General features: G+C 36.5%; 4 protein-coding genes across 4 annotated transcripts in view; 2 read left to right on the top strand and 2 right to left on the bottom strand.

The window, feature by feature from the left end:
- LOC308687872 (uncharacterized protein) overlaps positions 1 to 925 on the bottom strand; it is a gene marked incomplete at its 3' end in the record, with an annotated part of 5,599 nt that extends 4,674 nt beyond the window's left edge. The window contains exons 1-3 of the mRNA XM_081360699.1: positions 911 to 925; positions 323 to 508; positions 25 to 157 (exon numbers count right to left, since the gene is read on the bottom strand). Of these exons, the coding sequence (XP_081216825.1) occupies positions 25 to 157; positions 323 to 508 (319 nt within the window). The 5' untranslated portion in view covers positions 911 to 925. The remainder of the gene's footprint in view (positions 1 to 24; positions 158 to 322; positions 509 to 910) is intronic.
- An 8,406-nt stretch (positions 926 to 9,331) lies between these two features.
- On the top strand, positions 9,332 to 10,615 carry LOC308687871 (prostaglandin D2 receptor 2-like; the record flags this gene model as incomplete). Its single annotated transcript, XM_081360698.1, has 1 exon — positions 9,332 to 10,615. The coding sequence occupies one exon, from the start codon at positions 9,332 to 9,334 to the stop codon at positions 10,613 to 10,615; it is 1,284 nt and encodes a 427-aa protein (XP_081216824.1).
- Positions 10,616 to 36,959: 26,344 nt separating this feature from the next.
- cabp2a (calcium binding protein 2a) lies at positions 36,960 to 43,903 on the top strand (the record flags this gene model as incomplete). The annotated part of the gene is made up of 5 exons (XM_081360697.1): positions 36,960 to 37,199; positions 41,814 to 41,844; positions 42,504 to 42,638; positions 42,766 to 42,875; positions 43,751 to 43,903. The coding sequence occupies 5 exons, from the start codon at positions 36,960 to 36,962 to the stop codon at positions 43,901 to 43,903; spliced, it is 669 nt and encodes a 222-aa protein (XP_081216823.1).
- Positions 43,904 to 44,202: 299 nt separating this feature from the next.
- Positions 44,203 to 57,553, bottom strand: slc43a3a (solute carrier family 43 member 3a). The gene is made up of 13 exons (XM_081360251.1): positions 57,451 to 57,553; positions 53,117 to 53,735; positions 52,911 to 53,040; positions 52,249 to 52,295; positions 52,084 to 52,160; positions 51,903 to 51,995; positions 51,654 to 51,793; positions 50,478 to 50,617; positions 50,246 to 50,386; positions 49,076 to 49,183; positions 48,802 to 48,988; positions 48,605 to 48,725; positions 44,203 to 47,519 (listed from the first exon to the last, which is right to left on the bottom strand). The coding sequence occupies exons 2-13, from the start codon at positions 53,307 to 53,309 to the stop codon at positions 47,376 to 47,378; spliced, it is 1,521 nt and encodes a 506-aa protein (XP_081216377.1). The 5' UTR covers positions 53,310 to 53,735; positions 57,451 to 57,553; the 3' UTR covers positions 44,203 to 47,375.
- Positions 57,554 to 63,367: the final 5,814 nt, after the last annotated feature.

Below are 63,367 nucleotides of genomic sequence, written 5' to 3'. Positions count from 1 at the left end.
CATTATTGAAGTGGTGTGGTGCACTGGCCATGAAATCACGGTCCACAAATCCATTCTGCATGTAGATCTGATTCAGTGCCATACGGAACTTGGCACCCGAAACCTCACCTGTGGCCGTGTCCAGACACGCACGCAGCAGCTCTTCAGGTGATGGGCCCTGTGTTAAAGTGGAATCATTTTAATTCAATGTATCATCATTTTTAGTAAAATGATGACAAACATTTCTCAAAACAAAGCTATTGTTTGTCTTCAGAAGAATCTCACAATTTCTATGGTATGTTTATAGTGCTTTTTATGCCCCTATACTTGTACACAAACTCACCGTTGGATTGAATTCTCTTCCTTCTGATTCAGCCTCTGCTTTACAAACCTCCTTGATCTTTTCCATCACAGCAAAACCAGTAATGATCACATGGGTGTTTCCTCTACCCCCGACTGACACAAAAGCCTGCACCCTGGACACTAGTGTGATCAGGGCCACAATGGGTACTAATGACTTCATGATCATCTGAGTCAAGAAAAATAAAATTTAGCAATTTAGTAATGCGTGCTGCTTTTCAAAAAAAGAAAAATGAAGAAAAAAACCTTTAAAAAAGAAAGAAAAAAAAGCTTATTTTTTTATTCATGAGGGAAAAAAAAATAACTTAACCAGTAGACAAATTTAAGGAACAAGAAATAATTCAAATATTCAGAGAGAAGTGAGCGGAATTAAGTTAAAAATATTACAAACTATATATTTTGTAAACTGTTTATATATAGGCCCATATTATATATTTATATTATTTATATTATATATTATTCTATTATTTATGATGGATACATTACCTATGCTAAGGCAATGTATCCATCATAAATAATAGAATAGAAAATAGAATACAATAGAATGTATATAATAGACCTTATTTCTTACCTTTTACATTCAAGGTACCTTCAATCCGTCTCGGTTCCTCCTGTCTGTCCCTTGATAATGGGTCCTTGTTAGGCTCTGATGATATATACACTCACCTAAAGGATTATTAGGAACACCTGTTCAATTTCTCATTAATGCAATTATCTAATCAACCAATCACGTGGCAGTTGCTTCAATGCATTTAGAGGTGTGGTCCTGGTCAAGACAATCTCCTGAACTCCAAACTGAATGTCAGAATGGGAAAGAAAGGTGATTTAAGCAATTTTGAGCGTGGCATGGTTGTTGGTGCCAGACGGGCCGGTCTGAGTATTTCACAATCTGCTCAGTTACTGGGATTTTCACGCACAACCATTTCTAGGGTTTACAAAGAATGGTGTGAAAAGGGAAAAACATCCAGTATGCGGCAGTCCTGTGGGCGAAAATGCCTTGTTGATGCTAGAGGTCAGAGGAGAATGGGCCGACTGATTCAAGCTGATAGAAGAGCAACTTTGACTGAAATAACCACTCGTTACAACCGAGGTATGCAGCAAAGCATGTGTGAAGCCACAACACGCACAACCTTGAGGCGGATGGGCTACAACAGCAGAAGACCCCACCGGGTACCACTCATCTCCACTACAAATAGGAAAAAGAGGCTACAATTTGCACGAGCTCACCAAAATTGGACAGTTGAAGACTGGAAAAATGTTGCCTGGTCTGATGAGTCTCGATTTCTGTTGAGACATTCAGATGGTAGAGTCAGAATTTGGCATAAACAGAATGAGAACATGGATCCATCATGCCTTGTTACCACTGTGCAGGCTGGTGGTGGTGGTGTAATGGTGTGGGGGATGTTTTCTTGGCACACTTTAGGCCCCTTAGTGCCAATTGGGCATCGTTTAAATGCCACGGCCTACCTGAGCATTGTTTCTGACCATGTCCATCCCTTTATGACCACCATGTACCCATCCTCTGATGGCTACTTCCAGCAGGATAATGCACCATGTCACAAAGCTCGAATCATTTCAAATTGGTTTCTTGAACATGACAATGAGTTCACTGTACTAAAATGGCCCCCACAGTCACCAGATCTCAACCCAATAGAGCATCTTTGGGATGTGGCGGAACGGGAGCTTCGTGCCCTGGATGTGCATCCCACAAATCTCCATCAACTGCAAGATGCTATCCTATCAATATGGGCCAACATTTCTAAAGAATGCTTTCAGCACCTTGTTGAATCAATGCCACGTAGAATTAAGGCAGTTCTGAAGGCGAAAGGGGGTCAAACACAGTATTAGTATGGTGTTCCTAATAATCCTTTAGGTGAGTATACATTATGTCTTATCTCACAGTGTACAGAAGTTGTCATGCAATCAGACCTCAGCAAATGATTAACCATTATGGAGGAATTATATTATTAAAGCATGGCTGCCTTTAAAATATTGTATCATATCACACACACAAAAAGTATAAATCATAGCCTTCATGATAGCCTTCATTAAATGTGATATAAAATCCCCCCAAAAATGTAAACATCTACAGCAGTAATAAAACTAACCTGATGCATACTGTTGAGTGAGGCTAAAACCACCTTTGACCATTCACATAAAAACTTCTACATTGCTTAATTTTTAAAATTTGCTTTATGACTTTACCAGTAAAGAGTTTATCATCATCTTTGGAAACAATATTCACATTCCACAATAGGACCACACCTGTTCTCGCACATTGAGATCCCAGAAACTTCAGGAAGTTCTTCAGTAAATAAAATGATTGACCGTATGACATTACAGGCTCAATGAATGACCCTTATGCAATAATTATGTACTAAATTATTGTGACTAACTAGTTAATAATCTCATCAATATTTATTCTTGTATTATTCACTTACTTTTATTTAAAGGTGAATTTTCCCTCATTAAAAAAAAAGTTTTACACATAAACAAACTGTACTTTTGGAAAATATTGAAAATAATTGTATGGAACAAATTAATCATGACTAGCTTATTTATAAAGTGGCATCAGTTACTTTTTTTTTAGGTGTCAATATAATAGCAACTTTTCACACTAATATCCTTTAGTGGATGCACTTCATACTTGAAGTTCCTTAACTGAATATTGACTTTTAGTCAATGAAATCTTTACAATGTTCACTTAGCAATTAGGTTGTCAAAAAACCTGAATCATTTCACTTTCAAAAGATGTATTACATGGTTTTTGATCCACACAGGTCTCTCACAGGTCCTTTTCTTTCAGTTTTCAACAAGTCAGGCCTTATTCAATTATAATATGTCAGTAAATATGTTTGTCTTGTTTTGCTGGTCAGTAAACACTACGACAGAGAATTAAAAATATATATTCTTTAATTAACTGACACTCAAGAGAATACAGGAACAGGAATAAAAGACTAAGACGGTTCTTTGATAACAGTGTGAGGTGTTCCACTATGGGAATCGCTTTGGGCGTGACCAACTACGGAAGCTCCTGTGACACCACGTCTGTCTTTGACGTCATTATAGAGAGATTACTTCCCGTTCCTATGCGAGGAGGGGAGTGTTGGTGAAACACCTCACTCTGTAATAAAAGAACCCAGGATTATGTAAAGTAACCCATTGTTCTCTTTCTAACTTTCTAATGATGGCTCAGACACATTTATATAAAACAGCACAAAAGTATGTGGCGTTGCCCAACTTGCTGCTGCACAGATATCCTGAACCAATGCTCCCCTGAGGCACATGATGTAGCCATGCCCCTACTGGAGAGGTCCAGCATCTATCCAGTGGGACAGCGACTTCCCTTTGTGAGGAGTAGCCTTAGACACAAACAGCTGGTCATTCTTTCTGAAACCTGCTGTCCTCTCCACGTACACATGAAGCGCCCTTACTGGACATAACAAATTCAGTCTCTTATCCTCCGGAGAAGAGAACTGAGGAGAGTGGAAAGTTCTGTAGTTAGACATCTATATGCCGAGTCCACCACTTTAAGTACAAAAGCAGGGTTAGGGCAAAAAAAAACTTTGTGAGCACTGGAGAAAACTGCAAACAAGACAGGCTGATTGACAGGGCCTGTAAGTCACTCACACGCTTAGCTGTCACCAGCGCTACAAGCAGTCCCGTCTTAAGCGAGAGAAACTTCAACGCTATGCCTTCTAATGCTCTGGAAGCATTTCACCTTTAGCTTGTGGCTTGGATACAATATAAATTCTTTATTATGTATTCATATGTATTACATTATACATATGTGACCCTGGACCACAAAACCAGTCTTATGTGTAATTTTTTTAAAATTGAGATTTATACATCATCTGAAAGCTGAATACATAATCTTTCCATTGATGTATGGTTTGTTAGGATAGGACCATATTTGGCCGAGATACAACTATTGAAAATCTGGAATCTGAGGGTACAGAAAAATCGAAATATTGAGAAAACCTTTAAAGTTGTCCATTTCTATTGGCGATAGTGCTGCATCCATTCACAAAAATAAATCTTTTATGTATTTAAGGTGGGAAATTTACAAAATATCTTCATGGAACATGATCTTTACTTAATATCCTGATGATTTTTGGCATAAAAGAAAAATCTATAATTTTGACCCATACAATGTTTTGTTAGCTATTGCCACAAATATACCTGTGCAACATAAGACTGGTTTTGTGATCCAGGGTCACATATGTATTATGTATGAAGCTGAGAAGGTGATCGTAATGTTTGCTTGCTTGGTAAACAGAGGTTAAACGCTGCATCCTCTTGTCTCCTGAGGGTGCTGGTTTCTCTTATTTTCTCGAGCGCTGGTCCGAACAGGCCTTTAGTTAGGTTGTACGCTGCGTCTATTGCCCAATCCTGACAGGTATAGCCATAAAGCTCTCTCACCTGACATGGTCAGGCCCATAACACGGCCAAAGCCCTGAACTGCTCCATGGGAAGAACAGAGAATTAGATCATTCATATCACATATTTCGTCCCAGAGTGCTGGGTTCTGCACTCCTGTGTCTAAGTGTCGCCCCATCTCCTCGAAAATCACTGCCTTGTACGTTGACAGTAAAGCCATTGCGTTCAGCGAACACACTGACTGCGCTGCATTGGCCGGGAGCTTGCTCTTAAAGGGGCTACACCACTGGCGAGATTTGCCAATTTGCTGCCGCTCGTTTACACACCTTGTGCAGGAAACTGTCTGTCTGAGAGGCCAAGTCCATCTTGCTAGGGTGTCCAGACTGTTGGACAGGGAAGGAACTGTTGTCTTCCTCTTCCTCGTCATCCATGTCTAAGGCGAGGAGATCAGAGTTAGCATCGCCCTCTGAGTCCTCGTCACCTGGTGTGTCACCTGTGCGAGAAGGCCATCAAACAGAGGAGGCATATCCAAGGAGTCGGCTTCCATCACGTCCGCCCAGCTCATGGTAGCTGGCGTCAGTAGCCATGGATGGTCAGTAGCCATAGATTTCGTGGCAGCTCCGTACAGACATGGGCCTTGTTGGTTAGCCACCGCCACTCTCAGCCTTCTCTCCAAGATTTTCCTCAGCATTGATGCACAGTGGACGAATGTTTGCGGTTCCGCAAGCGACATTTGAGCATGTTTTGGGCCCATACACATTATGCACATAGTGTGATGGTCCCTGCCCTAGATGGTTGCTCCACATGACAATGGACACGGGTGGGATACAGCCTCCCAGCTCTTCGACTCAGAGAAAGAGTAATCCCATGACTCGTCACAACACGCTGATCTAATGGTTCTCGTAGGGTAGTTACCCCTTTTAACGGCTCACATTAACGTGTGAAGCCTGAAGTTGACTTGACGCCACTGAAAATCCTACCATTGTTATTTAATACGAGATAGTCCAAACAGAATAGCTTGCCACTACTTAGAATTTCACTCAACAATCCAATCCACTGATGTCGTGTTCGGTGGTTCACACTGTACGATTTTGGCCACGACTTGGCCGTCTGAGACAAATTGCCTATTAATGACTGTTGCGTTCATATTTTAGCATTGACGAAATTCTGACAGTGTCAGAAGTTTTGACTCACAGTCCTGCAGTGTGACTTCTTCTACAACAACCGTCAAATTGTTAAACATCAGGGGAATGTAATCAGTAACTACAGGAACAAACGGGGAAAAAACTAGGAAACTTGGGATCCATCTCAATCAGCTCCCTAGTTCAGTAGTAAGGGCACTGCAGGGAGTCGACAACTTAAGGGCTGTCTCAATTAAATCACAAAACTTAAAACACGTGAGCCATAACACATAATAGATGTTTTTAAATATACAAACAATTATTTTATTATATTTCAGCATACATACATCGCTAGACATGCAATAAACATAATCTAGCTAAGATTTATAATAATTTGTTTACAGCTGAAATGTTGCGGGTATATATAAAAAACAAACTATTATCATAATGTACTTTAAATAACATTACAATGTCTGAAAGATATCAGCTCTCAGTAGTGATGATGTTGTACAATGTCACATCGCCGGAAATGAGTCATCAGTGTCGCAAGTGTAGTGAGCCAGGATCCTTAATGTCTTTACTAGTGCCCGAATTCGTGAACCCGATATACTGATTCCCCAGCTCGGGAGCTGATTGAGACGCACCCTAGGTCATCTTACTATGACATGGAACACAGACAAACAGGAACAGGGAACACAGACCCAAAACATAATGAGCATAGACATACATGTTACAATGACCGTCCTGCTCAGTTTTTGTCTGTATTTAGTTAAACATTTCCATGTGTCTTCTTAATTATTTTATTTTTTCATTGCCCTGCCTGGAGCTTCAAAATGTCTTATAATACAATCCATATGCATTGTTTAGCACTGTTCATACATTTAAAAAGCACATACATTCTGAACAGCTGTCGTCTGAAGGAAAACAATAATTATAAACAGCAGAATGTCATGTGATAGAAAGACAGAAAGTAACACCTACTCCGTTCTACTTTTTTTAATCGCTTATTTGACACACCTTCAGTACAAAATGATGTACGAGACAAAGACAGAGGTGAAAAAGAATTCATGGAAGAAAGTAACTAATGGACAACTAAAGATCATCTGGAGAAAACGCTCTGTGGAGTCTGAGTAAACAAATTTCAAAAAAGGTATGTTTCAATTTAGTCTATCCAGGTTTACTCAGATACTGCTTTAAATGTGAGCATAGGGGATCTCTAGACAATAGTGGCAGAATAAAAGTCAGAAAAGTCAACCTGAAAAACTTGTTTTAAGATAATGTCATTGTCTTGCATTTTATGGTAAAATTAACAGGGAATCTTGAAAAGAGTCTTCAAATATAAAAATGAATTACGAAAAACACACTGAATAGTTCTGATTTAAGATATTTTAGCTCTTGCTCTGTGTTGTGGTGTTTTTGCATACAATACAGTTAAAAAGTTTGGGGTCTTTTTTGAAAGAAATTAAAACTTTTTTCTGCAAAGATGCTTTAAATTGACCAAAAAGACAGTAAAGATATTTACATTGTTAAAACAATAAAATAAGTGCTGTTTTTTTTTTCTTTTCTTTTTTTTTTTTTTTTTTCAAAAAATCTGGAAAAAAATGTCAACAATGAAAATAAGTAGTGTTTCTTGAGCACCAAATCAGCATAGAATGATTTTTGAAGGATCATGTAAAACTGGAGTATGCAGATAATGTGTGGCCTTTGTACAAAAGATCAGATCTCTGTTTCAACTGAACTATAAGATGCTATTTGTAACATTCTTTAATCATGCTAGAGAACATGAACATCATATTTTACACAAACTTGTGAAGTTCGTGGAGCTTTTGAGTGCCTCCTTTTTCAACATTTTCATTTAAATTAGTATACATTACAAATTATAATGAAAAAAAAAAAGAAAAAAACTGAAGTAAATAGAAGCATAATGGAAGCAGACTACAGTGATCTCAAATTGTTGGACCTCATTGTATGTCATAAACAAAACCCATTCTGACCAATTGTTTGTACAATCACTGAATTCTTTCAGCTCTTTGATTCTTTGCTCTTCCCACAACCCTTGCCATGTTTTCTAAGTAAATGTTGTTGTTGGAGAGGGCAGACAGTGACATGCTCAAGTGCTCCGCATGGCAAACTACTTTTTTCAAGAGAAAAATTAGATTCATTATCAGTCATGAATGAAACTGAACATCAACACCAAGATTTTCCACATGCTCAAGTGACCCGCATGGCAAGATACTTTTTCCAAGAAAAAAAATAGGAAAGAATTAGATCCATTATCAGTCATGAATGAAACTTAACACCAACACCAAGATTTTCCTGAGGAATAATAACAGACAACCCTTATAATGGATGATTGCAGGATGAGTGTATGATCTCACACAGTCATCATTTCTACTAAACCATCAATTATCATGCAAGAGTGAGAGATGCGTTCCTGTTTAATACAATAATACTGTAAGCCTACCAATGAATCTCGATCCCAGCAACACTATAAATGTGTTGTTAAAGCCTTTTTAATGTAATGTTTTTAGACACTGTGAATAATGTAAAATTGATGTGTTTTAAATACTAAGCAAGAGAATGTGTGAACTTGTTGGTAAACATTTTGGTTAGACTGGGTCTGCATGCGGTTTTTGGACTCAAGAAATAACAAGATAAAACAAAATAATGACAAATGCTTTAACTCTAAACCTTACGATCATTCACGCACATGCATAAACTGATAACAAAAATTTTACATACCTCACGATGATGTTTTTTTAGAGCGGTCTTGTATGAAAGTGTTGTGAAGTCAAAATAGCGACAGCAGAAACCTGCACAGACAGGACTAACACAGTTAAGAGACTAAGACGGTTTAGTAGATAGAGTTTGCACATCTGATTATCATTATTCACCATATCTTCCTATTTGCTTGATTACACAATCTCTACTTCTTCTTTCCTCTTTTTTGAAATTGTTGGTAAATTTTCTGTTGTAAGAAATGTATAAACTCTTTTAGTGATCTGCATTGAACTTTGTGATCTACTTAGTTAACTTAATATTGTCACTGTCGAAGTTACTGTTTTATTTATTTTTTTGCACAAAATTAGAGTACCAAATCATCATAAGAATTATTTCTGAAGTATCATGTGATGCTGAAGAAATAATGCTGACAATTCAGCTTTGCCATCACAGGAATAAATTACATTTTAAAATATATTAAAATAGAGCAGGTATTTAAAATTGCAAAAGTACGTCACAGTTTGACTGTTTTACTGTATTTTTGTATAAAAAAAATGCAGCCTTATTGAGCATAAGAGACTTCTTTTCAAAAAAATATCAGATCATATAAAGACCCCCGGTTGAAGACCCCCATCTTAGAATCCTACAGATGTTAAACTTTAAGAAAGAAACCCATTTCAAACACACATAATAAAGGTTTCATTTGTTGATCTATGTGGTTCATTTCAGTTGTCTGTAATAAATATTTTTTTCTCATTTTTGTGACAGCAATGACTTCCTCATTACCTCCTAATTCCTCCCATTCGTCCCCCTCAGAGCTCCACTGTCCCGTTCTGCAGAAAATGATCTCTCACACCCTGAACAATAACACTCAAGTGAACCTGGCGGCGGTGAGTGTGCATGGTGTGGTATCCACTCTGGGAATCCTGGAAAACGGACTGGTGCTTTGGGTCCTTGGTTGCCGTCTTCGTTGCAAGACGGTTGCAGCAGTATGGGTTCTCAATCTGGCACTGTCGGACTTCCTAACCACACTAACTTTGCCATTTTTCACTCATTACCTACTGATGGGCCACAGCTGGGAGTTGGGCGGCCCATTGTGTGCAGCCCATGCCTCCATATTTTTCCTCAACATGTTTGTTTCTGCCTTCCTACTAGCTGTGATATCGTTGGACCGTTGTTTGTTGGTGACTAAGCCGGTGTGGACTCAGAATTATCGCACTGTGTCGGCAGCTTGGAAGATCTGCGGCCTAGGATGGGCATGGGCGGCGGTTAACACGTTTCAGTATTTCATGTTCCGATCCGTCGTGCTTAAGCAGGATGGCCGCAAACTTTGCTATCATGATTTTGCACTCTATTCCTCACAGAGCACGCTGCATACAGACTGTAAGGCGCGTCAGGAAGCGACGGCAGTGTCCAAAGTGTTGCTGGCGTTTGTCGTGCCACTGGTGGTCATTGCTGTCAGTTATGCTTTCTTTGTTATAGAGCTGCATGCTCGCAGGAAGAGGCTCGAGAGTAGACGGAAGAGTGCGAGCAATGGCAAACAGAAATCTTTGAAATTCTTCCGCAGCCTGTCTTCACCAGTCAGACAAAACGGTGCTCGACTCTCGCAAGGTTTCACGAAAATGGTCGTCACGGTGATCGCAACCTTTGTTCTCTGCTGGCTGCCCTACCACGCTTTCTGCTTGCTGGAGGTGACGGCTCAGTACAAGACAGAGATTGTGGATCTGGTGGAGGTGTCCTTACCTTACGTAACAACGTTCACTTTCCTGAACTCTGTGTTGAATCCAATTATCTACACTTTTAGCTGTCCAAACTTCTGCAGTCGAATCCGCCAAAGTCTAGGGGCGCTTTTTGAGGGGCTGGTGGAGGAAGCTGGGCCATTAGTGCTGGTTACTGGAAGGATGAAGAAAAAAGATATCTTGTCTCCCACTTTACTCAGCTCTCCAACCCCTCCCAGAGTTCCCCGCATCCAGCATGACTCCCAGGGCTCCATCAACCTCTTCGGTTTTAAAAGCTGTCCCACAGATGAGATCAAGAGAGACGTCAAAATGTAACTTTATCATTAGGAATAACATTACCTGGTACTGATGACTGATGTTTCTGAGTGGACTACGGTCTGCTAACAAGAGGTCACAATCATGGGATGGCCTTATAAGCCTTTATATTTTTCTGTGTCTCTTTCCTCCACTGGGTTTGATTTAAGCCATAGTCATGTTGGATTACCTCTGAGGTTGTTAGGTTGTAATATTAGAGAGTTCGTGGCACTGGAGTAAAAGCAAAAATCCCTCAATCACAGACGAAGAAACATGGCCCATATTCCTGTCTCTGTTCTCCCACATTGCTCAGATTACTGACTACAGTATATACACACAAGATTTATGCTCATTTTAAATCAGGCCACACACGGGTATGGAAGGTATGGAAAACTGGACTGCAGTTTCCCTCAATATACATTAATATTAGCCATAAAGAGACTACATGAAAACAAAATATTTATCTTGAAGCTTCTCATCAGAATATTTAGTGATTTCTGAACTAGTCTTTTTATCAAGGAAAAAAAAATATTTTAACTAGAATACAGACTAGACACAAAACTTTTAATTCTATACCTTTTCAGTCAGGATTTCGCCCATCTCATGGCACTGAAACTGCTCTTCTTTGTGTGGTTAATGACATTCTTCTGTCCATGGATTCATGGTTAGTAAAAATCTTGATGCTTCTCGATCTAAGCTCTGCATTTGACACAGTCTGCCATGAAATACTTATCTCTCGCCTTTCTGATATTGGCATCACTGGTTCAGCTCTTTCCTGCTAATTTCCTACATCAGTAACAGAAAGTATTATATCACAATACAAGGATATAAATCTGCCACTGCTCCACTTTCACATGGGTCTCCCTCAAGGTTCAGTTCTTGGTCCACTATTATTCATAATTTATATATATCCACTTGGTGACATCATACGCATTTACCTGTTAATCTTTTCTATTTTTATACAAACTGTTATTACAAATTATATTATCAGCATAACAATTCAAGTAAAACAAAGGTTAAACAATTACATGAATTTCAGAAATTCTTAGTTTTGGTATGTCATGTTTTGTAGATCACAAAATAAAATGTTTTAAAGAATGTTTATGTTGTTCTTTTCCATACAGTGAAATGGCTGATAAACTGTCAAAGGGGGAAAGGTGTGATAAATGCATTATAAAAAAAAAATTACATACAACTTGTATTTCACATTTGTATAGTCTATGGAAGCCATATGACAGCAAATAACAGACTGAAATTAGTTGATATTCACGGAAAATCTTGCTTGACTGCTTGACTGTGGTCATTGTATTTAAAAGTATGGACCTTCTGCTATGAATAATACATACTGCATTCCACAGAATAAAGAAGGACTTGGATATGTATCACTGGCCAACTTTATTAGGTACACCTGTTCAACTGCTCATTAAAACAAATATCTAATCAGCCAATCACATGGCAGCAACTCAATGCATTTAGGCATGTAGACATGGTCAAGAAGATCTGCTGAAGTTCAAACTGGGCATCAGAATGAGGAAGAAATGTGATTTAAGCGACTTTTAATGTGGTTTAGTTGTTGGTGAGAGACGGGCTGGTCTGAGTATTTCAGAAACTGCTGATCTACTGGGATTTCATGCACAACCATCTAGAGAATGGTCTGAAAAAGAGAAAATATACAGTGAGGGAGAGTCAGAATGGCCAGACTGGTTCGAGCTTATTAAAGGCAACAGTAACTCAAATAACCACTCGTTACAACCAAAGTATTCAGAAGAGCATCTCTGAACGCACAACCTTGAACCTTGAAACAGATGGACTACAGCAGCAGAAGACACAGTCACTCCTGTTAGCTAACAACAGGAAACTGAGGCAACAATTTGCACAGGCTTTTGCACAATTTGCACATACTTCCTGGTTCTTACCAGAGTATGACCGTATTAGCCCATTCTGTCAACACTGCATTGGCTGCCTATTAAACATCGCATAAATTTTTAAATATTGCTGATTACTTACAAAGCACTAAATGGTTTAGCTCCGCAGTACTTGAGCGAGCTCTTAACGCATTATAGTCCTTCACGTCTATTGCGATCTCAAAATTCCGGCCAGTTAATAATACCTGGAATATCAAAATCGACCGCTGGCTGTAGATCCTTTTCCTATTTAGCACCAAAACTTTGGAACAGTCTTCCTGCCATTGTCCGGGAAGCAGACACACTCTGTCAGTTCAAAGCCAGATTAAAGACACATCTCTTTGACCTAGCATTCACATAATACATTATAGACTTCTATAATTCAATGTTAGGCTGCATAGATTAGGTCAGCCGGAACCGGGAACACTTCCCATAAATTCTGATGTACTCGTTACATCATAAGAAGAATGGCATCTACGCTAATTTTAGTGTATTTGTTTATCCCGAGGTTTTCCCACAGCCTGCCGGAATCAGGCCGTATCCAGATCTGACGAAGGACTTTCTCCTGGACCCGATGACAACGCAGTGCTGAAGTGCCAACTAGTCTCTCCCTATGGAGGATCCCTTTACCACTCTACAGATAAAGCGTTTTGGGTCTGGAAATTAAAGCTCATGAGTATGGAAGGTATGGAAAACTGGACTGCAGTTTCCCTCAATATACATTAATATTAGCCATAAAGAGACTACATGAAAATTTACTATTTGTCTTGAAGCTTCTCATCAGAATATTTAGTGATTTCTGAACTAGTCTTTTTATCAAGGAAAAAAAAAATCTTTTAACTAGAATACAGACTAGACACAAAACTTTTAATTCTATACCTTTTCAGTCAGGATTTCGCCCATCTCATGGCACTGAAACTGCTCTTCTTTGTGTGGTTAATGACATTCTTCTGTCCATGGATTCATGGTTAGTAAAAATCGTGATGCTTCTCGATCTAAGCTCTGCATTTGACACAGTCTGCCATGAAATACTTATCTCTCGCCTTTCTTATATTGGCATCACTGGTTCAGCTCTTTCCTGGCTCATTTCCTACATCAGTAACAGAAAGTATTATATCACTATACAAGGATATAAATCTGCCACTGCTCCACTTTCACATGGGTCTCCCTCAAGGTTCAGTTCTTGGTCCACTATTATTCATAATTTATATATATCCACTTGGTGACATCATACGCATTTACCTGTTAATCTTTTCTATTTTTATACAAACTGTTATTACAAATTATATTATCAGCATAACAATTCAAGTAAAACAAAGTTAAAAAATTGACATGAATTTCAGAAATTCTTATTTTGGTAGCCTATGTCATGTTTTGTAGAACACAAAATAAAATGTTTTAAAGAATGTTTATGTTGTTCTTTTCCATACAGTGAAATGGATGATAAACTGTCAAAGGGGGAAAGGTGTGATAAATGCATTATAAAAAAAATTACATACAACTTGTATTTCACATTTGTATAGTCAATGGAAGCCATATGACAGCAAATAACAGACTGAAATTTAAGTTGATATTCACGGAAAATCTTGCTTGACTGCTTGGCTGTGGTCATTGTATTTAAAAGTATGGACCTTCTGCTATGAATAATACATACTGCATTCCACAGAATAAAGAAGGACTTGGATATGTATCACTGGCCAATTTTATTAGGTACACCTGTTCAACTGCTCATTAAAACAAATATCTAATCAGCCAATCACATGGCAGCAACTCAATGCATTTAGGCATGTAGACATGGTCAAGAAGATCTGCTGAAGTTCAAACTGGGCATCAGAATGAGGAAGAAATATGATTTAAGCGACTTTTAATGTGGTTTAGTTGTTGGTGAGAGACGGGCTGGTCTGAGTATTTCAGAAACTGCTGATCTACTGGGATTTCATGCACAACCATCTAGAGAATGGTCTGAAAAAGAGAAAATATACAGTGAGGGAGAGTCAGAATGGCCAGACTGGTTCGAGCTTATTAAAGGCAACAGTAACTCAAATAACCACTCGTTACAACCAAAGTATGCAGAAGAGCATCTCTGAACGCACAACCTTGAACCTTGAAACAGACGGACTACAGCAGCAGAAGACACAGTCACTCCTGTTAGCTAACAACAGGAAACTGAGGCAACAATTTGCACAGGCTTTTGCACAATTTGCACATACTTCCTGGTTCTTACCAGAGTATGACCGTATTAGCCCATTCTGTCAACACTGCATTGGCTGCCTATTAAACATCGCATAAATTTTAAAATATTGCTGATTACTTACAAAGCACTAAATGGTTTAGCTCCGCAGCACTTGAGCGAGCTCTTAACGCATTATAGTCCTTCACGTCTATTGCGAACTCAAAATTCCGGCCAGTTAATAATACCTGGAATATCAAAATCAACCGCTGGCTGTAGATCCTTTTCCTATTTAGCACCAAAACTTTGGAACAGTCTTCCTGCCATTGTCCGGGAAGCAGACACACTCTGTCAGTTCAAAGCCAGATTAAAGACACATCTCTTTGACCTAACATTCACATAATACTTAGGCTGCATAGATTAGGTCGGCCGGAACCGGGAACACTTCCCATAAATCCTGATGTACTCGTTACATCATAAGAAGAATGGCATCTACGCTAATTTTAGTGTCTTTGTTTATCCCGAGGTTTTCCCGCAGCCTGCTGGATCCAGGCCGTATCCAGATCTGATGAAGGCCCTTCGTCTGGACCCGATGACAACGCAGTGCTGAAGTGCCAACTAGTCTCTCCCTATGGAGGATCCCTTTACCACTCTACAGATAAAGCGTTGTCAGGAAAATCCGTTTCGCGTACCTACCCCGAAGTGACAAAATAAAATAAAATTCTGTATCAAAATTTATAAGGAAAGACCAGTACTTTGTTTAGGCTTGGTTTGTAGGGAATTACAAACCTGCGCACATATATTCAAACGCACATAACTATAGAACCAATTCTTAATGCGCATGTGAACGCCATCAGCGTTTATCACAGGTTTAAAGTCTGTGTAGAGAGAATAGTGTCGTCTTAGCGGCCCCTAATTTAATAACAAATGATCGTTGTGATGGAAGCGAATCAATCAAAAATAACTTTAGCTGGAAAATAACTTTATTAAGAGAACCGCTATAAAGCCAAAACAAAGCAGTAGAAATTGAACGGATAGAGAATGGAGTGGACAGATGGAACAGTTCATGTTTTAAGCTGTAAAAGAGTGAGGTCTGTGCTGTAACTGTATGAAACAGATGCTCTTAGTGGTATTAAAACTCCATATATGCGTCACTAGCAGCTTGCAGCTACTCTGGGACAAAGGGAATGAGGGAACAAGCTGTTTTGAGTATATGTGTTCACTATCTCATTGTCATAAAAATATTGTCATGCTTAGCAAAAACGCACATTCATAATATCTTATTCTTTACATTGGGGTAGCTACCCTTACGAAAATGAAGTTTATTCAAATGTGCTATTATACTTCTTTTAAACTAAAAATAAGAAAGTATTTCAGTCTTTTTATGTACTTCTCAAAAATATACATAAAAATTGCACTAGACTTATACTGACAGAAAAGTGTAAGTATATTTGGCCTACTTGTACTCAATCCTTTGATCGAGATATACTTGTATAATTAAGTATTCTACATATACTTGGCTTGTTGTGTGTACTCTTTTGATTGAGTAGCCTATTAAATACTATTAACATATCATTTTACATACTTTCTTGTCTAATAAACTTACATTGTTTTAAAATATTGATTTAAAAAGAAAACAAATATGTTCCTAATCCTGAGTATCAGAATATATAGGCTAGTCCACCGGTAGTGTAAATAATAATAATAATTTGTTACATTTATATAGTGCTTTTCTTTGCACTTAAAACGCTTTACATATTGAAGGGGGGAATCTCCTCAACCACCAATGTGCAGCATCAACCTTTATGTGACAGCAGCCATATATGTATACAGTATATGTATACATATACATATACATATACATATACACAGATAGCCTATATATATTTATATATATATATATATATATATATATATATATATATATATATTAGGGCTGTCAAACGATTAATCGCGATTAATCGCATCCAAAATAAAAGTTTGTTTTTACATAATATATGTGTGTGTATGGAGTATAATTATTTTCTCTATATAAATACACACACATGCATATATATTTAAGAAAAATGTGTTATTTATATATAAAATATTTATATATAATATAAATTATATATAATATAAATATATATACACAGTATATGCAAATATTTCTTAAATATATACATGCATGTGTGTGTATTTATAGATAGAAAATAATTATACACCGTACACACACATATATTATGTAAAAACAAACTTTTATTTTGGATGCGATTAATCGCGATTAATCGTTTGACAGCCCTAATATATACTTCTTTTAAAAACATTAAAAATCTTACTGACCCCAAACTTTTGAACGGTAGTGTGTATATTAGGGTGGTCCTTATCAAGTCCAATTTGTTTTTTTGTGCAAAATGTTAGTGTCTTAACCTTTTAAACTGCTCCTTTTAACTTCAAAATTAGAAATATGCAAATTTGTTGACAAAAAAATTATATTTAGAGGTAGCTCAATCATGTGGAAGATTGCCTATGTTAAGCTGTGCGGTGTTATTGTGATATGCAAGTAATATTAAAAGTTGCTGCAAATGAACTACATTTTATTGAAATCAGAGCAACACTGACATGACAACAATGACAACAATCTCAAAAAAGCACAAAGTTTTCAACAATCCCTCATTTCTGATGCTCAGCAGCCAGTGTTGACTTTTTGCAGTCTGGATAGATCCGTTGGTGATCTTCCACCACATGAAGGAGATTATTATGTTATTACACATTATTATGTTACTGCCATAAAAATTGGCATGCTGTATTTTCTTATATAAAGGACGAATTTGAAGGGTTAAGAGCATGACAATTGGATCCTTTAAAAATAAGGACCACCCTAGTGTATATATATATATATATATATATATATAGCCTACACACACACATATAGGGATGATTAGAAGGCCATGATAATGGCCAGGATGCCAGGGTTACATCCTTAGATTTTTTAATGACCACAGAGAGTCAGGACCTCAGTTTAACGTTTCATCCAAACGACGGAATGATACATAGGAATTGACTTCAAAACTATTTTACTCTTTCCCTGGCATTGACTGAATTTTCTGCCTATCCATGTTTTCACTGTTATGAGTAGGGGACGCTATTATGCATCTTGAATATAATCATCTGAAATATTACGTAATCTCCGGATCAAAACAGGTGAAGAAGCAGAAACAAGTGATCAGTCATCAAACATTAAACAGCATGTAAAACAAAACTGCCAAATGTTACAGAATGAAATGTCGAACCCATGAAACGACTGAGAAGCTTTGGGGGTGTTGATGGACTCGATCTACACCATCTATGTTTTGATCATCGTTCCGAATCCCATCCGGACAGAGTCTTTGACAAATGCGATTTTCTCAGCTTTTTGTATGAACTTTTTGCTTTTTTATAAAACTTACAATTCAATTGTTGCTAAAAAAGGATGCATGAAGCTAGAATAAAATCTTTTTAAAATAAAAAGAGTTAAAGGGGTCATTTGATGCGATTTCTTGTTTTCCTTTTTCTTTAGTGTGTTATGTAGCTGTTTGTGCATGTATAAGATCTGCAGAGTTACAAAGCTAGTCTCAAACCCAAAGAGATGTAAATGTTTAGCCTCAGCCACGCCCACGCCTTCCTAAAAGGCTTCGTTCACGCATGCTCCCACAAATCTACGTCAGTGTGTGGGGGCAGAGTTTCATAACACCACCCAAATGTATATGCAAAGAAAGAAGGCTTAACTTTTATTCTCGCTGTTGTTGCCGTCGCCGGTGTTACGGATCAATGGGGATCATATTGACTGGGGACGCGCGCGTGCACGCAGACAGTTTTACCCGGATTTCCGGCAGATGTTAAACGGCGACAGATTCATGCCCTATTTCACGGATCACCGATTTAAAATGGATATTTCACCAGTTGTATACACTGGTATGCGAATAAAGTGCTTTGTTTTTGCAGCTATATTCCTGTGTATTTCTACATACTTTAGTGTCAAGCTCAGAAACCACGCCTATGTTAACATGGGGCATTCGGTTTCATTAGATGAACAGACTTGTAAGCGCACTTCAGACGACTTGTAAGAATCTTCTTCTCAACATTAGTGTATCATATTTTCTGTAGTGTGTTGTCAAGAGTTCTAATCACAAATAGCCTAACAACAGATGTAGATTAAAGTAAAGTAGCTACCAAAGGCTACCTTAAAGAAACATAAATTGCATAGTAGCCTAAGTCATTTACATTTTTTCAACAAGTTGCATTTATTGATCTGCATATATAGCCTAATTTTATAATGGATCTATTATTTTTATATAAAATCACTTATTAGCTTATTTTACTCTGCTGATTATATTAAGATCTCTTTTCTATACAACCAGCTCTGACGCCTCCGTATCCTTTTCCCTGGACATAAAGCAGCTAAGCTTATAGGGTCATTAAGTTAATTATCTCATGAACTTGTAACATTTTCAACAGGTTTATAAAATAAAAAATAATTTTGACTCTTCTTCTTTCAGAACAATTCTGTATGTAATACTGCATCTTCTTATAATCATATAATTATTTAAATTAAGTGAATTTTATATAGTAATATTGTATTGTACATTGTATCGAGCTTACCTGTAGCATAGCGTTGGTGCTTGCAACGCCAAGGTCATGGGTTCAATTCCCAGGGAAAGCACGAACTGATAAGAATGTAAATGCATACCTTGAAATGCAATGCAAGTCGCTTTGGGTAAAAGCGTCTGCCAAATGTGTGTATGTACATTATGCTCAGTAGGAGCATGAACTTGTATGTTGTGTATCTAATGTCTTGTATTGGACAGAAAACACTTTGTCTTTAGTGATTAAGGTCCTGTGAAAAACACTGAGTGGCAACCACAAATTGTATTACTGACATAAGCAAAACATATGATATAGTGATAATGAATTATTACAATATAGGCTACTGATATTCATAGGCCTACATCACTTTATAAATAAAATGTAATGGGTGCAATTACTGGTGTCATTGTTGTTAGGACATATACTGCCACAGCAAATTGATGCAATTAAAGTTAGACAAATCAAAAACTTTGCAGGATAACCAATATCCCGATAGCTGCTCAAGAAAGGACCGCGATTATATAAAGAGGAGATGTGAAAATTTTACAATGTAGGGTAATGGTGTGTTAAGTTGGTCTTACTATAGACCTTCCACAGTTGGCAAATACAGCTGTCCTGCATGCATGCACATTTGCCTATTTTTATTATTTTTTTCTTCCTTTTGTTATTGTTGCTTTCATACCTGTTAGCTAATGAATATGTTTGGTGAACATTCCCCTAAATAAATGCTGTGGGTAATTCACTGGATCCATATGGCTTATCAATTTTCAGTCATTATAATCAGTAATTATGTCCCCAATGAAATAAAACCTCGCCAAACTGATACGATCTGGTCCAGTCGCACTGGCAAAGTTGATCGATCAGCTTGGTCATCATTTTCCAGATCAGATTTGCGCTCGAATTGATAAAGTACCGACATTATCAACTTTGCTTTGGGAGCTGATATATGGTAAGGTAAACCATATAAAAACAATATGGTAAATATGGTAACGGGCGTGGCATTTCCGTTACACGCTTAAGGTAGTCGGGCCAATCACAATGCACTGGATCGCTGGCCAATCAGAGCACACCGCGCTTTCCAGAACGATAAGCTTTGTAAATATCGACGCGTTTCAGAAAGGCGGTGCATAGAGGAGCAACAATAATGTACGGTGTGTGTAAAATAATGTCTTTTTTTTTTTTACCTAAAACCACGTAAACACATTTCATTAAACCAAATACACAAAATAATGTTATTTTTAGAACCGTCATATGACCCCTTTAAAGGACAGTTAAAATATTTCAAGTATAAAAATTAATACCTAGGAACATAAATAATGCAAAAATAAAATAGTAAACTATAAGTGTGATATTATGTTCACTTAAAGAAACCTTACATGTATATTTATAAAACTACTAGTAGTTTACTGAGATTATACTTCAAAGTCTATATTTGTCAAAAATGTGCTACAAGTATTGGACAAGTAAACTATCAGTATATAAGTTCATTTGTAGTATAGTTGCAGTACAAAATAAAAACTTTTAAAATGTCCGACTAGTTGTGTAAGTTTACTACTGTTACACTTAGAGCATATACTTAAAAGTATTCTTTTATACACTAAAAGTGGGCAAATTTAGTAGTATTGAAACAGTGCACTTATATTTCTGCTACACTGAAGTTTACTTAAGTATAAAATGAACGTGAAGTATATTTATTTTTTGTAAGGGTATTAAATATGCTTCTTATTAAATTAAGCAGCCCAGAATGGCAGTTGTTGGTTGTTGCACCAGCCTTTACAGCAACCAGATTACCGACTGAAAGCATTTCTAGCATCTCTTTGAGTGTGACATATAGTTCCTCGAGATCAGAACAAAATGAACCATGCAAATCATAGGAATCCGATTTTTTCTTCATTCTTCCCTTCTAATCTTACATAACATTACTGTTTATGTGTGGGCTATGGATGTCTAAGTATGCCAAAAACCTTCACCACAGAAGCACTGTTGTGGAATGTGAGTCTTACCCCCTACTTACTGAAACTGCTGCTTGTCAGGACATCTGGTCTTTGATCAAGGACTGATTTCAGAAGATGCATCCTGTTGACAATAATGAACTGCAATAAAAATGCAATTTTCAGCATTTGGCTGCATGAGCAGCAAATGGCACAGAACACAAAACATAAAATGATCTATTTAAAGTGTGTGTGTGGGGGGTGGGGGTAAAATATGAAATTGTCATGAACTCAGATGTATATATAAAACATATTTAAATAAACAATGTATAAATACAATTAAAGATAATGTCATCATTCCCAAAAAATAATAATCATGAATTTACATACAGTATCTTGTAAAATTATTATTGTTTTAAATATATATATTTTTTTTTTAGAAGGTAAATGACTTAATTTAGAATGACCCATGTAGATGTGAAAATGTAAATAAATGGTTTTGGGTGGAAATAGAGGATGGAAAATTATAGACCACGAACATGAACGTATAAGAGGATTTTGGGAGAGAGCAGGAAACAGGATAAAGGATTAAATCAGATGTAAACCAGGAAAAGAATGAGAGATAAAACATTTCTCCTTATCTACAGTCTAATCACACAATGCTGGTACATCATACAGTCTGATGAAACAAAATGAATATAGTTGTTTTAGGAATAAAAAGAAATGCATTTTAATTTGCCTTCAAAACTGTCACAACACAAAAGGTGAGATTATGGTATAAAATAACACTGAATTATATGTTTGAAGAATCAGTTTTCATTTAACTAAAAAATAAATTGAAGCTATCAGAATCAAGTTGTCTCATGATGATGTTTTCTTGTATTATTGCATCTGGCAATGGGAAAATATTCACTATAATAATTTGATAGAGCATACAACAAAGGGGGGAGGAGACAGAGAACCTACATATGAATGAGTGAGAGAGAGCGAGAGATAGAGGGACCGTATTAAAAAGAAACAGACTGATGGAAAATGAATGAAAGAGAAAAAACATGAGTGAGGGAGCGAGAGAGAGAGAGGAGGGGCGAGTGATGTTCAGAGGAAACACTCAATGTAATTGAGCAACAGAATCTAAACAGAGTGAGAGGCAGAAACACAGAGCCATAGAAAAGCATTAATGCTCATCAGTCGTCACAGAGAAAAATGTCTATGGAAGCAGGCAGCATGGAAACCGTTGATGTTCCTCAGGACAAGATTGTCAAAAAGGTACGTGACCTTTGAGACTTATGCTAATATGGAGCACAACTGATTGAAAAAGTAGTAAATCTGGCAGAATGACACTACAGTATACCATGTGTAACAAACGAAAAAGACAGGATTGAAGTAAATAGGGGAATCTAGGTCTATATTACACTTAGGATATGGCTTTCTGTACAGGCATATACATTAAAGTTTTGACAACAAAATAAACCTTTTGAACACAATTGAACCATTATTGCAAAATCAATACGTTGTATACAATATACATTGATCAAAGTATTAAATATACTACCAATAAAAATTTTGGGGTGAGTAAGATTTTTTTATATTTTTGAAAGAAGTCCCTTATGCTCACCAAGCCTATTAGATCATAAATACAGTAATACCATGTGATGTCAAATTTGAATTTCCAGCATCATTACTCCAGTCTTCTGCATCACGTGATCCTCCATATATCATTCTAATATGCAAATTCACAAAAAAAGCACAACATATGCAACTATTGTTTGAGAAAACAAGTATGTGTGAAACCGGTTTATTGGTTTATAGCCTGTGTTATAACTAGTCCCGGTCTCCACAAATCATAAATGGAGCTCAAATTCGATCACATGCTCTCTGATCAATGGCTCTTTTTCTCCATGTAGGGGTCCTTTAGGAAGAACATTGAGAAGCTGAGGAGATGGAGCACTTCTTCGGGTGGCGGCAGCTTCAAACGCCCGCCCAAAACCAAAACCCTCAGTCTGAACTCGCCCACTGAACCCGAGCCAGAGCCCTTCAGAGTAGAGAAGGAGCGCAGGAAACTCAGACCCATTGTGGCATCTGTCTTTGGTCAGGTATGGACTGCTGTGTCACAGGAGCAGTTATTCATGTTTATGTGCTGTGCTGAGCTCAACTGAGTTCATATTCTTGATTTCAACAAACGTTTTGGTCTGCTGAACTCTGGCACAGTTAATTAAGGATGATATTATGTTCTTTCACTAGAAAGGTAGTGAACATCAAGCAGGAGTTCATGCAAAAGTGGTACTTTATGAAGTGCTTATGATGCAATTTACACTTTTGAACAACGACACTTGAACTGAAAACTGCCATACAGTTAGTATACTAAAAAGAGGCGCTGGGATTGTTAATGCATGGTGGGAAACAACATTAGCAATGAGACAATGCTGGAGGACGGTTTATCAGCACCTATACTAATATTCATTCATGCTTTAACAGTGTTTGTTATGCTGATGGTGATGGATCTGTTCATGTGTGCTTCAAAGTCTGAATTATGTGCCGTTTTGTGGTTGGCTTGTGCTTTCTCTTTAATGTTTGGTGTTAAACGCGTGTCTTTCTGTCTGATATTAATTTTCAACAGAAAGGTCACTTATTAGCTTGTATGGCAGCATCGTTTTTCCAGGTTGGACCTCAAAGTTTGCCCCCAAAAAAGAGCCTACATGAGCCTATTTTCTTCTTATAAACAATTTTGTCCAGATCAAATTTGATGTCTGATAAATTGTACTCAAACATTTGTATTTAATTACTTATTGGGAGCTAAAATATTTTAAGTGGTCAGGAGGAAGGAGAAGGCAGCAGAATAAACATTTCACTATTGAGGTTCATTGCAACTTTATGCTGAAAATATGAAGAAACACATAATGGCTCCCTTCCTCATTCCCTCACATTTACTCTTTCCATTCAGCAGTTCATTCAATCTTAAACCTTCCACACAACAACCGTAATCATAATAATAATTTTCATACAAACTCGCTGCTTTCAGGGGATTATGGGGCTGTGCTAGAGGAAAAGGTGAAAGCGTATTTGGTATTATCTATTATTCATCATACTTCATTCTTTAAAGCTTGTATTCCCAAACATAATGAATGCATTGCAAACCAAACTAGAAATCCATGAAATCCCTTTATCTCACCTTTCACTCATCCACTAAGCTTGAGAGTGATTAATCAAACTTGTCATGAAATCAGAATTTCTCTCACCCTTCAAATTCTCTAACTGAATTAAATTCTCATACTAACATTAATAAATTTCAAAATTGGCATTAACCCTGGCAAAAATAACATTGTAGAAAGAAAAAACCCCAAAAACAAATATGACTAAAGGCCCGATATACTAAAGGTTAGAAAATTATTATAATGAAACTAAAAGTAACAACAATACACTAAATATTATATTTTCATGTTATTAATAATAATAGTATATAATCTTATGAAGAAAAACATAAGTCTGAGCAAGGGTAACTCATCTACAGTGTAGGGATTGAATCTTGGATATCATCATTCATTCAAAGAAAAACAGCAACACTGGGATGGAGGAAAGGAGGAAGACTGAAAGGCTGGGAGAAGAGAGTGAGGGATGAAAGAAAAAGAATAGGACAGGATTATATGGGTGAGATTAACGACTCAAGAGATCAAATCTGAAAACTGATTCACACAAGAACTCTCTTGTGAACACTCCAGCTTTGGCCATCGTAATAACATCAGACACTAGATGTGGTGACATAAGAATGTCCAACATATCACACACTAAACCTAAAGCATGTTCCTTTTGCTACAGGATTTCAAAAAAATAATCATTTGTGTAAGCAACATTATACCAGATGCTGAAACAATGTCACTGCCATTTTGCTCCATCAAAATTCACATTTATGTACAAGCAATTTTTGTCCCATGGGGTGATATTACAACTACAGTTTTCAGCTTTTTAAAAATGAAAATCACATTAGTTATTTTTGCTTTTTTTCAAGTGCTTTATGTGTACACTTACCTGCTATACTTTATTAGGTAGCCTACATCTGATCAACTGCTCATTAATGCGAATATCTAATCAGCCAATCACATGGCAGCTCAATGCATTTTGGTGTGCGTCTCAATCAGCTCCCGAGCACGTGAATCAGTAAATCGTTTTCACAAAATTCGGGCACTGGTAAGGACAGTAAGGACCCTGGCTCACCACAAGGCGTCACTTTCAACCATGCTTCAATATCTGACGCTCAAAGCACCCTTTAGCGTCCATATGAGACGCATAACCCTACCACAGACCTAAACCTACCAACCAAAGCGTCACATATTGACGCTAAGGGTGCTTTGAGCGTCAGATATTGACGCTTCCGAAAGCGTCAGTTACATGACGCCTAAACCTACCCATAACCGAAGCGTCACATATGGACGCTAAAGGGTGCTTTGAGCGTCAGATATTGAAGCATGGTTGAAAGTGACAAAAAGTGACGCCTTAGGTATGAGAATGTGTTGCATTGGGGCACTGATGACTCAATTTCCAGCGACGTGACAACATCACTACTGGTGCTTATGAAGAACAGCAGAACTGATATATTTCTGACATACTTGTAATGTTATTTAAAGTGCACTTAATAAATAGTTTGCTTGTTACATATACCTGCTACATTTCAGCTGTAAATAAATAATAAATGTTATTATGTTCATTAACTGTCTAGTGATGTGTTTATGCTGAAATATAATGAAATAATGGTTTGTATTTTTAAAAACACCGCGTGTCATGTGTGAGTTGGCTCACACGATTTAAGTTTTGAGAACTTCGGTTAAGGAAACATAGTGAGCATCGATGCTCCCTGGTTTTCAAGTGCATTGTGGGACTTTTTAGGGAGTGAACGTTTCTGTGCCCTGGAAGGATTCTGTGATTGAGACAGCCCTTAAAATGTCCGACTACCTGATCAGTGCCCCGACTACTGAACTAGGGAGCTGATTGATTGCGATGCACCGATGGTCAAGAAGATCTGATGAAGTTCAAACTGAGCATCAGAATGGGGAAGAAAGGTGATTTAAATTAATTTGAATGTGGCATGGTTGTGGGTGCCAGACGGGCTGGTCTGAGTATTTCAGAAACTGCTGATCTACTGAGATTTCCATGAAAAACCATCTCTAGGATTTTCAGAGAATGGTCTGAAAAAGAGTATATATCCAATGAGTGGCAGTTCTGTGGGCGAAAATGCTTTGTTGAGGAGTGGGCAGAGAATGGCCACACTGGTTTGAGCTGATTAAAGGCAACAGTAACTCAAATAGCATCTCTGAACGCACAAATTCGAACCTTGAAGCAGATGGTAAGCTACAGCAGCAGTAAACACAATGGTGTCACTCCTGTCAGCTAACAACAGGAAACTGAGGCTACAATTCACACGGGCTCACCAAAATTGGACAATAGAAGATTGGTTTGATGAGTCTTGTTTTCTGCTGCGACACTGAGATGGAAGGGTCAGAATCTGGTGTAAACAGCATGAAAGCATGGATCCATCCTGTCTTGTATCAGCGGTTCAGGCTGCTAATGGTGTGGAGGATATTTTCTTTGCACACTTTGGGCCCCTTAGTATAACTGAGCATCATTTAAACACCACAGCCTACCTGAGTATTGTTGCTGACCACGTCCATCCCTTTATGACCAGTGTACCATCTTCTGATGGTTACTCCAGCAGGATAAAGCACCATATCACAAAGCTCAAATCATCTTAAACTGGTTTCTTGAACATGACAATGAGTTCACTAAACTCAAATGGCCTCAGTCACCATAGAAAACCTTTGGGATGTGCTGGAACGGGAGATTCGTATCATGGATGTGCAGCCGACAAATCTGCAGCAACTGTGTGATGCTATCATGTCAATATGGACCAAAATCTCTGAGGAATGTTTCCAGCACCATGTTGAATCTATGCCAGGAAGAATTAAGGCATTTCTGAAGGCAAAAGGGGGTTCAACCCAGTACTAGCAAGATGTAACTATAAAGTGGCCGGTGAATGTATTATAGTTTTATCCTCTTCCCAGACCCAGATTTGCAGTCTTAAACTATAAAAATTCAACATAAAATATTAATTCCAAATATCAATCATATATAAAAGTACATTATTCTTAATACAGTGAAAAATAATCATAAAATATTTCAATATATATTGTGTTACAACCATCCCTCAAATGTGGTGTGCGCTGCTAAAGCCATGTGTGATAAAATAAGAAAAACGTTATTGTGTGTCATCTCCACTCAAGCTATAATTTTGTCAACTGAAAAGTATGACAAATTAATCAAATATTTCTGTGAATTTAAGACACATCACATGCTCACAGCTACACAAACATTTAGCTTTCAGTTGACATCCTTTTTCCTCTCTGCTTCTATGTCTCTCTGTTGTCTCTTCTCATGTTTTGGCCTTAATCCATCGATAGCCCGCCAATATACAGCAGACAACCCAAATCTCCTCTATAGCTCACACACATATACACACAAATTACAGAAGACGAGACGCTCTACATTTCACCATAGGTCAGTTGTCTGGCTGTCTTGCAATAAAATCATTTAATCCACCAATCAGAGGCCAGGTCTCCATGGGTAACCCAATTAGGAGCCGCTCTGTACAGCGTAGCCGGCTGGTTCTTTATTACATATTTTAAACTTCCAAATTAAATTTTGTTTACAACATTCCCTAAGCCATTATAATCATTTACTATGATATTATTCTAAGCAATTTTTTGTAAAAAAGAAAAAAAAAAGAAAAACAGATGTATTTTATTTACTGACATTGTAGATATTTCCAAAATAGTTCAGAGAATAAAGTAATACAAATATGATCATATAATAACAGAAAACTGATGCAAAAGTAACTTTTTTCAGAGAAATACATTATCGTTTGAACATTTAAACACAAACAGAGTAACAAATAATAAAAGCTGTGTTGTGCAATACTTACAGTATGTGACATTTTGCTATCTTACGGTCATGTGCCACAAAGAAGAGACTAATCTGCATATGCGTGTAAGTGTGAGTAAATGGGACGTACAGAAAGTGGGTGTTAGTGTGTTAATGTATAATCGTAGACACCACAGAGTGAGACATCGTGTGCTTTGCTGATCCATTAATCTAAAAGTAGAGATGCATTAGTCCACTGATGATCAAAGTCTAATAAAGGTTTAGAGTCAGGAACATTCTTTGATGCACCAGTTTAAAAACGAGATGGACTGACTCTTTGACGTCAGTGCCGCTTACATCCATGCATGCACATAAATGCATACATGTTTACCATCTGTTTTTTACAACTACAAGTGTGTTATGTCTCCACAACAGCTGTTGTTTCCAGATAGATGGAGGGAATGAGAATAGCAGACTGACTGGTATCTCTAGTCTGTTGGCTGTGCAAATAAATTCAAGAACGTCAATAGGAAAGCTAAATGCTGCCGTTCCAATTGGATGGGTATATAACAGTCACGTAATAATTCACAATTAATAGGTCTTCTCTGCTTTATTCAGGAACATTTACCAGACTTTTTCCTTAGAGACTGTGGGCTAGGGTGACTACCTGGTTATTGCTCTGTTGCAGGACGTAGATGTGATTTTGTGGGACACATGTGAGAGAGACAAATGTATTACTAGTACACTATGAAAATATTGATTTACATTATTTGGAAAGACTATTTGCAATTTACATTGGATGATGACTAGTTTTAAATCGCCAATAAGTTTTGGTAACTGTGACCGGCTCTGTGACTGGCACTCATTTTGCCCAGCTTCGAGTGATACAATGTAATGTACTTTACAGCGGTGCTTCTCAAACCTGTACTGGCAAGTAAAAGAGCCAATCGCTGATTGGTAAAGTCATTGCGTTAGTGCTTCTGCCATTAGAAGCTCCAGTTCCCATAGAAACCCGAGACTCGCACTTAAAGGGATAGTTCGGCCAATAATGATATTAAACCCATGATTTACTCACCCTCAAGCCGTTCGAGATGCATATGTCAATCATTTTTCAGACGAACACATTTTCAGTTATTTTAGAAAATGTCTTAGATCTTTCAGTGGTTATAATGTCAAGTTATGGGGTCTACCTCCTTCAAGTCCCAAAAATGTGCATGCATCCTTCACAAAAGTAATCCATCCGGCTCCAGGGGGATAAACGAAGGCCTTCTGAGGGTAATCCGTGTTAAATTATTTAAATAAATAATTTCTAAAATAACTGAAAATGTGTTCGTCTGAAAAATGATTGACATATGCATCTCGAACGGCTTGAGGGTGAGTAAATCATGGGTTTAATATAATTTTTGGCCGAACTATCCCTTTAAGACTGCACATGCATATTGGCTGGTCTAGCCTGAAAAAATACGCTTTTTTAACGCTATTTGAGCATAAGAAACAACATTTATGGGACATTTCATGTCAGATTTTGCTGATTTGCTGTGAGTTTGTCAAGCAGTTTTTGAGATTTCAGGATTCCCCATTTAGGACTTGGTCTTGGATGCCCGAAATAGCTGCCTGGAGGCATTCCAAATATGACCACTGAGTGAACAGACTTCCCTTGAAAGGGAATTTGAACGTAGGCAGCTGACTTGTTGCCTCGCAACAATGACTTTGCAGGCAGCGTTTGCGCATGAAGGTACTTCACGAAACTGATTTCAGACAGCGTAACAGTTTAATGATCTACAGCAAAATAGAGAGAGCCTTGCTACTAAGCAAATATTTAATTATTACAATAGTAGTTTCTCAATAGAAATTACATCAAAAAGTGGAAAACGTTGGTCAAAAACATACATTTACACACAAACTGACCACCAACCGCAACTTTCAGACGCCATCTTTATTTTTTTAGCTTGTCACGGAATGGAGCGTACAGGATTGTGGGATATCAGAGGCAGGAAGGTTTACATCTATGCTGCCTTCAAAAATCGATCAGACGAAGGTATCTCAGGAGACAGGAAGTGAAGCTAACACTGGATTTAGACGTGCCTTGATGCCTTCCTACCTTGGAAGGCAGCATTTTAAAGGGTCATCGGATGCCCATGTTGGTATGATTCTTTAGGGTCTTCATGTAAAGTTTGTAACATACTTTGGTTAAAATTCCTCAATGGTTGTGTAAATCAACACCCTTTTTACCTCCTCAAAAACAGCTCTGTTCACAGCGGCCCGTTTCGGTGCTTGTCTCTTTAAAGGGGACATATCATGCTAAATCCACTTTTTTAGCCCTTAAATGCATTTTGTTGTATATTTTTAGTGTTTAGAAGTATAGAAAATTTGAAATTAGTCTCTTCAGGTGTTTCGTTGATATCTTTATATTCTGTTTTGGTCTTATTTTTCAACCTGTTCCGATTTTTCTATTCTCTATGACGTTTTGTGAACAATTACGTCACAGTATTTGCAGCGGAACTGCCAAATAAAGACATCGACTACCGGCTCAACACTTCGAGCAATCCGCCATTTTTATTTCTCGCTACGATTTTGTAGTCCAAGCTCAAAGATGCAGAACTTACGAGAGGGTAAGTCAAAATGTTCGGTTGTTGGATGTAGTAACCCACACGCTTCATTACACCATCTCCCAGCATCAGAACCTCTTCGAAGTGCCTGGTTGTGATAAGACACATGCCTTTGGTGTGAGAGACCCGGGTTCGAATCCACTGTGAGGCACCAATGTGTCCCTGAGCAAGACACTTAACCCCTAGTTGCTCCAGAGGCGTGCGACCTCTGACATATATAGCAATTGTAAGTCGCTTTGGATAAAAGCGTCAGCTAAATGAATAAATGTAAATGTAAATGTAAATGGTTGAGTTTTATTTTTAACGGAAATGTACCCATAAAGTCATTTTTGTGTGCGCGAACGCGAAGCACTTTAAGGATAACTACTTCAGCAACAACAGGGTTTTTCCTGCATTGAACTTGTTTTAGCGCCCGCCAAAGCGATTTTTTTTGTCCCACCAAAGTCTTATTTGATCGGTGAGTAATGTAGATGAACTGCCGCACTTGTGACAGGGCACATGTTTAACTGAAAGAACGAGCAGAGAGAGAGACCCGGTCGCGCGCGCGCTCTCTCTCTCTCTTCCGAGCCAGGCGAAAGTGTAAACAAGACTTCACCGTCTCCAAACTAGGCGCTGTCTTGCTCTCTCTCCCTCGCACATATTAATCAAAATAAATAGACACGGTGGTAAAAGGTCGGAAGACCAAAGTTTCATGTGGAGCATTCGGAGATATTTTTTTCCTGAATTACCGTGTGAATTGTGCTAAATAAGTTGCCTTATCTTTTCTGAAAAGCGTTCCGGGCATTAAGCTGACATAAAACAACACTTTAATAAAACGAAAAAACTATCCAATGATGAAATGTTTTCTGTGTTGACACAAATCTTGGATGTCCAAAAGTTTCTGTGCCGCTAGATAATCGTATCTCTGCTATCAAACTACAAAAATGGCCGAACGGGGTTGAGTTGAACCGAGTGTCACCTCTACAACCTGGAGAGGGGGCGGGGTATGACGTGTCTCATTTGCATTTAAAAAGACCGCACCAAAACGAATTGCTCTCAGACGCACATCAGAAAAGGGGTAGAAAAGGGGCCTGTGGAGCTATAATAATGAGGAATTCAGACCCAAGCATTGCAGTTCCGCTTTATATAGACCACAAATGTATGATTTATATGTAAAAAGTAACGATTTAAAAGCATGATATGTCTCCTTTAAATGATAATGAGCAACTGCTCACCCAACCCCTCTCTTCCATGGGGGATGTCGACACAATACACGTAAAGTGCTGCCTTGGCGGACACTATACAAATGGCTGAAGGCGGAAATATGCCAATACAGGACAGTCCGTCAGTTGTCGTGGGCGGAGCATTAGCAATATGACATCATATTGCTCAGAAAATCCAAATCATGGTTGTGTCCACACACTGCAAAGACACATTTATATTAGGGTGACCATACGTACTCTTTTTCACGCAAAAAATGCGTCCGGACGGGATTTCTATATCAACCAAAATGTCCGGGATTCGGCTTTTGCTTTCTATAGTCGCCATTTTTGCATTGCTTTAGGTCCCTAACCTATGGCTATGAAAAGAAACAGTGTCATGAAAAAGGTGTTAAAAGCTAAACTATTATTATATCTTATTCTATTGTTATGGGCCAAACGTTGAATGTAAAGGATGTATTACTTTATGTATTAAAGTACAATAGTTGCAAGGTTGTGAATGCATTTGTCAAGTATTTTTTGATGCATTCAGTATTTTCAGTGTAAGGAGTTTCCCCAAAGCGTCAGCCAGTGGCACAATGTCGAGAGACCTACTTCGAAAGGGAACTGTTAGTGTATGGTGTGCATTATAAACAGTGTTAAAGGAGTTGCCACATATGCCAGGCACTGTCTCGTAGTACATGAGTGAATTTCCAAGAAGGCTTATCTGTAATAAATCAGTATGATCAATGATTGCAGTAGGTTTTATCTTATATGTTCTTTACTGATTGATAACTATGCTTCCATACACAGATTAACTTTTCCTTTATCTTAAAATATTCAACTTTAGCACAGATAAACAGTAGCAGAGGGGAAAAAAGGATGTCAACCAAAGGCTAAATGTTTGAAATGCAGCAGAATAGACATTTTCATCTTAACACATCTTCAACTATGGTGGACTAATAACAGTGTATATACATGCATCACAGGAAATATATGGAAAGAGGCGAATTGCATTTCTTCTCCGTTTAGACATTTTATGGGCTAATTTCTGGACGAAAGCAAGTGACGTTGCGTCATTTGAATATTTATTGTGATTGGCCAGTTTCTGATGTGTGCACTTGTCGACTGCTTATCTTTTACAGTCTATGCTGCTCATCCTTCACTCCCTGTTCCAACTTCATTTAAAAATGCTAATATAATTAGTTTTATTTGTGTACATACACACAATTTGCATTTGTCTACAAAACAAATTTTAAGCATTTACGGACTAAGCCTTTAGAACAAAACAACAAAATAACAAACACACAGGAAGTCAGGTGAGTCTAGGCCTATTTAAATCTTTTTTTTTTTTTTTTAACTCATTGAATTCCCACAATTCTGTACATTTCTCCCCACAATCACCATGCAATTTCCGCATGGGTCTCTATCACAAAAATGCTTGTTTGGTGCCTCTTAGTGGTTATCTTTCCATAATGCAGCTGCTGAGGGTAAATACAAAGAGTTGTGAAGAAAGCAAAATATATTGCTCTGTTATTCTACTGGATGTTAAAGATTCCTCTTTTATAAATAGTTCATAAGTAATTCATATTTAAATCATTCATATATTCATACGAGGCCACGCTGCACAATTCACTGTATTAACACTGCCCTCTTGTGCTTTTTTTTTTTTAAGATCTACTTTAATAAACAATGTAATATTATTGAAATGCTATTCTGTTGTATTACATGACAGACTTGAAAATTTTATCTTGAAATATCTCAGTTATGGATAAACAGAGTGAGAAAGAAATAGCTTGGTATCTAAAGAGATTACATAATACTGCATGTGGGACTGAATACAGTAATACCTTGATCTGGTCTAAAAACTCATCTTACTTCTGGGTAAGAGAGGTGAAAAGGCCAAGAGATCTCTGAAAAAAACAAACAAACATGTTTTACGCTCACCTAGGCGTGTTTAAACCCATCTAACCCCATAGACAGGCATACTTTCTTTTCCACCAGTCCACTTTTAATGTTTATCATAACAAGTCTTTAAGTCACTGTATATATATATATATATATATATCCTTCTTATTCCAAGAATATGATTTTCACAATCTCACAAACTGTCTAAATATGTTCACCATGGTTCATTTCTGTATATGAGTAGCCTATAAGAGTAGAAACTATTTATAATCACATCTTAGTAAGACGTAAGTCAACATTTGAACGGCTTAAAGTTTTTTTGTTTTGTTTTTACATAGATATTTGAGTTAGTTGAAACCCAATACTTTCATTTAAAAGTGTATTGACCCTTCTCAGGGAGTTTAATTGACAGGCGATCTGGCCAATCATAATCCGCCATCCGCCATTTTTGTCCGACAAAGCAGTCAGGAGAGTTAGTAGATTAACGTTGGAGGATTTGAACTTGAACTTGAGAAACGGAGTGTAGCCTACTGATGTCTTTCCGCGGTTAAAACAACATTCCTTCCTATGTTCATTCATTTATTTGATGCTATAAATGAACTAGAAGGAAGTGATGAGCGGTTCACGAGCAGCTTTAACTGAGGCTCAGCCATCTGTCACATTAAAGAGCCACAAAACGGTATTTATTGTTTAAATATCTTTAAAAAAAATGACCAAATTTGAAAGGTGAGACTTTGTTTCATATCAAAAGTTACCTGGTTCTGTCCTGTCTGTCAGGGCGTTGTCAGTGCATTGTCAGTGTCCTCTCTGCTCTGTGATGTATTTTTCACTGCGTGAGAACATGGTGTGGCGTGAGAGCGGTGTGGCTTGTCGGACATAGCAACAGTAACTAAAGGGGGCGGGTCTTTGCGAACGGTCAATTCTGCGATTTCTCTCTCAAAAAAAAAAAATCCTATCGTCAATGGCGCGCAATGAATTCTGGGGGTAGGCAAGGACTCGAAGGATCGATCTGTTGTATCCTTCAGTGCACAGAAAACGAAGGCACAGGAGCCTTTGAATTGGGACTGCCTTCGTTGCACTGCAGTGACGCAGTTGACGCAGTTGGCCTTCGAATATTAAATAGTGTTATTCATTTAACGAAGATCTTATTTAACGAAGAGTTTATAAATATTTATAAGGGGGTGCCCCCAAAATGTGCACGGCCCTGGTGACAACTACACTCCATCCCTATTGCTGTTTGCTATTATATCCTACTATTTTTCTGTCATTTTTACAAACATGGATAATAAGTACTGATTTGACTTCATCTACCCATCCATTTATCCTCTCTTCTGACCTCCAACCCCTGACGCTGTGGCTCATCGCCTTTCTTAAAACCATGTGATATCTGCTCTCTACAATGTTTCTAACCCTACATTCCCTTATCAGAACTGCCAGCTGCATTGCTCTCACCATGTAATCTGGAATGCAGCGGATTATGAAGACCTTTCCCACCCCTGCCTGGCCCACCATTCGTTTATCTCTCTCTCTCTCTCTCTCTCTCTCTCTCTCTCTCTCTCTCTCTCTCTCTCTCTCTCTCTCTCTCTCTCTCTCTCTCTCTCTCCCTCATCCCTCCATCCCTTTCTATTTTGTACCGTGCCAGAACATTCACTTTCAGTGCGATTAGAGTCTGTCACAAGTCAAATTGAGGATGTGAAATAACATGGCAAGAGAAACAAAGGGGAGGAAAGAACATGCAGAGAGAGAGAAAATAGACAACAGATGCAAGATTCGAGAGCATCAGGATTAGAGCACTCAGAAAACCCTGGAAATACCGTTTCTGGCTGAGGGAGCAGGTCTCGCTGATCCCAAAACATGGCGTGACTGTTTTTAGTGGTTTTAACATCACTACCCATGTTAAAGCAACTCCGCCCCCACTTGGGATATTCTGATGACGGGATCGTATGTTACAAAGTTTATGTAATAATCTGAGGACAGGAACCAAGAGTGAGTGATAAAGAGGGAGGGGGAGAAACAGAGGGAGGGACAGAGATGACAAGAAAGAGTTGGAGCAGTGAGAATTAGAGAAATCCAAATGATGGGAGCAAAACCATCTAAAAGAAGCAGTATGAAGAAGGTAAGATATCTGTTTTAATTGAGCTTTTAAAAAGGGTGTAGATATAGTCTGTAGGTTACTATTTTTTGGAAGTTGTAGTTTAGTAAGACTGATTTAGAAATGCATATTTGGTCTTTGGCAGAAAGTATGTATAGGTATTGAAATCAACTGTGAATTCAGTAAAAATACTTATAGTGTACAAACTTAAAGGGACAGGTCACTGAACTTTAAAAGTTTTGGGTTGGTATAAGATTTATACTTATGCTTATTACTGCTGTCTTCATTTTGCTGATTTAGTGCTCAATAAACATTTCTTATTATTATCAATGTTGAAAACCGTCGTGGAGCCTAATATTTTTTTGGAAACCTTGATACATTTTTTTTCAGGATTCTTTGATGAACAAAAACTTAAAAAGAACTATTCTCATTTAAAAATAGAAATATTTGTAATAATCATTCTAAATGTCTTTATTTTCATCATTGTGATCAGTTTAATGCATCCTTCCTGAATAAAATTATTAATTTCTTAAAAAAAAAAAAAGCTTACTGACCCAAACTTTTGAACAGTCATGTCTTTGAAATGATAAATTGAAAATATTCAGTCATTATTTCCTCACCCTCATGTTGTTTCAAACATGACTTTATTTCCTCCATGCATTTTTATAGCATGTATGTCCAAGCTGCACTATTACAATGAAAGTGAATGGTGACCATGGCTGTCAAGCAAGACTTTTAAGATTTTTCACACAAAGCAATCGCATTACTTCAGAAGACTTGTAACATAAAACACACTTCATATGCACCACATTTATGATGCTGTTTTGAAGCTTGTCTGCTCCTGATCCCCATCCACTTTCATTAAACTTCTCCTTTTGTGTTCCACGGGAGAAAGACTGACATTTTTCGGAGAACTATCCCTTTAACTGATTCTTTAAAAAAAGACAGAAGTAATTTATAGTATAGACATCAGCAGGATGATTTCTGACAGATAATTTCACCACTAACGTTTTCAGCATTAGAACTTGTCAGACTGCGATTTTTTTTTTTGTCTGGTGCGTAATGAAATGGTACCTTGCAAAGGGGGGCCCGCCCCTGGAAGGCAGTGGGCTGCCATTGGCAACCGCCATGTTACGAAGCAGCGGTGATGCGGCAGCGGAGGATGAGGATGATGAAGAGCTGGGGGACGGGCAGCAGTTTGAGGAGCCGATAAATGCTCTGGTTCAGAACTGTACAATGCTACACAACATCGTGGGCCCTGCCTGCGTCTTCCTCCGACAGAGCTTCGCCCTGTCTCAAATCGTATGTACACACACTTACAAACGCACCTTTCTAGACAATGCATGGTGAGGACAATCAGTGTCAGAATTCCATCAGGGAATCTCATTATTATTGTCTGTCTTTTCCATTTTCAGTCAAATACCCCATTCCTTCCCATTACTTCCATAATGACTCCATCTTCTCACATTTTAGAGGATGCCGTGCAATGTTGTCAGTGGAATAGCTACTTGTCCAAAAGAGAGTCAAAGTCATGTTATGTTGCCAAGTCCTTCATGCAGCATTTTTAAGAATGGTCATGAATTTAAATGCACTTAAAAGTAAAACTTCACATTAAAGTGGCCATAGACATAAATGCAATCTGTTATACAACATTACTCTCAAGTGTGAACTAGTCATTTTTAGATCGGAATGTCTTTAACCCCTTCAGACCTGAATTATGTTTTAGGTTTCTGAAAAATATAAAAGTACATTTTCCCAGCTCATGAGGCTTCTATAAATGAGACCAAATAAAAAAAAAAAAAAAAATGTTTTGCTTTAATTGTAATTTTTTTTGTCCATTTCAATGGACGTCAGGTCAAAACAGGTGTACTTCACAAAAATGTACCAACATAAAATTAAATAATAAACATAAAAATTGTTAGTATATACTTAAAGCTTTTTCTCAAGGTCAAAAACTTTTCAACAGTATACCATTTCAACTTTAATTTTGAGGTTTTTGTTTTACAGATTGCACATTGTTTGTAACAAACTAAATATCTTAGTATCAATCAATATGGTCATGTTAGAGTCATTTTCTTTGCGCATCTTTCTTTTTTAGATCAAAAACTTGAACATTACAACATTTCAACTTTAATTGTAAGGTTTTTGTTTTATAGATCGCCCATTTGTTTATTCATAACAAAATAAACCTAGGAATCAATCAACGCATTCACGTTAGAGTAATTTACTGTGTGCATCTTTGAAACAATTTCTCTGTTAACGATTTTCTTGTATTTCTACAGTACATTACTGGCAGCACGGTTGCCATGTATGATGCATGTATTTCGATTTCCAGTAACTGTACTGTAATTCACTTTACAGTACACAAGATCAGTACTGTAAACTACCAAATAGTACTTTACTGTATTTGTACTGTATTTCGTCATTTGATCTGCTTTTGCTGTAATAAATTATACGGTGTTGTACTGTAATATCTATATTGATAAATTACTGATAAATATTATTATAATTTTCTAAATAATTACTAATAATGATAATATTATATCATAATAATATAATATGTAGTTATTAGGAAATATAGGCTATAGTAGGAAAAAATATGGAAATCAATGGCTATACTGTCAACTGTCTAGTTACCGACATTCTTCAAAATATCTTCTTTTGTGTTCAGCCGAATAAAGAAACTCATACAGATTTGGAACAACATGAGGATGAGTAAGTGATGACAAATATAATTTTTGGGTGTACTATACCCATAAAGGGATAGTTCACCGAAAAATTTAAATTTGCCCATGATTTACTCACCCTCAAGCCATCCTAGGTGTATATGACATCGTTCTTCTTTCAGACGAATACAATTGGAGTTATATTAAAAAATGTCCTGGCTTCCAAGCTTTATAATGGCAGTGAATGGTTGTTTCTGTTTTGAAAGTCCATAAAAGTGCATCCATCCATGATAAAAGTGCTCCATGGCTCTTGGGGGTAAATAAAGGCCTATTGAAGCGAAGCGATGCGTTTGTGTAAGAAAAAATAATTCATTTTCAAGTTACGCTTTAGATTTATGTCAAATCCGTATGTTTCGTTTGGCCGGAAGCTAGTCATTTTACTTTATAAAGTTTTAAATACAGATATTTTTCTTACATCTCCATCTTCCTCATCATCACTCCACATAAAGTCAACATCTGAGATACTTCCATCAGCTATATGTTCAAGCACTTCAAGAACTATATATTCTGCATGAAAAAGTAAAAAAAAAATGTATCGGTACTGTGATATAGATTTTTTATATAAGAAATTTCAATCAGCATTACTGGACTTCAATTACTGGAATGTGATTTCAGTAACAGGCTTTTGAACCCACTGTCCATTCTAATGGACAGACACATTTGAAAAAATCCTGATTTAAAATTTGAAATTCTACATTTGATTTTTAACTTTAATTAATAAGTTCAATCTTTCTATTTTACACAAACTATGAAATACTGACAAACATATCAAAAAATGTAAATAAAACCACATAAAATGTTGCTTGCTTCTGTGTTTGGAGTGAAGTGCTGACATGCTTCTCTTCAAAGTAGTGTTTTTTTCTATAATTACTACATGCAGAGCTTTACTGCCATTTGATTGGATGACAAGCGTCCAATCTAATGGACTGCAGGCTTTAAACTAGGTGAAATGCTCCAGAAGTAAAAAAAAGGGGGGTTGATATGTGATGTCCATTGTAATGGACGCAGGGTCTGAATGGGTTAATATATAGAAGAGACATTTTGAAGGATATTTACTTGTGCCCTTTTTGAGCACTTGAACTTAACTGAGACTTGAGTGTTTGTAGACGTTCAAGAGGCTGGTGTGTCGACCTTGATATATTGCAATATTTAGGTGTTCAGTTTTATTTTGATTTTAGAAAACATGTCTCTTAGGTGTTGAGGACTAGTCAAATACTGTTAAAATCAGATAGTCTAAGACTTTTACTCAAGTCGTATTGGAATTGGTGACTTTTAACTTGTAATTAAGTCATTTTCACTGCAACGTATCTGTGCTTTTACTCAAGCATGGTTTTCAGGTAGCCTACTCTTTACACCTCTGACTGAATGTGAGGACCAGTGAAGTTGTTTTGGGTGAATGAAGAAATGAGTAGTTTTGAAGATTGTAATTTAGATCCTGTACCCGAAAGTATTGATTAATGGGAGTGAGACTGTGTAATATCCTTCTGCTGTCAATACATATATATATTACATTAGCATAATGTTCTTTTTTACTCATGGGACAATCTTGGTTAAACCTCTTACGTCTTTGCTGGACCAGAAAAAGACAATCATAAAAAAAAATTTTTTTAAAAAAAATTAACTACCAATGGCTGTTCTATCAGATCCTTGTTAGTCTGGTGGGTGGATGCGGATAAAATACAAAAACACAAAGATAAAGATAAAAAGTATGTGTCGTTTCATAGTAGCTTAATGTTTCATATCAGTGTCTACATCTGTCTGATAATCCCAGAATCCTTTTTGTGTTTGTAGAAACTCTGGGCAGGGTGTAAGCTGCAGAAATTGCTCTAAAGACAAAACCGATGGAAAATTTCCCCGAAATTGTTTGTGACATATTTTATTTATTTAGCTTAAGCCTTTTCCCCCAAATAATATCACTAATATCACTATATATTCTAAAGTCTTATCTGATTATAGTAGGCTGAGGATATGCAATGCTCAGTGAGGCTGTTGAACAGACCATGTAAAAACCATATGTTTGTTCCAGTGAGTGAATACATACCTGACTTTCGCAAAAAATACAATGTGTACTCCATTTGTTGCCTGGCAACCCAGACTCTTGTAATCTGTTCACCATAGTGACCTTATCCTACTGCTGCTTTCATCATGCTTGCCAATTCATGGTAGTAATCAGCCTAAATACTCCCCAGCTGTGTGAATATGTTCTGGCTGGCCACTGCCAAAACACAGGCTCAGTCAATCAGATCAAAATCTAAATCACTCAACCATTTGTTATTATCTCACTTATGTAATGTGTAAATGTTGTTTCAGATGAGATTTCAATTGCTCTGCTTGTTCTTTTTTTTATTTGGAGTTATGCTGATAATGTTTTAATGACTGAGTTTCTCCATTTCCATGAATATCTGATGACACGCAATCCATGTGTGTGCTTTTCTGTCCTTAGATCCTTCAGATATAATCCATAATATCATAACACTGTGATTCTTGATCGGTTTTGCTTCAGGATCTTAATATTATCAAGGGGTGATTACCAAAACTAAGAAATTTAGTACTTTTTCTACTCTAAGAAAAAATATTGAGTATTCTAATATTAGGAAACATGTTTTTAAAATCATAGACCAACATTATATTAAATCCATAATTATATCCTAAGCTGAAACAGTCCCATACTTGCAGGATTTTGTGGATTTTTTCAGAAGGACATGTCATAATGGTCATTCAGGATCAGATGAAAAAATTTCCTGGAAAGGAAAAGAGAAAATTCTATACATTAACGTTATGTGTGAAGCTCATTTTAAATGTGGGCACTCCCATACCTGTGATGACCAGTAATCAGAGCCTTGTGTGTTTCATTCATTCATTCGTTCATGCAATGGTGTGCAGATAATGACAGGTGTGCGTGAGGCTACCTGGTACAATGTACTTTGAGTGACAGTTCAACAAGCACAGTCCAAATGCAAAGCAGATTATAGGAAAGATTATAATACAGGGTTCCCACACTGTCTAACCAATTTTTCTAGGATTTTTCCCCCATCATTTTTGTGATGTGGATCGACAACATTGGATGAATAAATAATTTGTGTGTGTGTGTGTGTGTGCACGTGTGCACCTGTCTACGTAATCAATGTGCAGTGTGTTTGTCCTAATAGTGTGTCTCTGTATGTCTCTTTGAAATCTGTACTCACTACAGGACAGAGATCTACGGCCAGAGGAAATTGAAGGTACAGAAATATCCAACATCACTGATATGCTTTATTTCATTAAGAGCGATAAACCCTCCCACCAACCAAAATAATACGGTTCCTTCGCTTATTGACTTCTCTCCCTCATTCCACATGGATTCTTGCCAATACCTCTCTCTGTTTATATATAAAAAATGACCTTCAGTCTCCTCTAAATCCCTTGGTAAGGAATAATTCACCCAAATAATGAAAATCATTTACTCACACTCATGTCTTTCCCAGCCTTTTTCTTTGTTCTGGAGAAAGGAGAAATTCAAAGAATGTTCCATAGCTCTCATTCACATTTCCCCCCAAAAAATGGCAAATGGAATTAGTTATTTCCTGTCTTTAAACTTTTTGACTGACCTGATTACATTTCAGTCTGCTCTCACACCTTAAAAGACATAAGCACCGCTGAGCTTGACAGACTCTGCTTACTATATGATTTCATTGTCTTCTTATATAGAAAAAATGCTTTGGCTTAGGCTTTTGCAAGTGCATAAGTGCGAGCAATTTTGGATGAACTATTCCTTCTACAAATTATATGAGTGCTGTACCTTTATCCTTCAGAATCCTCTTACTTGGACTGCCAGAGATTACATATTAATATCAACAAACTGAGGAAGATGCTCTCTCTCTCTTTCTTTCTCTGCCTTCAGAGCTGAAAGAAGCCTTTCGCGAGTTTGACAAAGATAAGGACGGCTTCATTAGCTGTAAGGATCTGGGCGAGTGCATGAGGACGATGGGCTACATGCCCACAGAGATGGAGCTGATTGAACTCAGTCAGCAGATCTGTGAGTGGCAACCTTATCATTATCATTATGCTTAGGCTAATTATCTCAGTTATACTCAGTTCTATTCAAGAACAAACTCAAGAGGAACATAAATATAACTTCTTATGATCGTGTGCTTGTTCACTAGGTGGCGGTAGAGTGGACTTCGAGGACTTTGTAGACCTGATGGGCCCAAAGATGTTGGCTGAGACTGCAGACATGATCGGAGTGAAAGAACTGAGAGAAGCTTTTAGAGAGGTTGGTGTATCCAATAACTGTATAGATAAAGTATTAAACCCTTTATAATTAACTGAAATGTTTTGTGTCGCTTATGCTCGCCTAGGTTGGGTTTATTTGATCAAACATACAGAAAATCTGTAATACTGTGAATATTATTACATTTGAACTGTTACGGTAACTGTTTTTCTATTTTAAAATGTAATTTATTCCTGTGGTGGAAAAGCTTGATTTTCAGCATCATAACTCCGATAGATAGATATATACTGTATATACATAGATTCCTTATTAGTGGCCATTGTGATACGTAAGCCGACCGCCATATTGGAGTGGTCAAAGTCGGTCCGTGAACATTCAAGAGCAGGTTGACTGAGCGTTTGCAGACTGCAACAGTAGTTAGACACACATATGAAAGCAGATGATTTAACTCAATACAACAAGACAAAGACGTCAGCTAACGCAACATTAAAAAGTGATCATAAAAATAAGAACATTAAAAAGTAAACATGTAGTCTAATATTGAGTTAGTACATATACATTTTTTTTAAAAACACATTCTCACATGTGAAAGGTTATCCAATTTCTTTGGGAATTTAATTATCGGCGGTTTCACAACGAGAATCTGCGCAATGTTGTGACATCATTGATTCATTGACAAGCTGACCGTTGCAAGATGGCGGACGCACTTACGTGTCTGGAGCGGTCGAATGAGGACATTTTTTTATTAGGCTACTTTAATGCATCCTAATGCTGTTCATCACTTTAAAATCTATTGCAGAAAATCACTAAAAAGCACCATAGTAGTCAATGAATTGTTTGGCTTACTGTATTCCCAAGTCTTCTGAAGTCACACCTTTCTCTCTAAACTAATCTTTTAATTGGTTTCTTTCTCTCAGTTTGATTCCAATGGTGATGGTCAGATCAGTCTGGCTGAACTGAGGGAAGCCATGAAGAAGCTGATGGGAGAGCAGCTCAACCACAGAGAGATTGATGAGATCCTCAGGGATGTTGACCTCAATGGAGACGGCCTGGTTGACTTTGAAGGTTAGAAGTGGAATTGTTCTCTTATAGATTCTTGAATTTTTAACTGATTCTTGCATGTGTATTCAGGTAAATCTTTATATACTGTACGTATATATAAAATATACTTATGGTATGAGTAAATTCTATTTATATGGCATGTTGATAAATATATATATATGTACCAAAGCTGTTCTTGCACTAATGTAGATTCAAGAGGATGCACTGCAAAGACATTTGCAAACCTGAAGAAGTACTTTGATAATTCAGCTGATTAATTGAAGGGGAACTTTTCATCTCTTATTATTTCTGTTTATTGTTTAGCCTACATTATGTTTAATGGATGACACTGCATGCATTCATTTTAAATGATAAATAAAATTTCCCTTTATCTTATGATATAAAAAAGCATTTTTTTCATAACAGGCCAACAAGACCATTTACTCAAGCTGTTGCATGGACAAACTATGCATGTTGTTGTTGCATGGACAAACTAACTATTTTTCACCTTACCCTCCACAGAATTTGTCCGAATGATGTCTCGCTAACTTAGAGGACACATGACAAAGGGAGAAAACCATCAGTATGCCAACTCCTAATGTGAAGAATGAAATAATATGTCTCCTTTAATTAACTATCTTATGTAATTAAACCATACTCTTTCTCCATACAGAGACCTTTATTTCACACATTGGCTTGTTTTTATGACAAAGAGGAAAACTATGTTCCGACCAACTAACCATGACCTAAAAAGACTAAGGGCCCTATTTTAACGATCTAAGCGCATGGCCCAAAGCGCACGACCCACGTTAACTTAGGGCGTGTCCTTATCTACTTTTGCTAGTTACGACGGGAAAAATGGTCGGCGCGCCAGGCGAATGGTCTAAAAGGGTTGTCCCTATTCTCATAATGAGTAATGGGTGTGTTTTGGGATTTACGTGCGTTAAACCAATCAGAGTCTCATCTCCCATTTCCTATAAATGCCAGTTGCGCTCGCGCCATGGCAGATTCGCTACATGACGGAATTTGATAGTGGAAAGACCGAACGCGTCTCCAGAGCGCAAACGGAACTGCTCATGAGCGAGGTAAAAGTGCGCAAGCAGACCATCTACGGGACAAGCCGGATTCCACCATATCTTTATGTACACAATATTTTACATTATAATCCTTTAATTTTAACTATTTGGCATGTTTGTGCGCTGCTGTGCGTCCCTGTGTGTAACAAGCAGAGTTGTGGACCCGCCTATAGGCGCACATTACTAACGCGCTCATTAAATAACAAAAAAATAAAAAATATTGAGCCATTGACTTAAGACCAGGTATCAGTTGATTAATGGTGCAGTCTATTTCTGTTGCCTCAAAATAGCAACGCGCCAACAATGCGCCTGAACACGCCACGTTTTCAGACCAGCACGCCCTTGGGCGCACAAAATGGGCGCAAATGCATTTGCTATTTAAACAATGTGGCGCAGGACGTGAAAATGATAACTGCGTCAGGCTGAAACTAGCAAAAAAACACTGACGTCGCGCTTGGCGCTGCATTGCGCCGGTTGTAAGATAGGGCTCTATGTCAAATTAGACCAAGGACCACAACAATTTAACTAATTTATTAAAGAGGTTTCCTCTGTTCAGAATTGTAAGGGTACAGACCACAGTCTGTAGAACACATTATCTATAAAAGAATGTTATAAAAAATTATTTTAACTACTGACGGATACAAGATGTACATGGTCATTGTGGACTGACATGCAAAGGCAGATATAAATCAGAATTACGTGTTTTGGAAAGTAAACCACTGGCTAATGGGTCTAGAGTTCCTGCATGATGCTTTTAGGGCATTGTTATGCTTTCCCTGTGGGAACAACAGGATATTGGAGCAAATGTGCACTCTGGACCATATTATATGTAATTCAGGTCACAGGCTAGAGGTAGCCCCACAAAGAGTAAGCTCGCTATTTAGGTATATGTACTAAAAAATCTATGGGTCCTGATGGAATTTCTGCTTTTTTGCTAAAGACTTGTGCAAATGAACTTACTCCAGCATTTTGCCCTAACTTCCAGAAATCTTTGGACTCACATATTATTCCATCTTTGTGGAAGAAATCTATAATTACACCTGTTCCCAAGAAAACTTACCCAGTTGAGAATAGTGATTTTAGACCGGTGGCTTTTGACTTCAAATGTTATGAAATGTTTTGAAAGAATTGTTGTAACTGTCTTAAAGGATCAGGTTAAATCCTTTCTTGACCCATTTCAGTTTGCATATAAGGTTGGACAGGGCACTGAGGATACTATTAACTGTATCACCCATTTGGTGAATAGCCATTTAGAAGATTCCCAAGCATATGCTCGTTTACTTTTGATAGATTTTAGTTCAGCGTTTAATACACAGTATTTTTCTGATGTTGACAGGTTTGTTGGCTGGTGTGACAATAATTCCTTGATTTGAAATGAAATGAAGACTGTTGAAATGATTTTTGATCCTAGATCTTTGGGAGACCATAGCCCTGTAATAATACATGGTAATATTATTGAACAGGTTTCTTCATATAAATACTTAGGAGTTTATATGGGCAATTCATTATGCTGGTCTTCTCACATCAACACTCTTTGTTCTAGACTGCAGCAGAGGCTATATTTCCTGTGAAGGTTAAAAGTGTTTGGAGTGAACCAGAGGATCTTGTTTCTGTTTTATCAGTCTGTATCTGTCATCTGTCAGTCAGCATTTATTTTAAAGCAAGCTAAAAAAAAAAATTCTCTGATGCTACACACATTTTACATGTGAATTTTAATTTGTTACCATCAGGGAGATGATTCAGGGTCTTAATGTGTAAGTCTAATCGTTCTAAAAACTCTTTTGTGCCAACTGCGGTCAAAATTTTAAATAGAGATTTTCAAAATTGATGTAGGATGCTGCGAGTTTTTATTATTGGAATGTTGTTATATTCTAATTATTGTATGCTATGTACTGTGTTGTGTGTGTGATCGAAGTTGTGTACTGGCCGTGTCATGTTGTCCAAGACAAATTTCCCAGGAATGGGACAATAAAGTAATAAAGTAAGTAAATATTAGCATGCAAAACTGGATATCAAACAACTCCATTATTGAACACAATTGCCATGGAGATCCCTTGTAAGAACCTGTTTCTGACACCCATGTGATCTCCCTTTGCATATGTTTGTGTTTAAACCAACGTTTTTTTTTTTTTTTTAACTATCTGTTCTTGCCAACAGCACTGAACTATAAAAAAATATTTAAATATTTTTATTGTTATTTCTGTATTCATAAAGATTGTAAATATTCAATAACTAATTCAATTAAATGGAATTCGTTTAAATCTCTGACTGTTGATTCTTATTTCTGAGCATTTGAATCTTGGTGGTAAAAAGTTGTGAATATACAATAATCACAATGCAAAATTACTATTCCCTTTGTCATTTACAAAAGCTAAGGCCAAGACAGATCTGCATAATCAAGTATTTCTATATGAAGTAATTTAAATTAATACATTGATATTTCATGTATCGAGACTTCTAAAATGCTCTGTGAATTCTCTCTCTGTTTTGCCAGTTCTCTGCAGTGAAGAAACACATAGACAGGATGAATGAAGGCCAGTAGAGTCAGGACAGTCAAGATGATGTTCACCTACAGAAATACAATATCATTTACTGATTACAATAAAAGCTGTGAAAAAGCAAGTTAATGATTATGTCCAATTTACACAGGAAGAATTAATACTATTTTAATATTTAGGCAAATGCTGGAAATTGTCTTTTGTATGGATTTCAAATTTGATGTGAAACCATAATCTATAGTCGCAGGTATTGTATGGAAGCCCATTTCTGCTACGTAAGAAAAAAAAAAACATGCTTTGGACATAAAAAGTCATACTAATGCCTTAAAAATGTAAAATTATGAGATGCACTGAAAGAATATTGGTGTAAACACTATTCACTCAGAAATTGCTAATAAATTTCACAAACGGCAGGAAACACATTTGAATTAAACGTGAAATATTGAAGTAGAAAAACGTTTTCTTGTAAAATGTACTTCAATAATCTTTGTTTTATTTACATCTTCGAAAAATCATTTTTGACAGCGTCATAAAAAATGATGAGGTAAAAGTCATAATTATTACATAAAAAGTGGAAATTGAGATAAAAGTTATAATTCTGACATAAAAAAAATATTTTATGTCATAATTATGACATAAAAAGTGGAAATTGAGATAAAAGTTATAATTCTGACATAAGTATTTTTTTACTTTTTTTGTCATAATTATGATTTACCGAAGCATTTTTTTTTCTTCCAGAAATTGGCTTCATAAGCATCAACATCTAGTGGCCCCAAAAAAGTATTTCAAACCTTAAATGGACACTTATAATGTATTAATTTACATTATATTAGATAACAAAATATTAAAAATGATTCTAGACCTTTTCTCAGAACTAAGTTAACATCAACAGACATGTTCCACTTAAATTTGTGAACCAGAAAGCGTGACGATACTTTTTGTCTTCATTTTTACACAACAGTATCTCAGTATATTGTTTTGTCATTTAAAAATTTTTTTTTTTTTTTGGGGTGAATTGTTTCGCTTGTGCTATATATTTATTTAACATGATTACACTTGATTTTTTTGTGTGCAAGAGTCTAGATACTTTTGGGGCCACTGTATGTATATGAGCTCTTTTCTAGCTGACATTGTGTTGTGTAAATGAGAGATTTACATAGAAGGGGTCTCCTCCAAGAACTTTGTTGAGGGCGAAGCAGGGATACTGCAGCAATGACACCACAGCTGATAGGGACATCACTAGCCCATACAGCTTTCCAAAATGGTGGGCCGGAAACCTGTAGGAATTCGGATTCACTGCGCTCAGTCTGCCAGTCTAGCGACAATCGAGATATTTATATCACATTTACTTACGCTATGCTGATGAATGCAGCATTCCCTCCATAGAGAAAAGAGCGGTTAAGGACCTGAAGGATGAATGTGACGTACTGGAGAGGGAGGAATGGGATGCTTGCACTGATGGAGAACAAGAGGCACTGCAGAGAGGTGAGGAGGAGAGACAGAACGGACGAGCGCAGGTCTGCTTCCCGTTCTGACACGCCTGAGAAAAGATGTGGGAATGAGAAATGGATCTCGTGTAAACGTGTGTTGTTAGAAGTCAGATCTTCAGGTTTCTCTGTCAGCTGACCTGGACCTAGGGGTTTTCTTTTGTGTCTGTCCATAAGCAGGCCATTCCAGGGAGCACAGAGAACTCCACAGAGCTGGGTGAAAGCAAACGCATTGGTGTACTCGCTCACTGAGAATGAAAAAGAGATCAAGAAATCATAACCTAGCAATTCTGCACCTATCACAGTAAGGCTTTTGAAAATGTTCCTACCAGGTGAGTTACCAATACCATTCAGAATTGTAATGACAATTGAACAAAATCCCATTAAATTCCTGAATTTGATCTGGTGTAGAAAAATGTGAATGGATGCAGAATTGCAAATTAAATAAATAAAATTAATTGCAAATAAAATAAAATAAAATTCATTAAAACTGTTATAAGTATAGTTTTTAATAATGCATTTCTTTTTTTGTTGTAAAAAAATTACCCATAAAAAATGGTTATACACACAGCATATGAGATATTTCTAGAAATATAAGATTATATTAATAATCAGTTATAAATGTCACTGACAGAAATTATTAGTATAATTATTAGTATTTAATTTATATATATATATATATATATATATATATATATATATATATATATATATATGTATCTATCTATATATTTATCTATATATCATGGTTTACACAAGAATATTAAGCAACAAAAACTGCTTTCAACATTGATAATAATAAGAAATCAGCATATTAAAATGATTTCTGAAGGATCATGTGACATAATGCTAAAAATTCAGCTTTGCTATCACAGTAATAAATTAAATTTTAAAATATTTTACAATAAAAAACAGTTTTTTTAAATTGTAATAATATTTAATAATATTACTGTTTTTACCGTATTTTTGAACACAGAAAAACACAGCCTTTGTGAGACTAAGACTTCTTTCAAAAACATTAAACATTTTAATGATTTCAAACTTTTAATGGGTAGTGTATGTACACTACACACATATTTAAAATTGATTAAATATTTAATATATTAAAATATAAAGGTTTATGGGGCATGGTGCAAAATCACTTCATTAGCCAAATGCTTAAATTCACCCCAAAATCTGATGTGTGATTGTGTTGAATACCTCCTCTTGTCATTCCAGTTCAAATTCCAGTTCCAGAAAGTCCAACCATTAACAAAGATTTACAGAATTCATTGAAAAGCATCATCGTAGTGAGAAAACAATTAGTTTACCAATGACTGGGTCTTGGTTGGCCAGTCTGTTCAGCATTGGATTCAGAGTTCCAATGAAGAAATAATGCCGAAGCTGCATGACTGACAGCCATATGAGGTGCCACAGGAAGAACCAGGACAGAACACAGCTCCTAAAACTGTCTACACACACACAAAAATAACTTTATTTAAGTCAGCAATCGTGTTCCTCTTGTTTTCTACCAAAGGAAGATCTATGATGGCCAAGCAGCACCGTTCTCAGAGTTGTGTGTTTGCTGTAGTGAGTCGGTCTCCAGTGGCTCATCATCTGCACCTCTTCCTCCGTCTGAACTCGGGTCCCGCTTTGCCTCGTACTGCTCAACGTTGTAGCTACTTGATTTAGCACAGCTCATCCTGTATATAAGGATTTGCATTTGAGTTACTATGGATTCAGATTAAGAGTATGAATTATGTACTGTAAACTCTTAAAAATAAATGGGTAACACTTTACAATAAGGTTCATAGTTAACATTAGTTAACTACCTTAGTTAACATGAACTAAGAATGAATACTTCTTCAGCATTTATTAATCTTAGTAAATATTAATTTTAACATTTACTAATATGTTATTAAAATCAAAGGTTGTATTTGTTAACATTAGTTAATGCACTGTGAACTAACACGAACAATGAACAGCAGTTTTTTTATTAACTAACATTAACAAAGATTAGTAAATACTGTAACAAATGTATCTTTGTTGCTTCATGTTTGTTAATACATTAACTAATGCTAACTAATGAACCTAGTTGTAAAGTGTTACCAATAAATGTTCTTTATTTGCATCAATGATGAAGAACCTTTAACATCCATGGGATCTTTCCATTGGACAAAAGGTTCTTTGTTGTGAAAAATGTTTCTTTAAAATTATTAAAATGTACATCACACTAAGAAAAAACTGTTGTTTTAAGTACAGACCACTGAAAGGTTCTTTAGGGGAACCAAAAATGCCTCTTCTATGTCATCGCTGTGAAAACCCTCTTTTAAAACCTTTATTTTTATTTAGAGTGTATGTAGTTAAGTCTATTTTTATTATATGCAAAATGTACTAAATATAGATACTATATTTATTTTATATACAATTTATATACAAATAATTATTTTTATTTTAATAAATAATATAAAAGTTTCAAATAAACCAGAATTTTGCTTATTACTTACAGTTTGGGGATTTTTATTATTGTGAAAGATTCTTATTCTCACCAAAAAACAGTAAAAACATTAATATTGTGAAATATTATTACAATATTTAATTTCTATTTTAAAATGTAATTTATTGCTGTTATGGTAAAGCTGAATTTTCTGCATCATTAATCCAGTCTTCAGTGTCACAAATAATTTTACTGACCCCAAACTTTTGAACGGTAATATAAACGCTTATCGGTTCACTCACCCATATTTGTAGTCCTCTGGGATGGGATAGGGAATGTGTGATGTTGGCATAAGGAAGAGAGTCCGGAGGAGATGAATAAGATTACAGGTCAAGAGGAAGAGGAATGAAGAGCGAAGAGAGACCCCTTTCTCATAAAGCACCTTCAGAAATGGTTATACAGGGTTTCATGGATTGCAGTATGAACAGCTGATAAAAACGTTGCGTAGGCCTATATGTATGCATGTGTGTGTGTGTGTGTGTACTTCGTACCTTAATGATCAGAAAGATAACTGATGAAGAGTCAAAGGCCCCATTATAGACTGTAATAATGGTTGATCTATGAGTGACAAAAAGGTTCCCCACCTGTAATGAGGATAATTAATATAAGCAATTTAGCATACCCTTAATGTATTGCATGTACTGTATGAACTATAATCATTCATGAACATACCTGCATATTTGTCATTAGAAATAAAATCCCCCCTACAGCTATGAAGGACAGAGCAGGAAAAAGCAAAAAAGACAGAACTGTTTGAGGAAAAAGAGAGGAAAATTAGTCATATGTGTGATCAGTCCATGTGTGATTATTAGTTCACTTTTTTCAGTCAGTCTTTACCTTTATTGGAGAATGCCACAATAAAAGTGCCCGTGGTATAAAGAAATCTACAAAACAATGATTATATCATTAGCATTAGTATTAAAAAGGGTACACTATATCATTTACAACTTTTTTTTATTGACCTCTTCCCTATCACATATTTTAGTAATCATCAAAATTTCATAAAACATTACCATGCTGGAAATGGCACTTTAAAACCTTTTAGAGGGCTCGATTTTCATGATATCAACTTAAAATTTGGATCACAACTTGGTAAGCAATTTTACAGTCTAAATTTTGCACAATATATATTTTGTATAAAATAAAAAAGGTTTTGTTCAGTATATTCGCTTTACAGTAAACTTAAAATTCTATTACTTTTTTTACACTTTCATTTTTTTTAAGTGCTCTCACTTTTGCAATAATCTTCTGAGAAAAAGATTTGCAAATATTTCCGGCAGTTCCAGCGAATTTTACTTAGGGTCTGTTTTTTAATGGCTGCAACACACAAAGCTCTGTTTTTGGAGTCCAGTCAAACGCCCACGATGAGTTCTACTATCTGCTTAAAGCACACCCCACTCACAATCAGATAAACTTCTTGCCTCCACTGCAGAGAGACACAGCAGTTCTGTTAATTCTTGCCTGATCTCTGTTTTACATCCTACGAGGGACTAACTCACATAGCCAAAAATCGCGTTGCCATCGTGCCAAAGTGGTCGAAGACAAATCCGTTGGGCAGAGTGAGAAAGTTGTTCATGAACGAGGCCACAGTAAAGACCAATGAGAAATTCTCATCTTGCAGACTGCAATCTAAAGCGAAAAACAGATAAGCAACGCACCAAAAGCATAAAATTAAGCGAACAATCTAATACATTAAAAGCCTCACCTGAGCCAAGCTCTCCACTAGCATTTGTCACATTGATGCATAGATCGCTGAAGTAGCCATCTGTCTTCAGGACAAACACAAGAGACGCCCAGCCAAACACGACTCCAGCGAAACACAAGCACTCCAGCAGTCCTGTAGCCAGAGTCAACTTGTACCTCATCCCCGTCCCAGATGATCCCTTGCACCCCAGCATCCTCTGCGTCCACACCGTCAGGGTCAGGAACACTTTTAGAACTATCCACTTGTATAGGAAAGCACACTGTATGTGTGTATGTGTTTAAATTAGCTGATCCATTTCTCTTGTTTGTCTGTTACAGCTTGCTCATATTTGACCAGAAACACACCATGCAAGCTAATATATGCTGGTAGAGATAAAGCTTGCCACGTGTTTGAACTAAAATTAAGTTGTGCATGCTCTTCTCAAGGGAGGGAGCTATTGATCTGCTGTTGAAAACAACTTGACAACGTTTAAGGTGCATGGATAAAGATTCACTACAGGGAGGGATTTATTACTATTAATACTAGCTATTTGTGTGATCCCATTTATGCATGTTTGTTCGCAGCATCTTTGTATGCAGTTCTCACCCTCTTTATGCATGTGTCTGAAGTTTATGTAAAGCTGCAAGAAGACAAGACAGACAAAGCAAAGTTTTAAGTCAAATTTTACCGGTGCTATTCCATGTAATCAATATAAAGAATTCTGCTAAAACACATATCTGTCATATTATCTACCAATGTACCCCTATACCCTCAAATAGGGCATTATTTGAGGGGACAGCTATTTTGCAGTGGTGTCTGAAACCATAGTGGATGTTATTGAGTGCACTCACTCAATCCCACAATGCACTGCAATAACGAGTGTACAGCCGATGTACACTCAACTGCTGTCAGAATTTTCTCACCCGTTTTCATTCACTCCTTCAAGTAAACTGTATTAATTAGTGGACTAACGAAGGGAATAGTGATTGAGGGTTTAGGGGGCGATTTCGGATTCAGCCATAGTGTCCATCGTATGCACACTTCATCCGGGTACTTTTCGCCTACTGTTTTTCGAATACTAAATTCGGACATACCACTCTGTTTGCAAATTGTTTTTCACATAGGGAAGTATTTCCTTATTCACAGCAACGCCATCTTTTCGTTTTTTAACAGGAATGAAAGAAAGACTCTGAGGGATAGACATACATCTCTTCATTTGACACAAAAATCAGAAGAAGAAAAAACATGAGCTGTGAAAAATTATAAATGATCTGTGAGCTTTATACAGTGGATGCCAAGGAAAGTCAGTCCAACCCTCACATACCTGTCATGGCGCTGCTCTGAATGTCTTCTGGGAGGGGACGTTAAAGATTACGCGGGTATATGGTCTTTTTATTATTATTATTATTATTATTATTTTAAATGTGCACTGATAAATAATTTATAATAAATACTGCAATATTCCATTTAAAAAAAGAACTGTCCGTTTTTATTTCATGGCTCATTAACTCAAATCATTGTCTCATGTCCACGTTAGGCTACAGGCTATGAAGGACTAAAAATGACAGAACGAAAAATAAATAAATAAAAAAATAAAAGTAGAAAAAAAAAAATAAATGCAGAAATAATAGTGAAAATAAATACATTTTGGTAATATAAATGGCTATTTCTGTATTTTTACATGTATTTATTTATTTATTTATGCATTTCTATATGTATTTATTTATGTATTTATACATTTATTTATATATTTATGTATTTATATATTTATTTATTTAAATATTTATATATGTATTTATTTCTACATTTATTTATTTCTGTATTTCCACATTTCTACAATTATTTATTTCTGTATTTCCACATTTCTACATTTATTTATTTCTGTATTTCCACATTTCTACATTTATTTTTCCTTGCGCATGTATGCTAATTGACCTATGGCTAGGCCACGCCAGCGAACGCGATGAGCCAATCACAGTACGCATAGCTAACCCAATACACTCTGCATTCTCTGCTTCCACGTCCATTGCAATGCATTGCAGTTAGTCAGTTTTCATTCGTTTTTATGTTTTTTCTTGTCATTTTGGCTTTTAAACAGCGTGTGTGTGTGATTTTGGTCGGGTGACAGTTGTAGCGTAGGTTACAGTTTGACAAGAGTTTACAGTTTGACAAAAGCACAATGTTGTGTTTTACACAAATATAAGTAGGCTAAACACTTTGCAGTTTTAATTATGTCCTGTATGAACAAAATGGAGTATGTTTTTATGTTTCCACTGTTCGCTCGCGCCTGCTTTCTGACACACACACATTCCAGCATTGCAATCTTGACATCGCAGCCTGTTCATTATTCTGCGCTCACACCAAACGCGAATAGAGCGTCAAATTCGCGCGTATCGCGTCGTATCGCTTGAACATTTTGAATCCAAAGCGAACAGGACGCGTATAAAGCGAGCGTTTGAAGCGAAATAGCATCAACGTTTACACTGTGAACTGTAAATCTTTGTCTGGAGCTGAAGCTTATCGACCTTCTCAACAATAAAATTATTAATATAACCCTCCAATGCATATTTAAGGCCCTTTTGGTGACATCGAGATATAATCTTTCTGTCTCCAAAAAATCATCAATTGCCTCCTGTGCAGTGCTTTAAGTGGGCCGGTACGCGCCGGTACTCAGTACCGCCACTTCCAAATATAGCTCTTGAGCGTACCGCCACCTCTCCGTGCGCCCAGAACGTGCTTTTAGCGTACCGGTACGCTCATTTGCACATCTGTTTTAATCCTCTGGCTGCGCTGCCGCTTTTCAGAGCGCCCTTCACAATGCACGGCGCGCGCTCTATTTCAGCATAATGGTTGTTTGTTGCCATGACAAAGGAGGAGGAAGCACAACTGAAACCGCCATGGAAGCACGAGAGGGCCTCCCGTTATCGTAAACGACCACCCGCCAACTCTCACGCATTCACCGTCCGTGAGACACATGCACGCAATTGACACTTTTCACACTCTCTCACAACACATCCATTTTCTCACGCACAGAAAAATCGCGAAGCAAAGAGGACACGGAGACAGAGCAGGTTAGTTATGATATAAAACAAAATCCCAGCTCTCAGATTCTGTCATTTTTATAACGAAATTCAAACAATAAATACCGTTTTGGCGCTTGTAAATGTGACATGACAGATCCCTAGCGCTCGTGAACCGATCATCTCTATTAACACGAATGAACACAATGTTAAAAGAAACAGTACAACTTACCGAAATGTATATTCAGCCTACATAATATCGATCAATCAGTGTTTTTCAACCGCGGAAAGGGTCAGTAAAACAGCTGGAGAACAATTGTCACATAATATTTACCTCAGGAAAGCCATTTGATGACCATAATATAGGCTATAGCACGTGAGTTGGCTAGAAAAAAACAGCTATAGAGAGTATTTTTGCTATGTGTACTATATTACATATTTATTATATTTTTTTACTTATATCATTAAATAAAGTTGTTATTAGGATAAAAAAATGCATTATATTTAATTTGAATTATTTTTAACCTTAAATAATACTACCAGCTGATAGGGCTCTCTGTATGTTTACATCATTAGGTGAGATTTTTTTTCTTGAGAAAAATGAATGCCTATCTTGTGTACCTAATATTTATCCAAATTAGATTATTTTTTACATCCCAACAACCGCCCCCCCCACCCCCCCCCCCCACAATAAAGCCACAATAAAGCCACAATAAAGTTCACAATCAAAGTTCTAACTGCTTGCTTTTAAAAAATAAAATAAAAAAATAAATAAAAAATACTTTTACTTCAATTACTTAAGTACATTAAATATCAGGTACTTTAAGACTTTTACTTAAGTAATATTCTAAAAGGTAACTTTCACTTCTACCAAAGTCTTTTTCTAGTATGATACTTGTACTTTTACTCAAGTATTGCTGTCTAGTAATTTATACAACACTGCGTCTTATAAAGTCAGAATTCTGACATCTTTTCTCAGAAATGTGAGATATAAACTATCTATAAAGCTAGTCAAATTCTAAGGGAAAAAAAGACTGACTTTTTTTTTCTTTCTCAGAATAGTTTATATCTCACAATTCTGACTTTATAACACGCATTTTGCGACTTTATATCATGCAATTCTGACTTTATATATCCCAATTGCGCCTTTATTTCTCAGAATTGCGACTTTATATCTCAGAATTCTGACTTCTTATCTCGCAATTATGAGAAAAAAAGTCACAATTCTGACTTGATATATCGCAATTGTGAGAAAAAAAGTCAGAATTGTGAGATAAGTCGCAATTATTATTATTTATTTATTATTCAGTGGCGGAAACAAGCTTCCATAGTTACCTCAGGGGAGGAGGGGAGTCAGCAAAAAAAAAAAAAAAATTAGAGTACCGGCACCTCTTTTGAGCCACTTAAAGCACTGCTCCTGTGAAATGTCTCCTACTGTGACAGCTGCCATCCTGTTACCGAATGTTGAATGTTTGTCTGAGTGAGTGGAGGGGGCGTGGCTTAGCCATGTCAATTAGCATACATGCGCAGGGAAAAATAAATGTAGAAATGTGGAAATACAGAAATAAATAAATGTAGAAATGTGGAAATACAGAAATAAATAAATGTAGAAATGTGGAAATACAGAAATAAATAAATGTAGAAATAAATACATATATAAATATATAAATAAATAAATATATAAATACATAAATATATAAATAAATGTATAAATACATAAATAAATACATATAGAAATGCATAAATAAATAAATAAATAAATAAATACATGTAAAAATACAGAAATAGCCATTTATATTACCAAAATGTATTTATTTTCACTATTATTTCTGCATTTATTTATTTATTTCTACTTTTATTTATTTATTTATTTATTTTTCGTTCTGTCATTTTTAGTCCTTCATAACAGGCTAGCAAAGAGACCCTAACGCGAGAGGTCTTATCACAATGATAATCACCGGCTGGCTGTACATTATCCCTTACATAATTGAGATTTAGCAGTTAAGACATGCTGCTGCAGACAGTGTCTAGTTTTCTTGAAATGTGACATGGTTAAAACTGAAGTTGATCACTGATGGCACACATGTTATGTAGACAGTTCACTAATCCAGATTAACGTGTCTTCGCGCTCTAATCTCTCTAACAAGAACAACAGTTTTCCTCGTAGGCTACAGCGTTTTTACGGATAATGTAAATTATATCCCAGACGTAATCATAAAAGAGCGACAAATCAAATCAAATCAAAACCATCTAAAATTAAATGAATTCTGTTGACACCGTTTCCACACCAGTTTTGAACAATAATAGCTAGACAAAGTCTATGGGCACCAGTCAAATAACCGAAATTCAATTTTAAATAGTTTCTCCATACAAAGTGGGTATGTTTGCGTAGACGTCTACTCACAACGGTCTTCTGTCACATTGATGTGAATGACGGAATTGCTGAAGCCCTGCAAATTCCCGTTTCGAGCTGAACAGCAGTTCTACGTCCTGTGCACGTCTACGCGCGTTCATGAGCCTGGCAATCACTCAAAGGTAAAGGTAGCCTAATCACAAGTGAACACGAACATGTCTAGCACAAACTAATATGCATGGATATGATCAGGAATGGTTAAATGATGGACTTGCAGTTCCTGACCTACATCTACACTGCCTGGTTGAATAGATAATTAAATCGTGTGGCCATCTGGCTCCCTCTTGTGTGTTTGAACGTGCTTGGCAGGTGCTAATAATAAACTCTAGTGAAAAGATACTGATAAAACATACTATAATTCTGAAATTGAAAAAAGTTCAGCACTATAGAATCCTCCAATAAGAACATGCACTGTTAAGGCCAAGCACATGCACTGCTAAACAATACATTGATCAAAATCTGGAAGATTTTTATACTGTGAGCTAATGATCATTATAAACATGTAGCTGTCAGTAAAAAAATATATAATAATAATAATACTGTATATATATATATATATATATATATATATATATATATATATATATATATATATATATATATATATACAGTACAGGCCAAAAGTTTGGAAACATTACTATTTTTAATGTTTTTGAAAGAAGTTTCTTCTGCTCATCAAGCCTGCATTTATTTGATCAAAAATACAGAAAAAAATGTAACAATTTAAAATAATTGGATTTCAATTTATTATACTTTAATATCATTTATTTCGGTGATGCAAAGCTGAATTTTCAGGATCATTACTCCAGTCTATCACATGATCCTTTAGAAATCATTCTAATATTCTGATTTATTATGAGTGTTGGAAACAGTTGCTGCCTAATATATTTGATGAATAAAAGGTTAAAAAGAACTGCATTTATTCAAAATAAAAAAAAATATTTTCTAATAATATAAATCTTCTTTACTATCACTTTTGATCAATTTAGCACATCCTTGCTGAATAAAAGTATTGATTTATTTCAAAAAAAGAAAGAAAAAAAATTACTGACCCCAAATTACTGACCAGTAGTGTATATTGTTGTTACAAAAGATTTCTATTTTGTAAAACATTTGCTTCTTTTTTTTTTTTTAGTATCCTAAAAAAGTATCACAGGTTATGAAAAAATATTAAGCAGCAGAACTGTTTCCAACTTTGATAATAAATCAGAATATTAGAATGATTTCTAAAGGATCTGGAGTAATGATCCTGAAAATTCAGCTTTGCATCACAGAAATAAATGATCATTTAAAGTATAATAAATTGAAAACCAATTATTTTAAATTGTAATAATATATCACAATATTACATTTTTTCTGTATTTTTGATCAAATAAATGCAGGCTTGATGAGCTTTTGAAACTTCTTTCAAAAACATTAAAAATAGTAATGTTTCCAAACTTTTGGCCTGTACTGTATATACGTTTATTTATAATATAGGCAATGCCTTGATTAAATCATTTTTGATCTTACATCATGGTAAAATTGTTAGGCGTTCTCAGTGTAATTTACCTCTCATCTGAGTTTGGGATGAAAATACCTTTGCTTTGTAACATTTTCCCATCAGATCATCCATGTAAATTACATGGCACCACTGTAGAATCATCTGATGGACACTAGATGGAGCCAAGAGAGCTCTAACCAACCAACATCATGAGTCATTTGTGGTGCACCATGCAGAGTTTGATCAATTATTTCATACAACTGCCACATTCGGCAGAAATAAACATTCTGCGACTGATCCTAACCTCTCTGCATCCCCTTCTTGTCAGCTCAGTGAAAAACTGGTAATCAGCTCTTTCTTGGTTTTGCCACCTATATAGTCTGTCAGCCTTTCCAGCTGAGTTTGCATTCAGGTTGTGATGTAAATATAAACCTGTCTTACTTCAGCTGCTGGACCAGAGGTGAGGCATATGTCACCTGCCAGAATCCTCTATACCTATTTCTGTCCTGAGACATTGTGAACGATCCTAGATGGTTGCTTCCTCTTATATTTTTGATCTGAGTCTCCTAGAGTCTAGCTCCTCATTGGTGACGATCTATTTGATGATGTTGTATCTCAGGGACTTTTCAAGAAAAGCTGCATTATGTGTGAAATGCACCACATCTTGAATTTATACAGCAGAACTGGATCCATATTTAAGTTGGAGATTCTCCACTTGATGTTAAAATAATCTGCTTGAGCTCCAAACCAAGGCCTTATTGTTTTTTTTGCTTTGTTTTTGTCAGTCCTTGAAATGGTCATGGATTCCACTCTGACCTTAATTGTGGCATTCTGAGAGAACATCGGGAACTATTCTAAGCAGACACAGAATAAACAATTGAACCGAATAGGCATTCACTTCCGTTCAAAAGCTTGGGGTGGGGAAGATTTCATGCTCACAATGCTGCATTTGTTTGATCAATAATACAGCACACAGACATATATTGTAAAAATGTATTTCAATTTTAAAAAACTGTTTTATATTTTAATATATATATATATAATGTGATTTATTCCTCTGTTGACAAAGCTGAATTTTCAGCATAATCACTCCAGTCTGTCACATGATCCTTTTCTAATATGCTGATTTGCTGCTCAAGAAACATTTCTTATTGTCATCAATGCTGAAAACATTTGCTGCTTGATTTTTTTTTTTTTTTTTTGTAACTTTTTTTCAGGATTCTTTAAAGTTCAAAAGAACAGCATTTATTTGAAATAGAAATATTTTGTTACAATGTAAATGTCGTTGTCACTTTTTTATATCAGTTCAATGCATCCTTGCTAAATAAAAGTATTCAATTCTTTCAAAAAAAATCATATTAACCCCAAAATTTTGAATGGTAGTAATGGCCTCAGACTACGTTGGGGCCTAAAACAAATAATGCAGTGCATCAGTGTGGATTTGTAGAAGTGTGTCATAATAAAGATTAGATATTTGTATATTTGTTTTAAGGGGGTTTGGGGTTACATACCTATTTGCCTTATAATGCATTATAGATTAATCCTTTCCAAAAGCACAATCCAAAATTACCAAAATATACGTAGATTTGCATCATATTCATTATTATTAAAGGGGTGGTTGATTATGATTTCACTTTTCTAACTTTAGTTAGTGTGTAATGTTGCTGTTCGAGCATAAACAACATCTGCAAAGTTACAACGCTCAAAGTTCAAAGTAAAGGGAGATATTTGCTTTTAAAGAAATCGTTTTTTAAGGACTACAGCAAACGGCTGGTAGGGACTACACGAGCTTCCTCCCGGGTTAGTGACATCACTAACCCTATAATTTACATAAACACCGCCCCCGGGAACAAGATTTATAGATTATCATGACAGAATATGCTAATCAATGACTAGAAGATAATTACACATAAGCTACATAAATTCATCAACTAACCATTCAGAAATGTCCTGTTGCTTCTACATGTTGTCACTTCTTCTTGAGTCTCTCCGTCATTGTCTGACTCCGGTTTGAACATAAACATTGACATTTCCAGTGCATGTCTGTGTGAGGTAAAAGGACAGGAGCTCTTGAAGCTCCGCCCCCTGTGCTGAGAGCAGCAGCTAATTTGCATTTAAAGGGACACACACAAAAAACAGTGCGTTTTTGCTCACCCTCAAAAAGTGACAATTTTAACATGCTATATAAAATATCTGTGGGGTATTTTGAGCTAAAACTTCACACACACACTCTGGGGACATCAGAGACTTATTTTACATCTTGTGAAAAGGGCATTACACCACCCCTTTAAATATTTGATAAAGCCTGAGAAATGGAATATTAGCTGTTGCAGAGATCTTAAACCTCATTTGATTTGCTATTAAATTGCTTATACTTTGGGCTAGTTCTTTTTTAGCAGTAAACTGCCCGGTGGCTACCGATATGTGAACTTTAACTGTCACTGATGTGCGACATGCATGGACAACTGTGGAATTCTCTATGTTGTATAGCTGCTGAAAGTTTTTGTGTGCCCTAGGGTCAAGGGAGTTACCTATGAACATATGAGCTATATTGGATGACTCTGACTCAACTACTGAATGCTTTAATCCACAAACTCCCATACTGACTGGTTGTGTCGAGGTCAGTTCTCAACATATGAACTGAGTTTTAAAATCAGCTGAGTTTGATTTCCTGGGTGGGGAACTCCTGTTCCTGTAATCTCCCACATTGAAATGAAAGGTTCAGATATGACTGATGCTTCACTGGCCCACAAAGTCTGATCATGAGTCGTCCTGGTTTAAGAAATATAGGAAATTAGTTAATTATTTATAACATTTGCCTTCAGCGTGTCAATTTCAAGTTTAAAAATAGTCACAGACAAAACACAGACAATTTATTTTTTAATCAACAGATAATATTTCACTGACCTTTAAAAAGCTTATTTGAAAGCATGAACCAGCTATCACAATCACTATTTTGTTCTTTAATTATGCTGTAATTCTGAAATAGTCTGTTTTTCAAACCTTCAAGTGACACATCCATCTATAGTGACCTCAGGAAGACTTCTAAACAACGAACAGAAACGAGACTGACAGAGATGGACCAAGACATTAATAATTCACATGTTTTTGAATGCAATGTCAGTTCTGTGGTAACAAGTGAATTGATCCATCAAGATTCTAATCATACAGAACAGAAATAATCTCCACTGACTTCACTAGAGTCAAAATTGTAAATTACCCAACCTCATATTTTGTAGATCATCTTGAAAAATGCATGTGATGGCTACTTAAAAGAAAAATGATAATTCATACAAATCAAAAGACACTCATTAATACTGCTTGAACCATTGTAATCTGGCAATATGAGGAAATGA

This window comes from Scardinius erythrophthalmus, assembly GCF_964197995.2.
Source record: "Scardinius erythrophthalmus genome assembly, chromosome: 3".
NCBI classification, from domain to species: Eukaryota; Metazoa; Chordata; class Actinopteri; order Cypriniformes; family Leuciscidae; genus Scardinius; species Scardinius erythrophthalmus.
The sequence above is the reverse complement of the archived record's forward strand: the minus strand, read 5'-3'. Positions and strand labels throughout refer to the sequence as shown.

Bases quoted from the DNA above. Each gene is read 5' to 3' on its own strand.
- slc43a3a (XM_081360251.1), bottom strand. From the start codon at position 53,309: ATGCTGGGGTGCAAGGGATCATCTGGGACGGGGATGAGGTACAAGTTG. The intron at 51,794-51,902 runs GTACGAAGTACA...CCATTTCTGAAG, and splicing joins TTATCTTTCTGATCATTAAG to GTGCTTTATGAGAAAGGGGT. The intron at 50,387-50,477 runs GTGCTGCTTGGC...GTGTGTGTGTAG, and splicing joins AACACACAACTCTGAGAACG to ACAGTTTTAGGAGCTGTGTT.